The 72,089-nt window shown below is 41.2% G+C and overlaps 1 protein-coding gene across 1 annotated transcript; it reads right to left on the bottom strand.

The window, feature by feature from the left end:
- Positions 1-3,179: 3,179 nt before the first annotated feature.
- Positions 3,180-50,556, bottom strand: FAR2 (fatty acyl-CoA reductase 2). Its single transcript, XM_084255213.1, has 11 exons — positions 50,331-50,556; positions 31,684-31,859; positions 28,933-29,112; positions 21,149-21,326; positions 19,889-19,933; positions 17,228-17,346; positions 16,876-16,943; positions 10,272-10,443; positions 8,476-8,605; positions 4,867-4,994; positions 3,180-3,435 (listed from the first exon to the last, which is right to left on the bottom strand). The coding sequence occupies exons 1-11, from the start codon at positions 50,517-50,519 to the stop codon at positions 3,273-3,275; spliced, it is 1,548 nt and encodes a 515-aa protein (XP_084111339.1). The 5' UTR covers positions 50,520-50,556; the 3' UTR covers positions 3,180-3,272.
- Between the last annotated feature and the right edge of the window lie 21,533 nt (positions 50,557-72,089).

Here is a 72,089-nt window from a genome sequence, read left to right on the forward strand (position 1 = left end):
GTAGCATTTGTTTTCTTAACATAAACTCAGTGTTTCAGTCTTGAGCGTGAGGGCCCCCAAATTAAGTGATAAACCATAAAAGTTTTGTTCTCCAAGTAAGCCTTTTTCTCATAATAAAGCCGCCTTTTCTCACAGGAAAACTACAGCAACATTTAAATTTTACTTAGTTTCATCTACTTTTTCCTCTACATGGAGCTAAATTACTGTGTGAGACTGGATTTATCTCACACTTTCGTATTTTAAATGTGTGATAAAAATTGAACATAAGCCAATCACCAGAGCTGAATATGAGATTTTATGCGAAACATTTAGTTTTGTTGTATCACCTCCAAATTATTTTTAATATTTACCAAAAGGAATTGGATTAACAACTCTTCCAAATATAACTCATCTATGCTATTTTGTGTAATTTAGGGTAAAACTGAGAATGTGTGAGGAAAAGTATAAATGAAAGCTACGTAACTAAGAAGTAGACTTTTAACAACAATTGATGTAACTATAAAATATATACCTTGTAAATTCTGTTAGGTAATTTTGCAAATCAATTTAGTGATTTCTTGTACTGTAATTTTTTTTGAGTGTTTTTTAGAAATGACCAGAGTTGCCCGCCTCACCTCTCCCCACATATTTATAGTTGCAGTTTGGAATCATTATTTCAAATAAAGTAAGGCCACACTTTGAATGTTGATTTGTGTGTTGGAAGAACTGATTCTAGCTATTGACTCATTTTTAGTTAAATGAGTCATTCTTTGCCATAATAGAGTATATTTCACAGGGCACTACTGTCTCAAGCCACTTACATCTTAAAACTTAATCTAGGCAGTGAGCATTTCTCCATGCCTTCCTTTGGGCAGATAGGCAGTGCTTATATTCCCAGAACATAATTAGACTTGCTGTTCCAGAAAAATAGCTGTGTGGAAATACACCTAATTCCTGTGACCTTCAAACATTATTTTTACAAACTTCAGGTTGACCTTTGTGTCTTCATTGTGAAGTGATGCTCTTTTGGGGTATTAACACCTTCTAAGATCAGTCTGTTTACCTTGAGGTTTCAATCAGTTATTGAAATGAGGTGCTACCTAGAGAGAATGATGTTTGGTTAGTATAAAATTAGATGTTTTTCCTATCAGTGTACCCATCTAGTTTAACTTTTTCTAGTAATAACTGCCCCTGGTGGGACTGTCTTCGATACTGTATCTGCCTGTCTGGTGGGTGCAGAACTGACAGGTTACCAGAACTTCCCTTTAGGCACATTTTCTTTGAATTTTTCCCCCACCAAAGTAAAAGTTTCTTTTCCTTGAATTGTCTGTATCAGGTATTTAAGTAATTGTTCATTGGTCTTGATAGAGGAATTTTCTTTCCTACAGATACCGACTTTTATTGCTTAACAGCACAAGAAAACTCATTTCTTTAATGCCATAGAGAACACGCTTTAGTGTGTCAATGTGATCCTACTAAGAGCATCAGAAAAAGCATGTATCATATGTTAATTTACATTCCTCTCATGGTATCTTTGGAAGGTTACATGCATAACTCAGCAGTTAAACACAGATACAACACTTGGAGAAAAAGCATTTTTTAATTCAAATTTGTGTTTAATCAAAAGTCAAAATGTGAACACTTGATCAGTGGAATTTATTGAATGACTGAAACACAATAATCAAATACAATTCAATACAGTGCGCTGAATTGTATGCATACAATAATGAAAAGAGTACATTCTTAGAATTATATTTTACCCATTTTCATTTAATTGTATTTTGTTTTCATAGTTGTAATATTTTAATCAGTGTAACTTACAAGTATTATGTAGACATTGCAAACTAAAGATCACCCAGGGCTTTGTTACACAGCTGGGCTAGCTGTCCTGGAAAGTCGTTTTCAGAATTTGGATGAGATTGAGAAAGACACTGCCCGGTAGTGTTCTTTCAAAAATGCCCTTAATGAGTTTAGAAAAATCTCAAGTAATAACTAGGCTAGAAACTTCTCTCAAGGCCTGTACATTTCAAGTATCCAAATGTACCTGTCTGAGTACTGTTATTCCAGAAAGTGAGCATAAATATAATGGCCATTAATATGCTTGCAATTTTCTAATAGTTGTGTTATTTTTCATTGCTTAGGCTTCAGGTAGTGTGTTTGGAAATTTTGTTGTAACATGAACTGGTGAAATCCTACATGCACCGATCTTAAATGTGAGGAAAGTTGGGGAAATATTAATATAGGAACTTGAGAATAAATATTTATTTTACTAATTCATTTCCATTATACAGAAAATACTTTTGAACAAATGAAACAACACCTATTCTTTAGCTTAGTCACTTAAGTGTCTTTTTTGCTCTACATTGTACTATTTACATTGTGCGGTTGGAATGACATAGTAACATATTTTGGTGATCACAGAAGAATAATCTTCCTCACTTTATACAAAAAGACTAAAGCTAGTATTTTCTTTTTTTCTTTTTTTTTTTTTGGTGGATTTCTTTTTTTCTCACAGCAAAGCCAGAGGACTGGGTTTTGTATGATTATAGCCTTTACCTTTCTCTCCCATTAATCACTGTAATCGAGGACTGAACAAAATGAGGAAACAAGCAGGAAACTTGAGAGAAGGGTAACTGTGGAGTCAAAAGATTTAGAAATGATAGTTGTCAATAGGCTAGAGTTCCAATGCAAATATGTGTGGATCTTTCTCCTATATATAATTATTTACACCTCTTGGTTCTTTTTGGGTTTCAAGTTGGGTACCCTTAAGGGTAATGTTGAATGTGAACCCACTTTGCTAAGTCTGCACCCCTCAACCAGGACTCCATGGTGTAACACAGAATTGAAGCTGAGACTTTTCAGGGAAGAATTACATTTCTGATGGCATTTCTAAGGTCATTCTTCCTCGGTTTTGATTTTAAATCTTTACGCTGGGTATCACAGAAGGGCTCCCAGGTCAGAGCTGCCATTCCTTAGCTTATGCAATGTATTCTTCCAGGTTTATTGTGTCGAAATTAATGCTGTGCAGGAGGAAAGAAAAGCTGACCACAGAAAGGGGTGTACGTTGCTATTTTATATGAAAGGGAAGAATAATTTTTCCAAAATTGTGCATGATTATATGCTAGGTTACAACTTTCTTTTTCTCAATGAAAGTAAAAGGGATGACCACATGGCAGCATGTTGGCCAGGCGAGGAGCTGGGGCATGTTCTTGATTATTCCTAATCTTGAGAACTGAAGTTTGCTGTTTTAGAGGTATCTGAGAGGTTCCGGACGAAAGCAGACTGTAGAATGTTTATGCTTTGAATGTGATGGATGCCTTAAAGTAGGAGAGGAATTTGTAACAGAAGCTTACAATGAAGAGCCAGACATTCCGAGCCATCTGAGATCTTGCGATGAGAAGGCGCCAGGTGATGAGGAAGAGCACAGTGTTAAAGAAGTAGCGGATATTTCGTAGCCTGGGAAACACACAAAACCAGAGTTAAAACAGAACTGAAAAACGACTATTTTAACTGAAGTGCAAATGCAATGTTTCGTGCGCGCTGCTGGGGTGCGTGTGGCATGTGATCTTTGGTCTTTTTGCATTGCTGCAGTTATGCTGAATGAGCAGATGCCTGTAATGTAATCTCACCTCATTTCTCATACTTCTCTCTATTCTTAAATATACTTTTTTTTAATTTTTTTATATATTTTTAATAGAGGCATGTTTTTATTTATTTATTTAATTTGTTTTGTTTTGTTGGTTTGTTATACATGCACTGGGTATAGTCAGAAGTGTGGGAGGGTGAGAGAATTCACCAGAGCCAGAGCGGGGAGCAGAGCAGGCAGAAGGACCGAAGTACACTGCTGAGGGGAGCAGCGGGCGGCAGGAGAGGTCTGCACGCCATGTGGGACCCTCCTCCAGTGGCTGGGGAGCAGCTGGGGATGGAACCGGCGCCCCAGAGGCCGCAGGCAGATTCGTAGCCCAGCGCTCAACCGCTGCACCACCAGGGAGGCCCTATTCTTAAATATACTTAGATTGTATTACTACATCCCAGATCTTCAGTGGTGCTTGTTTACTACTAATGTTCTCAGTCTCCTACTCAAGGTTCCTCTCTGTTTGCAATCTATTTTTCCATCTTAATCATCTCTGCATTAGAAATCTTTTGCTTCTACCAGAATTCTAGCAGAATAATAGCAGACTGCTATAATTTTGTCCTTACAGACTCATGATGGAAAGGAATGTAAGGCAGCTAAAGACTTTAGGAGTGGTTAGCTGACTGGCCCATGTTCAGTAGGACCATTGGTTTCCTTCTAAATAACATTATGAGGGGGAAGTGTAGGAAACAGAAATGAGTTCAAAGCTGGCTCCTGTACTTACCAAGTTACCATGGACAGGTTTCTTAGCCCCTTTCTACCTAAATATCTCTGATAAAAATGGGATAAAATACTACTAGCCACACAGGGCTTGGTGAAGACTGAATGACACAGTGCACATTATAGGATATAGTATCCATAGCAGAGGACCTGTAATACAGTGGCTGCTTAAAAATACCCATCTAGGGCCTCCCCTGGTAGCGCAGCGGTTGAGTGCTGGGCTGTGAAGCTGCCCCCAGCCTCTGCAGCGCTGGTTTAATCCCCGACCTCTGGCTAGAGTCCCACATAGAGTGATAGACCTCTCCTGCCACGCCCGCTGCTCCCCTCAGCAGTGTATTTCGTCAGTCTGCCTGTTCTGTTCCCCACTCTGGCTCTGGTGGATTCTCTCACCTTCCCGTGCTTCTGACTATACCCAGTGCTTGTATAAATAAATAAATAAATCTTAAAAAAAAAAACCCATCTACCCCTCATTCAAATTTGTCTGTATAAAATCAGATGCACATAATAAATACTAACTGGCTGATCATGCTTACTTTTTTAATTGTTGTCTTGCTTTTGGGATACCAGACATATCTTCTTTCAGTAAGTACTTCTTAATTCCTATCACATAATTTTCAATGTAGTCCAGCCAGTTCAACTGGCGTATATCAAAGTTGAATACCTGAAAGGCAAGAAGAGATGATGGATTTTCAGAACTGCAGTGCTAACAGTGACTTTGTCCACTTGACTTACAAACATGAGGTGCCATTTGGAACACTTAGGGGTCCTGTCTAAGGGGGTATCTTGAGTTGCTATTTCAAAGACATGGGATGGATTACTATTTATACAGCAAAATTTAAACATCAAGCACAAACTGTTGGCCCTCAGGAAATTGAGAAAAATATAGGGGAACTGGTATGCCTGGTGAAAGCTAATTTCATTTCAAGTAAATGAGGACTTTTAAAAAGTGATGGAATAATATATTGGGGACCAAAACACATTATGCATCTTTTCCATTCTTAAATTTTGGTGTTTTACTATGCAGATTAAACTTTGGGAAGCAAAGGTTTAAGGAGTAGTTTAGCAGAATTTATGTTTATGTTTGCTTCAGAGATGTTTTCCACTATGTCTCTCAGTGAGCCATTATATGAAGTTCTTTTAGGAGTTAAGCAGAAGGAAAATCTGCTGCTTGTTGAATAATATGTATGTCCTCTTTCTGGACAGTGAGTGTCCTTTGCCACCAGAAGCTCAAGAACTGATTCTACCTAATTGCAGTGACTAATAGTCTTTTCTAGACTATATGGATATTCTATTTTTTCTTATCCTTTATATTTTAATTCATATTTTCCCTGGCTGTATGTTTTATTTCTATTATTGTTACATGTGTTTATTGCAAGATACCTCAAATTTGGGGGAGATAATTTGGAGTAATTCAAAAAGAGCAGATGAGATTAACACATTCCTAGAAGCTTTATAAACAGCTGAATTGCTTTCCAAAAGTATCACTAAATAATTACATAAATAGTACCCTATTTTTATACTGTTTCATACTTCTACATTAGATTTCAGTGAGACCCTTGTTTGGAATCCTGATTCCATTGGGTGAATCAGATTGAATTCTGAACCACACCAGTTTGGCTAGTAAATGCAAATATTCATGACTACTACCTTTGTTAAGATTTTTTTAAAGTATATATTAACTCTATTGCAAGTTTGGTTCTTTATCCCAAAAGGTAAAGATAAGAATCCTATATAAAACTTGAAGCCAGGTTTTTAAAAACATGTTTGATCATCTCAAACATAGTGCTTAAGTGAATTTTACCTATACAAGGCATATAAATGTGACTGACATATCTCCACTTCAGTTTTACAGGTACTCAACCATAATTTCAGTTACAAGTAACCACTAGATTCCATAATAAAGTAAATCTAGAACTTGGGTTTGAATCATGATTTTTGAGGCTTATAGGTGAAAAGAAAATCTTTAACTAGCACATGAAGGTAGCATAAAGATCGCTAATATCCAAAGCAATCCTCACAAAAAGGAACTAAATGAAGTTATCACACTCCCTGACTTCAAACTATGCCACAAAGCTATAGTAATCCAAAACAGTATAGTATTGGACTAAAAGTATACATGTAGATCAGTGGAACAGGATTGAGCCCTAGAAATAAAGCCACATATATTTGGACAACTAATTTAGAACAAAGAAACCAAGAGCATACAATGAAAAAAATATCAAAAGATTTTTAATAAATGGTCTTGGGGAAACTGAGCAACTAAAATTTAAAAGACTGGAACTCAACTTTCTAACACGATATAAGAAATTAATTCAAAATGAATCACACTTGACTATAAGGCCTGAAAACATGAAGTACACGGAAGAAAACTAACTCTTTGACATTGGTCTTAGCTGATTTTGTGATTTGTCTTCAATGGCATGAGAAACAATAGCAAAAATAACCAAATGGAATAACAAATGGAATAATAAAAAAGCACAAAAGAAACTATCCTACTGAATGAAAGGAATTATTGCAAATCATATCTAATAAGATATACAAAATATACAATTCAACAGCAAAAACAATCACCCTGATTAAAACATTGACAGAGGATCTAAATACTTCACCAAAGAAGATACACAGATGGTCTACAGACACATGAAAAGATGTTCATCACCTCACAACAGGGTAATGCAAATCAAAACCACAATGAGGCAGCACCTCACACACATTAGAATTATTATCAAGAAACAAGTGTTGATAAGGGTGTGGAAGAGAGGGAAAGCTTGTGCACTGTTGGTAAGAATATGTGTAGCTACTATAGAAAACAGCATGGGGATTTCTCAAAAATTAATGGTGGATGTAGCATATCATCCAGTTACTCCACTTCTGGGTAGCTAAAGAATAAGAAAATATGAATTTGAGAAGGCAACTGCACCTCAGTGTTCACTGCAGCATTGTTTCAACAGCCAAGATGAAGGAACACCAAGTGTCCATTGATAGATGGTTGGATAAAGATGATGTGGTATATATATAGTGGGATACTCAACTTCAATAAAAGATGAAATTTTGCCATTTTTAACAACATGAATGGACCTTGAGGAAATTCTGCTTAGTGAATTAAGTCAGAAAAAGACAAATACAATATGATTTTACATGTATTTTGACTATAGAGAATGAAAGCAAGTGAACAAACAACAAATCTTTAGATTCTGACATTGGAATGGGTGGTGACCAGAGGGGACGTGGGCAGGGGTGGACTGATTGGGTAGAGGGATCAACTGCATGGTGGTGATGAACAGAATCCAGACTTGATGGGAATCAACATAGCACATACAGAGCTGCACATCTGAACTCAAACTTATAAACCAATGTTATGTCAATATAAAAACAGTAATTTATTTTACTAACAAAATTGAAGTAAATTGAATTAAATTCTTCCTCCAAATTTAATATAAATAATGCCATCAGTTTATTCAGTAAAATATCTCTCCATTAAAAAGAACATAACTGTAGGGCCTCCCTGGTGGCGCTGCAGGTTGAGCTCAGCACCGTGAAGCTGTCCTCAGTCTTTACAGCATAGGTTCAATTCCTAGCCAGCCAGGGAGATACCCACATGACATGGCAGACCTCTCCTGTCTTGCCTGCTGCTCCCCTCAGCAGTGCTTTCAGCCCATCTCCCTGTTCTTCTCCCCACTCTGTCTCTGGTGAATCCTCTCACCCTCTTGCACCTCTGGCCTTTTCCCCAGCTCTTGTATGAATAAACAAATCTTTAAAAAAAAAAAAAAGAACATAACTGTAGCTTTGCAGATAAAAGATGATTTTGATTTGACCATGAAAGTGAGTGAGTTTGTGAACAATAAAGTTATTTTCACTTAAATTAGATGCAGTGGAGGTTAGAGGAAAGACAGGCCCTGAGGGCTTACTGGTACCAACACCTGCCGAGAGCGAGCACAGGGTTGAGGATGTGAACACGGCTGCAGGGGCTCACGATCCTTGGTTCTTGCCTACATGACACTCATTTGGGACAACTGTGTTGACCAACTTTCTTAACAAAAGAAAGGAAATTCTGTAAATATGTTTCCTTTGCTCATCAGCCTTGCAGGTCAGGTAGTGAAGGCCGAGAGGGCGCAGCTGGGGGCTGTGAGTGCTGCCCTTACCCTCTGGTCTTCCGGACTGAGCTCCAGCATTAGCATGTCTGTGTTGGAGGTGCTCCATTCCCAGCTGTGGTTGATGAAATACTCCAACATGGACGTGGTCCTTAAGAGGCGATTCATGAGCTTTGTGAACCTGAGGTGAAGACCAGACAGGAGCAAATGTCAGCACACCCCACGTGAAGACTTCCCCCTACTCTATAGGGACTATGACCAATGATTTTTGTGAATTTATAAAAATTATCCATCCTCCACCCCCATTTTCTCCTTAAGCGTCATTTCCTTTCCATACTGTTAAATGAAGGAAAGGGGATGAACTGAAAGAAGCTTATTCTATCAGGAATTTTAATATCAACTCCCTTTCCTCTTTTCTTCATCTCTTTTTCAAGAATAAGCCAAAATAAAATAAAAAAAAATAACCTGAGCAAAATAACTACCCTGCCTGACAACATACTGTCGTTTGTTGAATTCTGAAATCAATCAATCCTCCTCTTTATGGAATTTTCTTGGGACTTAAAAAAATACATATTGATTTGAGGTCCTAGCAGAGGTATTGACTGCATTCGTGACCTAAAAGCAGTTGTCAAGTGAAATACAGATTTAAGAGGCAATAACTTCTTTGTTCATACCCTATGCTGCTGGACACAGAGCTGATGGTTGAAAAGACATCTCTCTAAATTCTCATAACGTTTCAGGTAGGTATCTTACCTGCATTCTTATGAATGGGTAAGTGAGCTTAAGATGAAGTAGCCACCATGGTAAGTGTCAAAGCCAAAATTCCAACCCGGTTTGACCTACCTGACAAAGCCCCTGCTTTCGTAATGTCACCACCCATGACCATTGCTTAAGATGGGCCACATCTGATCTGTGGTTAGGCTTCAGACCAACTGCTATGTCACCGTCTCAACTTTTAACAATTTACAAAGACTTTAGCATCTCATCTTATTCAGGACTTGAACAGGACTCTGAAGTAATCAGGCTTTGTGTTTATCTTCATCTTACAAGAGGATTAATAGCTCATGTTTGCACCTAGGTCTTCAGGCTGTAAATTTCCTCTGGCTTACAGATTTTTATTGTAACCCTATAGGCCAAGCTTGATGGAGGGTTCAGTAATGACCCAGGAATGACTCATGCAATTTTGGGAATTTGGTCTTATTTCTGGTCAAATTCTAATGCTCATATACCTAATAACTTGTGAGGTATTTCTCTCTTTATCTCATGGGAAATTCTTAGATAGGAGGTAAAATTGAAAATAAGCATCATAATAGGGTTCCATTTAGTTACTATCATTTGACATCTACTGTCAATGAGTATTTGTCCACTTCCAACTCATGTGTTTAAACCTAATCCCCTCAATTTGACAGTATTTGGAGGAGGAGATTTTGACAGTGATTAGTGCCCTTATAAAAGAGATCTCATGTGTACAGTTGGGACAAGAACATCGTCCTGGGTTGTGAAAGTGAAAAGGAGCCATTACACACCATCCCACCAGTTAGGTGTGGTGACATTACTATACATTCTAAGACCTATTTAGGAAACCCCAAAGTAGCTCAACTGCTTTTATTTGGGGAGGGGAGATGATTACTTGCTGAATTCATCAAGCAAGTTCCTTCACATTTAGCTTCCTGTCTTATGACAGAGGGTTTTTAGAAGGTGTGAGGTGCTTCTCACTGCTGCCCACATTTAGATGTGTACATCTGATTCAGTTGCTTCTGATCCCGAGCTGAAGGGCAGGCTAAGGACTCTAGGGCCATAGTCCTCCATGCAGGGACACTCCTGAAGCTACTGATTCATCTTCTTACCTGGGCTTCCTTCCTGTAAGCTGCAGGTAGAAGTCGTAGATGATCACAGGAGCCCAGTGGCTGACTGCGTTCCAGCACTGTAATGTGAAGCTGCTGCTTGCAAAGTCAGCATTTGGCCTCCTAAAAGGTTTTTCAAATGGGATTTTTTCAAAGCTTGCCATGATTTGGAGTCCTGCAAGGTGGTGGGGGGAGAAACTGAGTGAGCTGTAAGTCAAGGCCCATGCATGGTGGACGGTGGCATTTGCAATGTGTCAGAATAATAAAGCCTAAGGATTTGCTGTGTAGAGTCAAGAAACAATTCCTGAGAGCAGGCAAGCGGTCACCCACAAAGCCAAATAATGTGAAAGGGTTAAGAACAGGGCCCACTTATTAAAACCTTTACCCTAAAATTTCTTAAGAGGAAGAGTTTTGGTCAGTACAGTCAAGAATTGTCAAGAACTTAGAGCTGCCATTCAGTTTGCAGGCTCTTTTGTCTGATCTGAAAGCCCAGGTACTTGTTTCTTTGGTTGGGTCATGACTTGCAGAACTATCAGGAAAGCCAACATCTTCCTGAGGCCTTTGTAGCAATGGCAAGACATTCAGTCTCTGCCTGTGGGAATATGTTGGACTCCACTGTCCATGCTCATGTCAGAGGTTTTTTTTTCCCTCATTATTTATATTATTGCTCAGATAAAACCTAGCTAAACCTTTAATGTATATTTTTAAAATCAGTAATTCCTTTTCAAAAGATATTCATTGAATTCATTTTGGTTTTATGTGAAATTCTCATAGAATACGCCTAAGTTCACCATTCAGTTATGACAAGATATCAGTTACTAAGGTAATATGATTACTGCCTCCTGGAAACATAATACCTGGAAATCTATGTGAAAGTTACATGCCCTACAGAGAAGAGGTTCTAAAGAAACATCTGGCCCCTAGGCACAGGTGCTTGAGAGGGAAAACCAAAAGCCGTGCACAGTCTGTAATATGAGAGACTCCACTATATTGATCTCTGATCCACACATCCACTGGGATGCGTAATAAAGGCTGGTATTTTGCAGCTCTATGGCTGGGCCCTTAAGACTCCTCCTAGTCAGCCTTTCCAAATACACAGACAACATTTGCTTCTCATCAATCTTCCACCTCTAAGTGCTAATTCAAGTATTTGGTTGTTCAGCAAAAACCTCTGGGGTCATCCTTGATTCTTCTCTTTCTTTAACAACCCACATTCAATCCAAATGACTGCAACTTGTAACACCGCATGTGTGTGCTCAGTGGCCTCAGCCATTACAAGACCCCACACCATCTGCCGCCCTCTTCAGAGCCACCAAAGTGACTCTTTGAAAGGGTAACTCAGAATGTATGCCTTCCCTGTTCAGGGCGCAGTGAGTCTTATCACTTAAAGGGAAAGTCAGACTCCTATTCCCAGTCTATGCAGCTTTCTACAATGTGTCTCCTTACACCCCAGGCCTGTGGACTTTACTTTCTTCCATTGTCCCTTCCATTGTCTCTGCAATAGCCAGATTGGCCTCCGTGCTGTCCTTGAACATGAAGATAGGGCATCATGTGAATTTCTCCTCCCCCTAGGAAACTTCCTCCAGCTTTCTCTCTTCATTCACATGTCTGCTAAGATGCCACTTTATCTTTGATAAGGGCTTTTCTTAATGACAAATACAAAACAGCACATTTGCAGTTCATTCTTTAGTTTGCTTTATTTTCTTTCTAGAACGGAGTCATATCTAGTATGTATTTCTCCCTATAAGAAAATAGTACTAGAGATCAAACTATTTTGTTTTGTTCATATGTATTTAGTACCTTGCATTGTAGCTGGATGATTTTATCACCCAGTAAATATTTTTCACTATGCAAATGAATAGATGGATGAATGTCTTAGCAACACAACAACTACTTTCCATTTCTTGACTCTACACATTAACTATTCTTATTTAGCACTACATACTTGTCAGGCACTATGATAGGTGGTAGGGTACAATGCACACATGTTTGCTGTCCTTAGGAACTGGCAGTCTAGGGGATGCAGACAACTAACACTGACATTTAGTACCTGAGAATTATGCCAGAGCCCAGCACACTTTGCGCTGGAGGAATATACAGGAAGCATTTGATTCTGGTGCCCAGGGTGGGTGGCGTGCAGGCAGCTTAGGAAAGGTTTCCTGAGAAAGTTGTCCAAGTGGCAACAGCAGATATTTACTGACCCAGTCACGGGGCTAACAACTCCATCGCATTCAATCCTCCCACAAGCTCTCTGAAGTAGAATATTGTTCTTACTTGTCCAGTAAGACAAGTAAGGGCCTCCCCGGTGGTGCAGCGGTTGAGCGCTGGGTTGAGAAGCTACCTGCAGCCTCTGCAGCACCGGTTCGATCCCCGGTTGCTCCCCGGCCACCGGAGGAGGTTCCCACATGGCGCGCAGACCTTTCCTGCCGCCCGCTGCTCCCCTCAGCAGTGTATTTTATCAGTCTGCCTGTTCTGTTCCCCACTCTGGCTCTGGTGAATTCTCTCACCCTCCCGTGCTTCTGACTGTACCCAGTGCTTGTATAAATAAATAAATAAATCTTAAAAAAAAAAAAAAAGTAAGACAAGTAAGACTCAAAACTGACCTGCATGGAGAATGAAGTGATTTTTCCAAGTTCATGCAACTAACGGTTGGTAGGGCCTAGTACAGGGTGGGGGCTGCACAGCAGACAGTCTGTGTGGTCATGGGCTCTGTCTGGTGTTGTGTCCTCACAACCAAGAGCAGTGTGTGTTCCATGAATACAGGAATGAATGAATGGACTGTGGTTTAAATCCAAGTCTAGTTGACTTCAGAGTCCAAAACTGAAGCCTCTGACCCCAAAGCCATCTCATACACAATTGGAAAACTGAATTTAGAAATTAAAAATCACACTTCTATATACTCATAGGTTATGGTCCATACTCATGGAAAAGTTTAAATGCTTAAAAATAAATAGTATCAAAATGTTATAGATTAAAACTTGTGGGATATAGCAAAAGTGGCATTTGAGGGAAATGCTTACACTAGAAAAGCTGAATATTCATGAGCTATATTTCGAAGTTAAAGAAAAGAAAAAGAAGGAAAATGAATAAGAGGAAGGGAGTAATAGAGAAAAATCAAAGTACTGGAAAATAAAGAATTTTCAAGAATCATTAAAGTCAGAAGTTGGTGCTTTGGAAAAATAACCTTCTGGGAAGGTTACTGAGGAAAAAAGAGAAGTGCAATCACTGATATCAATTATAGGTGACATAATTACAGATACAGCTCAGGGCAAAAAACACTGAAGTGCTGTCATCAACAATTTTGTGTGAATACAGAGTCTTAGTAACAGAGACAGATATAACCAAACTGATTCAGGCGAAAACAAAATCTGTGAAATCCTAGAGCTACTGAAGAACTTGAAGTGGTAAAATAATCTCAGAAAAACTCACAAACCCAATCCTTTTGTGAATAGATCACTCTAATCTGACACAAGCTCTCAGAAAAGAAAAATGAAAAAAAAATTCACCTCAACACATTCTATGAAGTGGATAAATGGATGCCTACATTAGACAAGCACTGTGGAAACAAAAAGCAGACAATAGGCTCCAGGATGAGCTGGGCCATCCAGGAAGTGTAAGCTGGTGGGAAGTTTTAACATTTGAAAATAGGAAAATATTTGGGTGATTAAAACTGATTAATACTGATTAAAAAATAGTGACAAATTGCTTTCTGATTAAAAGGCAATGATAACCACTACTTCCATTTCTACTCAATATTATATTAGAAGTTGTTTCCAGTGCAGTAAGACAAGGAAAATAAAGATTTGGGCATGTAAAGGCAGAAGAGAATGATGCATTTTTGCATAAAAAACAGAAAAAAATACTTCATGACATTTCCAACAACCCAATATTTGAAGATCAAATAACTGCCTACATAGAAAACTAAAAGGATTCTCTTTGTAATTACTAGGAGCAACAGTTTAGCAAGATGGATGGCTATAAGGTTAATGTATAAAAGTCAGCTGCATTTCTACACACCAACCACAAACAACTAGAAAATAATTTATACCATTAAAATTAGGCAAAAAGTGAAAATTACCTAGGTTCTAGATGTAAATATGACAAAAGATGTATAAGACCATATGCACCAGAATACACATTTTTTTGAAGGAGATTAAAGAAGATGGGAGGATGATCCTGAGCTCACAAGGCCAGCTTTCAATCACTGTTGAAAGTCATCTTGAAAATAACCTAGGGTGCTCATTTTACCATACACAGAGACAGTAAATGCTCCACTCAGACTAGGAGGGGGAGCTGTTGCTTTAAGTGGAAATAGAAAGCAGGTCTCCTGCCTCTCTTGAAGGTTTAATAACTACTCCGCTAGTGAGTCTTATGATTGAATTCCAATCCCTCTAAGAGGGAGACTTCAGATTCCTGGGTTCTTCAAAACATCAGTAGAGGCTATGCATGTCCAACCTGCTCCATCCCAGGCCTAGTGGTCTCCACAGAAAGTGTTCTGACCTCTCCTTTACAGGTCTGATAAGGAAGCATAAATGGGCCTCAACTTGAATCCAAATCAACTAACTGGTCACAATTTCCAGAAAATCTGTGTTAAAAAGCATGCCAGGACAAAGTTTGGGTGCAGCGGAATGAGTGCTGGATCAGCCAGGAATGTCTGCCATGTGTATGAGAGGGTAGAGGGGGCATGCGCGTCAGGTACTTGTCTTTGCCAGAGACATTCTACATGTCCACACCTATCACAGAACGAGCAGGGTGTCCTGCATCCCACAGTCACACTCCAGTGTGGTGTCCTGGCTCACAGTGGGATGTGTGTACAGTCTGACCTATACACATAGGTCATTGGGAAAGCAAAGGTATATTAGTAGCTAATAAGAAATTCTGCAGGTAACATGACATACACCTACCCATCATCACCATTAGAAGTTTAAGTTGGACTCAGAGACATTCCTGTGGGTTTTATGTGAATAGATCCCACCCCTTACATGTAGACTCATCAACAGAGGGTTTGTGTCCTACAGGCTTTCTCAAGCAGGTTCCACCAGTGTCAAGAATCATCTGGATGCTTATTAAAAATACAAGTTCCTCAGAACCATCTGAGGCCTAGGACCCAGGAATCTGAAGTCTCCCTCTTACATGGATTGGAATTCAATCATAAGAATCACTAGTGGAGTGGTTATTATACCTTCAAGAGAGGCAGGAGACTTGCTTTCTATTTCCACTTAAAGCAACAGCTCCCCCTCCTAGTCTGAGTGGAGCACTTACTGTCTCTGGACTGCATGTGTAAGGTAAAATGAGCACCCTAGGTTATTTTCAAGACCACTTTCAACTACAACATTCTACAATTCCATAAAACAGATGATAAACAGTATGGAAAAGAATATTTTGACTCTCAGAAGCAGAATTTAGAGGTAGCAATTTTTTAATTTAAGATATCTTATTTGTTTCTACTTGTACCTCTTTTCTGAGTAATATATTAATTTTGTTATTGAGGTAGAGGAGATATATTTTTATTCCAACTGCTTTCAAAATTATTTAGATATATGATTTAAATAACTGGATGTATAGTCTAGAGAACTTAGATGGTAATAGTTAATTTAATTTCATGTTTACGGAAGTAAAAACTGTGAATAGAATAATACAAAGCAGTGTGCATGCTCTGAATTGGAAATCTGATTCTAACCAATTAAGTATATTTCCTTTTTTTCCCTAAAAACTACTATTGTTCAAACAACAGCTAAATGATTGAAATGTTTTAGATATTCACAAGAAAATAAAATTCTGGGGCCTCCCTGGTGGCCTAGGGGTTAAGTCTCTACACTATCACCACCATGTCCTGAGTTCAATTCCTGGCCAGGGAGCTAATCTACATATGGCACAGCACATCTCTCCTGTCCCGACAACTGCTCCCCACAACAGTGTATTTCAGTAGATACACCTATTCTGCTCCCCACTCTTCTGCTGCTGAATCCTCTCATCCCCTGAACCTCTGGCCTACAACCTGGTTCTTCAACAGCCCCCCCCCAAAAAAAAAAATTAAATCCTAAATTGACCTAAGAGTGTCTTGGTAAAATAATTTTCTATTATAAGCAGGATAAATTACTTCAATAAGAAATTTTCAAGGTTACACTTCTGGCTAACATATAAATTGATGAAGATTATCATTGACTTAATAAAAAAAGCCATTATTATTACTGAATTTTTCTAAATCTACTTGGTCATCTACCATTTCATATCCTCTGTGGTGTAGCAAGAGGGGAAAGGTATGTGGATGGAAGCAACTGCCTGACAGGCAGTAATTATCACTGACATTGCTTATAATTGCTGATCTTTACCTGGTTTTACTTTAAAAAAAAATCTCTATGGTGGCTGGACCCTGTGCTGCTTACAATTATGGAGGTGTTCTCCCAATTCCTTTCCTTGGGAGGCCACGTAGCTCACTATCATACACGTACAATTTGCAACTGTTTGATCTCTTGACTTCCTCTTTGTCTTTATTACCCTCAAACCCTACGCTCCAAGACACTTTGTCCACTTTTCCCCAGCAGCACACACTAACAGCACATTGGCAGATTCAAGCAGTCAAAGTTAGATCACTATGTGCACTTACCCATCTTGCCCCAGTTACAGGGATTGAGGTTACCAGACGTACAGTGGTAGATTAATGTTGACTTAGGTCTGGAAAATGAAATAAAAATTAGTTAACTACAACAAGATGGAGAACTAATGGTAAAAAGATAAGGGAAAAGAGTTTATTACTTTATGGTCAACCAAGTGGCAGGCAGCATCTATAAAGCATATTTGTATTACATGTGAAGGCACACTTGGATTTGTGTAAAACTACTGAAACAGACACCATCTCATATTTGGGGTCTTCTATAATCAAGTGCATGTATTTTGGAAATATGCCTATTTACCCTCCTCCTCATCAAATGTTTGCGAGCTAGCTCAAGCATCCATACCTGTGAATTGCTGTGTACCATCCCACGGCCAAGGTAAGGTTGACAACCGTATCAACTGGAATTAAATCCGCCACTGCCAATGGAGCCGCTTTTATAGCCCGAAGTAGCCCTTTCCCGGCCTGCAGGAGAAAAAGAACAGAAAATATTCGACCAGGTAGTATGTAACAGCTGAAGCTAAAGTATTTATTGGACAGATAACACTAATGCTGTTAGTAATAGTGTTAACATTGACTCACTGCTTACCAAGTCATCAGGCTACAGCTGATTTATCTCAGCCTATTCAACCTCCAAGCCAAGTTCATCTCAAACGCCACCATTTCCATGAACCACTACTACGTCTCACGTTCTTTGAGGCAGTGGAATGCCTCAAATTTTTGAGGGGTTAATATATTCAGTTAAGTAAACACCGAGAATAGGCTTTCACATCTTAAAAATTAATTCATAAGACATTTTAAGAATAAAGATTTCCCATAATACTAGCTTGCCATTTAAATGAGGAGGTTTTCTGCTATTGTTTACTAAATTACATGCAATAGTAGAGACCCAAAGTTTAAGAAAACATTTAAAAAATTAATGAAGTAATATAACAAAACCTTTTTTTATTACTTGGGGAAAAGTCACTTCTTTAGTAACTTTCTTTTTTTAAATCTTTTTAAAAGATTTATTTATACAAGCACTGGGTACAGCCAGAAGCGCTGGAGGGTGAGAGAATTCACCAGAGCCAGAGTGGGGAACAGAATAGGCAGGCTGACGAAATACACTGCTGAGGGGAGCAGCAAGCATGGCAGGAGAGGTCTGTTGCACCATGTGGGACCCTCGCCGGCGGCCGGGGATCAAACCGGCGCTGCAGAGGCTGCAGGCAGCTTCGCAGCCCAGCACTCACCACTGTGCCACCAGGGGAGGCCCTCTTTAGTAACTTTCTTTAACACGCAGATAGACTCAAGAATTGGGAATTATTTACATTAATTAAAGTCATTTCAATAAATATGTCAGTTAATAAAAAAAGTCATGTTTATTTACTTTATGAAGCAATTGATTATTTATACCCTGCATGTTTCTAACATTAATTTGAAATGGTTAGCACTTTCTTAGGATACCAATTTCTGGAGTGTATGCCAAAGGTACAAGGGGTCAGAGGATTCAACAGAGACAGAGTGGAGAGCAGAACAGGCAGATCTACTGAAATACACTGCTAAGGGGAGCAGCAGGTAAGACAGGAGAGGCCTGTTGTGTCATGTGGGTTAGCTCCCTGGCTTGGGATCGAACTCATGATGCCACAGTGGCTGGCAATAGCTTGATAGCACTGAGACTTTAACCCCTGTGCCACCAGGGAGGTCCCATTGATGCCCCTTTTTTAAACATAAGAAACTAGCTTGGAAACTTGAACAAATTTGAATATGCAGTATTATAAACAATGTAATAAAACTCACTCTGGGATTATGTTAAAAGAATCATGTTCTAAGTTATCAAACATTACCCCAATTGAGCCTTAAGAAAGAAAGAATTAAAGAGAGGTAAGAAACAGAACGACAGTAACAGCTAGATAAAAAAAAATCACAAAGCTTATCCCTTCATTCCTCTCTTTGCCAACTAGTCACAAATTACTGTTGCCTGTTTGTACTTCAGTTGATGCTGGACCTAGTTCTGAGAACAGTGGTAGAGTCTAAAGCCTGAGATCCCTAATAAGACTTAGACCCCGGACTTCCCGGTGGCACAAGGGGTTAAAACGCAACCTATGAAGCTCACTGCAGCCACTGCAGCACGAGTTCAATCCCCAGCCAGGGGGCTACCCACATGGCACAGCAGACCTATCCTGTCTCATCTGCTGCTCCCCTCAGCAGTGTATTTCAGTCAGTCTGCCTGTTCTGCTCCCCACTCGGTCTCTAGTGACTCCTCTCACCTCTGGCCTGTACCCCAGTTCTTGTATGCATAAATAAATCTTTTCTTTTAAAAAAGACTTAGGCCCATTAGAACATTGAATATATTAATATATTTATCCTAAAAAGTGGAGTTGGGGCCCTGAAATGCCTTTGTGGGACCCGGGAGGCAACACCATGGAGGCCAGGCTGGCCGTCCACCAGGAGAGGGCACAGAGGACTGCTGACCCACGGGACCCAGTGCAGCTGCTCCTCCACCCCAAGGCTGGTGTTGAAAAAGCTGCCCTCTGTTCATCAATTTTTATACTTGAAACATCTGCTATCATTGGTAGCGCTCTTGTAGTTTTAAAAGGTATTGAAGTATTTTATGTCTATATAGTTTCCATCCACACACATGTAAACACTTGTTTTTTATAATCAAGAATTTAATCATCCCTGTAAATATGATTTTTATTGCAAACCCAGTTCCCTGCAGTAATTCAAGCTGTCAAGTAACAGAGAAAAGGCGGAAATACCCCCACCTTGTGGTAACACAAGGGAAATACAGACATGGTGCTTGGTGTTCTCAATGCTTCCCCAAAACCCCTCATAAATGGGGACTGATGAGATCACAGTTGCTCTGTTTTCCTGATAATAAAATTTACTGGTAATAGTGAGTAAATTTGCCTTATTTCTACTTTCAATTGTGCTAAAGTAACATTTCTGATTTTGGGTCATGTACTAAGCAGCCTGTTACTCCCCCTATGAACTATCAAAACGTTTTTCCCCACATCACTCTACATACCGCAATAATGAGTCCACTGGGTCCATTTAAGTTATCAACCCAACCCTAAAACAGAAAAGGAGTGATTGGTTACATGTGTGAGAAAAATCACAATACCTTTGGAACATAAGCAGTCAAATTTTATGAATGTCCAGTAAGACCAATAAGACCCCAGCCAAGAGAACTCCTTAATCCAGCATTTCTAAGATCACAAGCAAAGATTAGAGGCAAAGCACTGGGTATTTTCTATACTTGATTTGTGCAAGCCTTAAAATTCTGCAGCATTTTCTCATAGCAGGAGTCAAGGATGTTTTCAATTTATTGTGTGACCCCTTAGGTATGACACTGGGCGTTGTCTTTAACAGCATGATCTGCTGACCCATTCACCGGCATCATTCTCCACCTCCTGGGGCCTGATTTTAATCTCTTAGGGGAACATTTCAAAGATGATTCGAAGAAATTCCTTGGAAACTTAAAGAGTCACAGTGTTCATATATTAGTGTTAAGCATGCTTAGAGATGTTAAAGATATGTACAGGAGCAGTTAGAAGAAAATCTCTAAGCTTTAAGCAAGTGAGTTGGTTTTATGTCTGCTTATCTGCAAAAGTCAAAATGTGTGTGTCACACGGGAGAGGAGGTGGGAGAGGATGAAGCGATCAATCTTGAGCCTTTTACGAGGGAGCAGGTGCTCCTCCTCTATTTTTCATTTGATCGATGTTCAAGAGTGGGTGGTGTTAGCCTGTCTGACAGATGCAACAACTTAAGGTTGTGCTGTTAGTAAGTACTGGAGCTTGAATTGTCTGGCCCTATAGCTTCATAGAATGGGCTCTGAGGAGATGGTATAATTTAAAGTACTTTTAAAAAAAAAGGATATAGAGTTATACAGAGGGTAAAGACATTACTCCTAAGCTGACAACCTTCTATCTGTTTTGTGATTCCTATTAATCCTGGCATCTGTAAAATCACAAATCTGGCCATTGAGAACATTCTGGAATATTTAAACAATGGCCAGAAGGCCAAGAAATTAAACCCCCCCCCATGAGAATTTTGAGACTAGGATTAAGGAGAAATTATTTAAGATCTCTACCACCTCTAGGATGTCAGTGTCAGTGTAGGTAAATCCTGAACCCAACATGGAACTTTGCCTTAATATAACAGGCTGGTGTTTGAGTTTCTGAACCCAGGCACACCCTGAGAAGAAAAATCAGAGGGAGAGGAGAGAGTACTGGGTTGGGAGGAGGCCCGTGTGAAGGCCAATCTGGGGTCCAGCGGGGGGACTGACCGGAAAGGGCTCCTGCCAGGTGGCTCCCACGATGGAGGGCCTGACAATGGCGATGTTGAGGTTCTCGCTCTCCTGCTGCACCACCACCTCTCCCAAGGCCTTGGTGTAGGTGTAGGTGTTGGGCCGGTCCCCGATCAGCTTGGGTGTGATCTCATCGATAATAGCATCATCTAGCCATCTGAAGGTAGAGCGAAAAAGGCTTCTAGCAACTATGTGGGATAACAGACCAAGAAGAAAATGGGAGACGTGGGCAATCAAACAAAACTTGCACTTTCTAGCCCGAGTTCTGGAATGCAAAAGCGTCACCGAAAACCACAGTGGAGCGTACAACTCTCCCAGTCCCAGCTCACGGATGAGCTCTTGGCTCAGCAATGTGGAGCCCAACCTGACCATCAACACCTGCTTCCCTCTCCCAGAGAGATGCAACAACTATGCAGTCTGTGACTTTACCTGCACTGTGTGTGTGTAAGGACACACACTGAACATGTCTGTGACATACCAGGTGTTGTGCCAACTGCTGCAGTCAGTGAGGCTCTCATCCAAGTGGCTTCCAGGCAGCCCAGCTCACTTGGTGCTGTCCAGTGAAAACCCAATGCACCAATCTTGCTGCCTTTAGATTCAAAAAATTCCATTCCATGCCTCCACTAATACAAGTGATGACATTTGGCAGATTTGCCATCTATTTTAGCAACTTAGGGAAATGTTTTGAAGGTCTGTTTAGAGTCAATGCTGACAACCTGGTCATTCTTCGCAGAAATTCCAGCCAATTCTGAAGTGCTCTAGTAATGATGGATAGTCTGTCAAGTGAGGGATTATAGTATTCTGAAGCAGCTATATATAACAGAGCGCTGACTGAACACCTCTCCTTACAAGACATATCATGAACTGGTTACCATGACATCAACCTACTCTATTTTTAAAAATATGTCAGAAGCATTTTGATAAAACTACACTTCTCTAAGAGAGCAACGTGAACATTAATTATTTAAAACTTCTTTTAGCTGGCAGATCTATTTGGTAAAACTTCTTCTCTCATACAGTTTTTAAAAATTAGGCAACCAGAAGCTGTTGGTACAATTTTTATAATCCATTAACTAGTCCATTTATTCCCATTTTATAGAAGTGAGCTCAATTATACTATTTTGATTGTAGAAAAAAATGCGGCTGTCACTGCTGACAAACTGTTGGGCACGTATAATGTGTTCAACACTGAGGCTGCTTCAAGAACCCCGCTCTCAATGCTAATGACTCACTTGATATTAACATGGGACATGACCACTGTCCATGATGCTTTGTGGAGTGCTTTGTGGAGTGTTTTCTAGATACTCTTGTGCCTTTTGACTTAAACTCATTAGGAAAAGGTTGAGATGCCTAGAATTAAAAACAACTCTAAATACTTAGAAAAATAAAAGACACTCCAATTAGAGGGCCACATGAGGGTTGGGGGAGAGTGTGGGATAATGTAGGCACCTCTCTATCTCCACAGTAATATTATCTCTGCCTTGTTTTATCTGTGGGCCAAGCATGGACTAACTGGCCTAAGGACATTTTCTTTTACCTGTGAAAGCATCTATGTTACAAAAATGGGGTCAGAAGAAATACAATCAAATTTCAATAAGGCTGAAAAGAAAAAGATTCTAAGATGACACCAGAATCAAGCAAGACAGGAGGACTTAGTTCACATGGTTGGGGCTGCTGTCACTGACGTGGGTGTGGTGAGGCGGAGGGTAACACCTGGAGGCCTTACAATATTTGCTACACCAGCTTCTCTTAGGAAATACGGGTCTCACAGCTTTCTTTCTTTCTCTTTTAATTTTTTTTTTCATCTCACAGATTTCTAAGGACACAAACACAAAGGAGGAGGCATCGGTGGCTGCCCTGCAATCCTTAGCTTCCTGGAGTCTCCTGTCTTACATTATTGTTTCCTACTTTTTCGCTTGTGAAAAATGGCAACAATTACATCTATTTTAAGTTTTCAGGTTATTGTAAGCATTAACAGCACTAGGCACAAATGCATGGCAAGTTATTACAACAAAATGAGCCAGAAACCCAAGGCACTCTTCTATTCAGTAAAACCTCCCAGAAGCAAAGGCCTACAATATGGAATAAAGTCTCTTTAATGATTCAGTCAGAGCACCTACTGTCTCATTCACCTGCTTTGCAGGCTCCAGACCAGAGTGCGGGATGCACATTTCAGAGCAAGGGGGTCCTCTTTGTGACACCAAGTTCACCTTATTGTTATTCAGTGTCAATGTGTTTAAAAAGGAAAGGTACTTGGAAAAAGGATATCAAAGTGTATTTCTGAAAGTAGCCAGATTTCCTTCAGTGTAACTTAAGATGTTTTGAAACCATGCAACCCCCAAATTTAAATGTTTAGTCAAATGGCTTCAAAAGAGGCACAAAATTACTGAAAATTTCCAAAGTAATAAACATATACAATGTCCTTTAAAATGTGACTCTCGTTTTGAAAATCACTGAATCAATCTCCTATTTTCATCAACAATTCTGTAACGGATGCATTTATTGGATGAAGTAACAAGAGGAAGATGTCTGTTCCACCTCATTTTCTTACACCCTAGCAAGAAGCCTCCTAGGATCTGGGGCTGGACTTGCTGCCTCGCTTGCTTTCTCCCTTCTGTCATCTGGCTTGTGTCCTTCCCTGGCAGGCGCTACTCAAACTGTTACTCTGGGAAGCTCACAGGCAATCCCCAATTCGTTTCTGCACAAGAGTCTCTTGAGGTAAACATCACCAAATGTGGAAACTGCAAACAGCAAACAGAGAGGAGTAAGGATGGTGGTAGGGTGACAAGGTGTCATGGCAAGGTGTCTGTGGTAGCGGGGATGAGGCACAAGACCCTGCAAGGTCAAAAGGTAGGAGAATGAATGCTGACCACAGACTGGAGGCCACGCCAGCCACACCACTGACAAGCATCAAGTTATTACTAATGTGTGCTTGTGTGAACGTGCCACAGCTGTGTGCCTGCACTTCTGGGGATGTTCAGGACCAGGTAATCCTGCCAGTTTTTTTTTTAATAAATTTTATTTTTATATTCCCCATACAATTACAACCCCCTTATTTTGACCCCGATCTCTCCCCTCCCCGCCCTCCACTCCCCATAGAGTGTCTCTGGTTCATAGTTGTTTGTTGTTTGTTGATTTTGATTTTTACTTTCTTATAGTTATTCATTTTCCTGATGAATAAAACTTATTTAAGTTTTCTAGATTCCTGCTACGAGTGAGACCATCCAGGATTTTTCTTTTTCTTTCTGGCTTATTTTGCTGAGCATGATCCCTTCCAGCTCCATCCATGTTGCTGCAAATTGCATGTGTTTATCTTTTTTGAATGCTGAGTAATATTCCATGGTGTATATGTACCACATCTTCTTGATCCAGTCATCTATTTTTGGGCATTTGGGCTGTTTCCTACGTTTATAGCAGCACTGCTTACAATAGCTAAGCTTTGGAAACAATCCTGCCAGTTTTGAGATAGGAGCTGAAGGGACGACTGAGGCCTGGTATTCCAGGGCTACAGGATGCACAAAAGATGGGCTGGGTAGAGCAAGGGGGGGGGGGAGGGCTTTCACCTGAGAGGAGGGGCAGGGAATGGGTATGGAGTTTAGGGCCTCAGTTGTATTTCCCTTATTAACGACACAGAGCAGGGGCATGTGGGCCTGCTGTAAAGAGGAACTTCAGCTTTTTTTCCTTCCTATGTAGAGAAATCTAGTTCCTCCCTACTGTGTGTTTCTTCCCTGTGAGAATCCCTGGTTACTCAAACAAAACGTTTTATCTCTGGTCCCCAAATGTGTAGGCCTTTCCCTCATACCCAGCAATTCTGTGACGCTGGTTGGTTATCTATAGTTGAACCCTGTTCTATCAGCCTACAGAATGTGCCAGACCCCATAGGTTGGGGGCTCAGGTCCCACAAGACCACCTTGGATGCTAGTCACCAGCCCAGGTTGTCACCTGTGCTTCAGACCAACCAGCTATATATAGATGGAAGGTTCCAGAGCACCTCCTTGGGTTTGATGACTATGCTAGGGTGCCTCACAGGATGAAGGATACAGATGATCATCCACATGAAAGGTTACACAGGGTGAAATCTGGAAGGGCCCTGAGTGCAGGAATTTCTGTCACTGTGGAGCTGGGGTGACTTGCATCCCCCTGTGTATGTGCTCTCCCATCTGGGAACTCCCAAACCCCCTACTTATTGGCACTTTATTGAAGCTTCCTCATGTAGGCATGATCGATTAACTGTTTCCAGTCCCTTTGCCCTCTCTGGGGGTTGGGAGATGGGAATGACAATTTCAGGTTTATAAACCTGGTTCAGTCTTCCCGGTGAGCAGCCCATCCGGGAACCCCTGAAAGCCTCTCGCTGGAACTGGAGATGCTCCTCTCACTTGAGAATTTACAGGTGTTTCAGTTGCTCTGTGCCAGGAACCAGGGGCAGAGACCACATATGCTTTTTTTTTTTTAACCTCACACTTAAGCAACCGGGAAAGTTCCTGGCAAAAAGGGCAATGCATCTTTTATTTCACAGTTCTGAAATCCCCATCCAACTGGTTTTCTGGAAAAGGAAAGGTTCATTTAACTTTTCCATGGGCAATTCCTTTTTCCTTAAATGATTCTTTCTCTCTGCTTAACTGAGGCATAATTGACAAGCAGAACTGTGCGCTAGCCGAAGCATACATGGTGGTGATTTGTTATATAGACAGACCGTGAGGGGCCCCCCCCTGAGTACTTAACACATCCACGTGGATGGGTACATTGTGATCACAAAGCCTAGGGCACAGCTTGGAGAGTATTTTGTTGTCTAATTCCTGGCTCTTCTTTAAAATCTGAGAACCACCGAGATACTAAGAACAATGACAGCCATGAGGTGCCACCTAGGGGGTTACTGTTAATAAAAATCCCCAAGGGAAATAGAAATCTAACAATGATGGAAAATAATTTCATTATTCAACCGCAGGCCAACTGCAACATCAAGAAGAAATCAGAGAAAAATACTTTCTTAAAACAAACAACTAAATCTGGACCGAGCTGAATTAATTTTGATTCAGAATGACCTAATGCTATCTGCCATTCTAGAGCTTGAGATAGATTTACCTGATACAGAGTTTGCTAAAATAGCTGGGGGAGTTGGGAAGGGGCTGCTGGACCTTATCAAAACAATTATTTAAAAATAAACAGGTAGGTTTTTCAGAGACATACTGTAGGGGAGGAGAAGGGAGAGAGGTAGGAGGGAGGGAGGGAGTGAGGAGCACAGGGGACTGAGGTGATGGGGCACGGGTGCTTTGGGGAAGGAGATTCTATGGGGACTCAATCTGAGGGGAAGCAAATATTGTCTAAAAAAATTTAAAAAATGATAAATGTTAAAATAAAAAAAATGAAAAAAAGTTAACAGGTAGGTTTTATTTGAAGTTTAACAAGAAAAAAAAAAAGGGCAGTCAGAGAGTGGGGTAAATTGTGAGCATATAGGTCTTTACACCAAGACTTTACATCTCCAGTTACTAGCTGGCCATGGAATTCTGTCATCTATTCTGGCTTTTGCCAAAATAAAGAAAACTAACAAAGATAGCCTGGCCATGAACAATGATCTACCACTATCAAACACTTGCTACTCATTCAGCAGATTTTGAGTCTTGCTGTGGGCTGGCCCTGGCCAGCGACGAGATGCAGGAGACACCCATCTCCTCCGAGGGACTCGTGGTGGCCTGGGGTGCACAGAGAAAAGCTTGGGTCTTTAGAATGGGGTGTCCTGCTCCTCAGGCAGGACAAGAACAGGGCACTGTGGTGACACCAGGTGAGGCCAGCCTGGATTAGGACTTCTAGGAGTAGGTGTCTGAGGGGGAATCCACCAGGGGCGCCCAGGAGGAAGTGGTCTCCAGAGAGAGTGGCATCAAGGCAGAGGCAGAGCACATGAGAGTGTCTGGGCCAAAAGGAAGTGCTACCACATGAGGGGGCTGGGGAGACAGGAGCCCTGCAATACACTTCCGAGCTAATGAACGTGCCAGACGTCCAGTTAACATGACACTGTGGTTCCTGAGCTGCATTCCCAATGTAGTTAATTGAGATAAACTGCACTGCCATCCTTAGTTCAATTTGGTTATATATTTAATGCTTCCCTGGAAGAGCCAGGAATGACAGACAGACAGATACAGAGGCCCTGGTCAATCATAATTTGTCACAGGTCACGCTCAAGGGCCTGCCTTTCCTGGTAGGCCTGGGGCTTTGGACAAGTAGGGAGGGAGGTGCAATATGGGGTGCCTGGAGAAGTAGGTCCCAATGGTGAACTGAATTTCATTCCTATATCTGCTCAACCCTCAAGTTCCTCTGCTGCCTGTCTGTCCATGTGGGAGGCGTCTGCAGTGGAGTGAGTCCTGGACCTTGGCTGCAGGTGTAAGCTCTGTTCCTGGATGTGTCACACACTCACTGGGAGAGGACACTGTGAGGACAGAGCAATGCTGCCCAGAAGGCACCCAGGCTTAGCTCACAGGCCGCAGTGTGTCTTCAACAATCCTGGCTGTCTCGGGACTATGAAAGTTCCCTTTGCACCAACTAAGCAAATAATTGTTTATTAGCAACTCTTCAGTAACCTCCAGTTCCTTTGGATACTGTCCTTTGTCCTGGATATTTTTTTAAAGATTTATTTTATTTATTTATGCATACAGAGCTGGGGTGTAGGCCAGAGGAGTGGGCTGGGGGTTGGTGAAAGGGTTCACCAGAGACAGAGTGGGGAAGCAGAACATGTGGATTGACTGAAATACACTGCTGAGGGGATCAGGGGTCAAACTCATGCTGCAGTGGCTGTGGATAGCTTCACAGTGCTGATACTTAACCCCTTGTGCCACCAGGGAGGCCCTGTCCTGGATATTTCTAAGTGACAAGTAAACGCTCAGAGCTGTATGAGATAAAAATGTTTGTCCTGAAGGGGAATGAACTCTTGGTTTAGTAAGCTTCATTTTAAAAATGATATCTTAAATAGAAATACAGTATATGAAATTAAAATCTGACACATTCACTGGGAAAATCTCTTTTCTATAATACTTTTCATGCAGAGTTTAGGACAATAACAAGATCAACTTTGTAAATGGAGGACAATCAAGACAGAAACATACTTAGAATTCTGAGAGCAGAGCCATATCCTACGAAGAAAGTGGTTGCAGTGAGTTGGCAAGAAAAGAAACATTCAGACACAGTTTCTCTGGCACAACAGGTTAAGAGGCTCACCTCTTCAGCCAGACAGGGGGATTCTCTCCTCTCTGTTAGTTCTCCTTTACTGACCTTTTGATTGACAGCTATTAAACACCCCCAGCACTGCAATCACTATTTTACCTAACTCACTGTATCATCACAACTGCAAGATGAGCACTATTTTTAATTCCATTTTACAAATGAAGAAATGGCGGCTCAGAGAGGCCAAGGAACTCGTGCAAGATCACACAGTGAGTAGGGTGCTGAGCTGTGAGTCAAACTCATGTCAGTATGACAGCACTGAGTTCATCAGGAAGCGACGAACCACACCTATGCGAGGTCTTCCCACCCAAGCTGCACAATCTTAAACTAAGACAACGCTTCTGTGGGACTGTCCTATCCTGACTAGCCCATTCCCAACCACTGTCATCCCCTCGGGGATGATGGGAACAGGCGCAGGGCAGCAAAAGAGCACCTTCCCGCAGCAGGGTGTCCCGCAGCAGGGCATCCTACTCTGTGCCCTCATTGCTGACGCCTTCTAAGAAGCAAAGAAATCAACAAGCTCCCCTCTGCCCCTTCTGAACCCAACTCACTGCATGGAGTCGATGATTTTCTTGGGCTCCACCTTGCAGGGATAGACAACTTCATCAATGTGTTTCAGGTTACAGTTGGCAAAGGCAGTGGAGATGTGCACGAAGACCTCAAGCTTTGGCATCTGGCTGGCTATGAGCAAGAGCTGCTGCGTGGCAGTCACATTCAGCTGCACGGCATGTCTGTGGAAGACACGCAGAAGGAAAGACAGAGAGGCCAGTTAGTCTCCACCCTGTGGGATGCACCTGTTCCCAGGATGGGCATAAGTCAGGAGCAGGGAGAAAAGCAGGGTCATGGAGACCTGGTAGAGTGCACCCTGGGATGTGTGGCACGTCGCTGTCGCATTCTGCACACTAAATGCTACGCATTAAAGTTCTTCGGCATCTAGAAGCCACTTAGTTCCAAATAAATGGGGAGGAAAAAACTGCCTTCCTCTGCGTGTGTGAAGGGGCTCCTACACCAGCCATGAAAAGCCTAGAAACATACAAATGAACCCTCTCACACAAGAAGCTGGAAAATTCAAATGAACTGGAGGCAAGCAACAGTTGACAGTGGCTACAAAACGGGAAATGTAAGTTTCCCTGGCAAAGGGACAGGTCAGACATGAAAACTGAAATCAAAATTCTAAATTTTAGCAAATAGAACACAAAGTATTATAAATGCAAAAAGTGATGAAAGAGTTCATGTCAGAAATATGTGATTTCAACTATATTAGGAAACCTCCTAATATAATTCAAGAGAAAAACTCCCTGTTCCTCCACAAAATTTTGAAATGTTAAAAGCAACATTCAATATTCAAATCCAATTAATTTAAAAACTTTCACAAGGAACAAAATGAATGTTCACAAGGAACAAAATGATTAACGGTGAGAAGTGAGAAGCGGGAGCTTTGACAGCCAGGATCTAGGAGGGCCCCCACAATCACTGCACTGCTCTGAAGGTTCAGCCTTGCAAATGAGAGAGGAAACAAACAAATGACATGCTAATACTGGAAAGATGGTCAGCAAAATCACAAGAGAAGACTTTCCTGTATATCCAGAAAACAAAAAGCAGCAGCTAAATAAAAACCCAACCAAATCTGGGATGTATATTAAGACAATTTAGCAGGGTATCCATTTCCCAAAGTTATGGAGAGAAAATCACAAGCTTTCCTAGAAAAAACAATCAGAGAATATGATGGAGGAAAGGTGCACACACTCAAAATGGAACATGTAAAAACCTATATTAAATAAATCATTAAGTGACCAGGAACTATATAAAGAAAATCGTAAAACATCCTTAAAAGAACAGAGGAATAGACAGACATTAGTTGTTCTTCAATAGGAAGAACCAATGTTTAAAATGCTAAGTTTTTCTAAATTAATCTTTTAATCATTAGGTGAAATGAATCGAACTCCCCACCTTTTACAGACTTGGCAACATTTTCCTAAGTTTAATTAAGATGCATAAGCAGGTCAGACTAGTCAACAAGATTCTATTAAAAATGATGATTATACTTGTATAATAAAATTAAAATGACAGTAATTAAAATACTGTGGTATTAGAAGAGAAAATCTTTTCCATTTATTTAACAGAACAAAATCAAGAGTTAAAAAATGACAATTTAGTTTCAGAGTTACATTCCAAGTGAGGAATGAAAATAAACCATTCAATAAAGGTTGTTGAAGAAGGAACCATCTGTTAGAAATCTTTAAAAAGCTACTCTACTTTCACAGCTATAGCACACTTCTTTTTATAACATTTTCTTGACTACTCCTCTTCACAGCAACACAAATTTTCAGTGAGTCAAATATTTGAATGTGAAAATTAAATAAAAACACTAGATGAAATTATGAATGACTGCATAAAAATAGAAATTGAGAACAAATGCTAAACTACTTTGAGCCATATAAAAGATAATTAATATGCTAATTCTTCCAACAAAAGTTAACATTGATAAAAAAGTTTTATTCGAAAAACGGGCAAAGAACATGAAGGAACACTTCAAGAAAAAATAAAATAAAAAGCTAAACATCATCTAAATGCCTACAACCTCTCTAATTAGCAAGGAAATAAAAATCAAAGCATGCAATACCATTTCTATTATCATACCGGTGAGTAAGAACTAAATATGCTACCTCAGGATGGCTATGGTGTCCGAGATGAGCCATTATGTGCAGAGAACAGTGTGAATGAGAGCACATGGAAAAAGCAACCTGGCACTCTATGGCATAACTGTTTATAGCCTGGGCACCTGCATGTACCTAACACTTCCTGAAATTTACCCAAAGGAGAGGACACAAAGGTATAATATATATATATATATATATGAAATACACACACAGATGTTCACTGCAGAGCTGTCTATAATTATGAAAAATTAGGACAAACCAAAAAGAAAAGTCCACCAATACAGAACTGGTAGAATATATTCTATATAAGTACAATAGGATAAGAAAATGATTATCGACAATAAGAGCCAATTATACAATTGAGCAGGATGCAAAAATTCATTCACACTAGGATGCCCTCTTTTGGCAAAATTAAATATAAATTTAGTGACAGATACAGAGGAAAGCTGGGGAGGACATTTTCCCCCCAAATTAAGTGGATATCTCAGGATGGTAAGATTTTGGAGAAGTTTTACTTCTGTCTTTTTTTCATAGCAAATGTTCCTTTTTTGTTAACAGAAACCATAAAGCAAATGATACCATGTGCATGTACACACATGCACACACACCAGCCCTGGGGGTGGGGTGGGGAGTGGAAGGTACCTCAAGGGGTCGTCGAAGCGCACGGTGGCTGCGCAGTGGAAGATGATGTTGGTGCAGGACAGAAGCTCCTGCATGTCCTCCTTGCTGATGGCCAGGTCATTCTGATCGAGGTCGGCATAGATAGGTCTGATCTTCTCATGAATGTTTGGACAAACCTCTTTGACTTTTTCAAACAGCTGAAAGAAATGAGAGTCCAGTTTCAGAGATCCTCACTGTCACATTGCTCTTGCCTGTGCCCACAGGTTTCATTCTAATTCTCAAAAATGGATTTTAATTGTAATAGGAGCATTCTAAGAAGGCATCTGATCAAAAGATATTTGCTTCATTTCATGCAATTCAAAGTCAGCTTAGTCCAATTCCTGCTCCTCTTAGTTGGAGAGACATTTGAAACAGTTCCAATCAGCAGTGAGGAGTCTGAACTTCCCTGGGGGGGTGAAGGCGAGCAAGTTATATTCTGCTTCGGGAAGGCAGTTTCATGTTTGTATGTGGGCAGGGAAACACTGTTTTCAGTGCAAAATTACCAGCCTTTACAAATTACCAACAAGATCATCATCCTTTACAAAAGAGGACTCATGAATGCAAATTCAAGACTATTTGGTCAACTGGCCCAGATACCCAGGGAGCATCAACATAAAATTAGAAAATGAGAAATTAGGCAAATTTGTAATGGGAAAAATAAGAAACTTTATGTCATTCTAATATAAATAGCAGCTATTTTCCCGTAAGAAAATTAGATGAGCACAAGTATTTTTTATAGGATTTTAATTGATTTTTAAAATCTTTTTATTTATAGATGAGAAAGGAAAAAAGAGAACTGGCAGCTTTTATTACAATTATTCAGATGCAACAGAATCTCTACTTTCCTCTCCACACACAAGTTCTTAAATTAAATTGGTATTTTCCATTTTCTCAGAAAATATGATTTAAATATCTGAGTCCCAAATGATCTGAGTCCCAAACTATTTTGATAAAACCAATTTACTGTAGTCCTGGCATCTAGTATCAACAATGAAGAAATGTAAGCCTTTAGAAAGGCTAAGAGCAGAGAAAACTAGTCTTTGGTTCTAAATTTATGGTTTTAATACAATAAATAGCAAAGAGGATCTTCTCGCCTTTAATCCCATTATTGGGCATAGAAACTGTGGCGGGGTGTTTAGAGAAATCAAGACCACTTGTCAGAGAGGGTCACGTTTAGAGCCATCTGGGGAGGCCAGCGCTCCCTGTTGCTCAGCTACCATCTTTCTGCTCTGTGGTCAATCTTCTCAGTGGGGCATTACTGCCATTCTGAAAATATTCTGTCAATCCTCAATGCTTTTTTTGACACCTGGGATTGATAGGTCTTTCTCGTTCAGCAGGATTCAGTTAGCAACTCTAACCTGGTGGAGCACAAGCTAAATGTCTGCTGCCAGCCAAGTGATGTCCTTCATGTTAGTTGTACTACAAATATACATGCTTGGAAAAGTTCATTTAATTAAGATTTGTGCAATTTCCCCCTTTATTAACTGAATTTGTAAATGGCTCTTTTTTGAACCTGCATGATAGATTTTATTCACTGGAAGTTTATTTAGGATTTTGTGGAGCTGGACTCATCTATGGGAATTCTGGCTGCTTGAGAGCAAGAAGTGAGGGTGACATCAGGGTCCACTCTGGTGCAATGAGGTTCCAAGCGAGCGGCAAGGTTAGAATTTTCTCTGGCCTTTAGTTTTCTGACTTTAAAAGGCAGAGGATGCTGTTGTCTCACGTCATACTTTCCAACAACCTGTGAGGCGTGGACAGCAATGGAGCCAACTTACAGCGTTACTATTTTAGGAACTCACTCCTATTCCAGGAAATAATGTCCCAATCTGTATTCTATTTATTGATTTATACTTTCAAATCAAGAGCATTTCTGAGTGAATAAACTGCAACTAAAACAAAAGAGTCCAGGCTTCTGATCCAGGTCGTAGTTGACTGCATCAGTCAAGACAAATCAATGCATTGGCTGCATGAATTCAAACCCCAGTGCTACCCTTTCACGGTAACACCACTGCTCGATGATCTGACTTGCCTGTCTGAGTATCACCTACTTCTAAGGCATCTAACAAAGCAATGCTCTTGAGATGTTGACACATCCTGCTAGAGATTCCACTCAACGGCCATCCATGGCCCAGTGCTCTTCAAAGTTTCTCACCAAATCAACTGTACTGGAATTTCTGGCAGGCAGATAAAAAGTGTGTATTCCCAGGACAAAAACATGCCCACTGAGTAAGAAATTTCTTGGGCAAACCAAGCAGTTTGCATTTCCCTAGCTGATTTTAACTGATGCTGAGAAATTCTTGAGTTGGAGCTTAAATGTGGAGAATGGCTGATTAGCAACTGCATGGGACCCATTTCCCTTTGGTTGTGCTTCCCTAATTGTATGAGCATAAGAAAAATCTTGGGACTGGTCAAACACAATTTCCTCAACCCTCTCAGAGACCCTGACTCACTCTGGAGATTGGGTAGGTGGCTCAGGCAGCTTCTTTTTCAACATGTTCCATAGCTGGAACATGGTCCAGGTCAGAAACACCAACTGAATGAAGACCAGGATATTTCAAAGTTGATGTGTCAGGGGCAACTGAGGGTTTATGGACTATTTCACATTTTTTTCCAGAGAAGTTCACTTGAGATATTCCATACAACTTGCCAAGCTCTGTCTTTGCCCATACATCCACCTCCCAGTGACATCATATGGGACGGTCCCTTAATGGAAACCCTGAGTTTTGCCCAGTCTTCTCAGATGACACATTCTAAATCCAGCATGATCTCACTGTTCCCCCTTTCCTATCTGGTTACTAGATTAATAGGACTGACCCAGCCATTACTGATATTCTCTCAGTGAAACATATTTTAGACTCTGGCCTCACAACCACCTTTAATTAACTACTGCACTTTTGCGATTATGTTTTTAAGTTATAGATACTGTCTTCTTGACATTTCCTTATAGAAGTGTCCTTATAGAAACTTCCTTATTCAGAGTGGATTACAATTAACTTAGGATCCTATATTGATATAAATGGGATGTGATGTTAGCAAAAAAAATTACATCTTTAATATACTAAAGAATCCCAAAATGCTTTCAACATTTGTTGGAACTTCACAACTGGATGATTTATTTGCTACTCACTGCCTGTTACAGAGGGTTAAGTCATGTCTTGTGAAGCAAAGCCATATTCAAGAGAAAATGATCAATCTTGCTAAAATGTTCTGATTATGAGAGCTGACTGGCTCCCAATTAAATGAGCACACATTTCATAATTAGAGTAAGTTTCCAGCTTAGGAACTCTGGGGACCCAAGGATGAACAGCGTGGGTGTGTGGTAAGTGCATTCACATTTCAGCCTAGGAAGTCTGGTTTATTTTCCTTTTCAGCTTCCCAGATTTTGAGAAAAAAAGATTTTTATTTTTAAGATTTATTTTATTTTATGTATCCAAGAAAACTGGGGTGTAGGCTAGAGGTGTGGGGGGTGAAATGATTCACCAGAGACAGTGTGGGGAGCAGAACAGGTAGATCTACTAAAATACACTGCTGAGGGGAGCAGTGGGTGAGACAGGAGAGGTCTGCTGGGCCATGTGGGTAGCTCCCTGACTGGGGATTGAACTCATGCCTCATGCTGCAGTGGCTGGTGATTAGCTTGTTAGTGCTGAGACTTTAATCCCTGTGTCACCAGGGATACCCCGAAAAAAATAAGATTTTTTGAAAAAATGAAACAATGTCAGATAATTGGAATATTTCTAATAAAAATTAATTTTCATAAAAAATTAATTTATATAAACAGCTTCAAAACTAAAAATCAATTGAGCACATATCTGATGATACAACATTAAAAACTCATGAGGCTTTGCTGCCTTATTTATTTGCAATTGTAAAAAGGGGGTTCCCCCCTCACTATAAAAGTGAAACATACTCATTGCAATTATATTTGGAAGATTTTGGAAAAAGATTACAGCTCTTATGTTTTCACTCTAAATAGGTGCTTTTTTACTTACCATAAAAATAAATATGCTCACTATAATGACATTGTGAAAATTTTTAACTTCGCAAAGAGAAATTCACCCAAGATTCTTTTTTATTTTTTTTTGTGGGACCTCGCCAGTGGCCGGGAAATGAACCTGTCTTGCAGAGGCTGCAGGCAGCCTCATAGGCCAGCGCTCAACCGCTGCGCCACCTATGGAGGCCCTCACCCAAGATTCTATCAACATCTAGGGCATTAGTTGAGATGATCCTGCATAGAGCTTTGTGTCTTTTTTTCCCCAAAGTGATTATGAGAATTTTCTCATATTATTTAATATTTTTAACTAATTTGTTTCAATGCCTGCATACTAGCCCAGCACCTGTATGCATCATTGTTTATTTCCTCATTCCTTCACTGTGGAACACTCAGGTCAGCGCCTGACCTGAGTATCACCTACTTTTAAGGCGTCTAACAAAGCAATGCTCTTGAGATGTTGACACATCCTGCTAGAGATTCCACTCAATGGAGTGCAAGAAATAATAGTGCAAGAAATATGTTAGTACTTTGTGTGTATCTCTAATTGTTTTCTCAAAGTGAGACTTTAGTTATCTTTGTGAGAAAGTTCTCAAAAATCTGCCATTAATTCAAATAGCTTTGCCCCTACTGACATGTTCCATGAAGTGCTTTGAAAAATACCTATGAAACTGAGACTTTCTTCTGAGTCTGAAGCCATTTTATGTGACCCATGGATTAAAAATAGCTTCCATAGTGGTTGGATCAATTTGCACTCCCACCAGCAGTGCAGGAGTGTTCCTTTTTCTCCACATCCTCGCCAACATTTGTTGTTGCTAGTTTTTTTAATATGTGCCATTCTCACTGGTGTAAGATGGTATCTCATGGTAGTTCTGATTTGCATTTCCCTGATTGCAAGTGATGCTGAATATTTTTTCATATGCCTGTTGGCCATTTGCATTTCCTCTTTGGAGAGGTTCCTTTTTAGCTCTTCTGCCCATTTTTTGACTGGATTATTTACTTTGTTTTTGTTGAGACTCTTCAGCTCTTTGTAGATTTTTGTGATCAGTCCTTTATCTATAGTGTGTGCAAAAATGTTCACCCAGTCGGGGGGGGGGGGTGTCTGTTTTGGTTACTGTCTCTTTTGCTGTACAGAAGCTCTTTAATTTGATATAGTCCCAGCTGTTCATCTTTGCCTTTGCTATCACTGCTTTGGGTGATGAGTCTTTAAAGATGTTACTGAGGTGCATGTCATGCAGTGTTTCACCTATATTTCCTTCTATATGTTTTATGGTTTCAGGTCTTATGTCTAGTTCTTTAATCCATGTTGAGTTGGTTTTTGTGCAACCACTTTGGAAAGCTATGTGGAGATTCCCCAACCTGCTAAATATGGAGCTTCCATATGATCCAGCAATTCCACTCATAGGTATTTACCCAAAGGACACGAATCATTAATTTAAAAGGGCGCCTGCACCCCTATGTTTATAGCAGCACTATTTACAATAGCTAAGCTATGGAAACAACCCAAATGCCCAAAAATAGATGACTGGATCAAGAAGATGTGGTACATATACACCATGGAATATTACTCAGCAATCAAAAAAGATAAACACATGCAATTTGCAGCAACATGGAGGGATCATGCTCAGCAAAATAAGTCAGAAAGAAAAAGAAAAATACGAAAAGGTCTCATTCACAGCAGGAATTTAGAAAATCTAAACAAGGGACCAGGAAAAAGACTAATGATAATAAAGTAAAAATCAAAATCAACAGCAACTATAAACTAGAGACACACTACAGGGGTGGGGGGGGGAGGAGGGATTATGGTCAAAATAAGGGGGGTGGGGATTGTAAGGGGACTATAACCAAGATGAAAATGCATACATTGTGCAAAAATGAAAAATGATGTAAAAATATATTAAATAAACAAACAAACAAATAAATAAATTGAGAAGGGGATGGTTAGATGGAGGCTGGTAGCAAAGGAGGAAAGGGAGAAATGGGTTATGCTTTTCTGGTGTATGTAGTGGGTAACAAACATCTAAAGAGGTGTGAACCTATATCCCTAAATCATATACCGTGTGGTAAACCATTACCTCAATAAAAATAATACAATTTAAAAAAAGTAGCTTTCTTTTCAAAACATCTCCCACTTTCAAGCTGCTCCCTCTGAAAGCATGGAAACAGTAAGTGCGAGCTGGGAATCGCCTGTCCATGAAAGGGAAGGAACAAAGCAGATGCATGAATTTTATAGAAGGGGCAGAACCATGTTTCTTTGAGACATGGCGGGAACCAAAGTCACACTGCTAATATATATTTTTTAAAGATTTATTTATTTATTTATACAAGCACCGGGTACAGTCAGAAGAGCGGGAGGGTGAGAGAATTCATCAGAGCCAGAGTGGGGAACAGAACAGGCAGACCAATGAAGTACACTGCTGAGGGGAGCAGCGGGTGGCAGGAGAGGTCTGTGCACCATGTGGGACCCTCGTCCGGTGGCTGGGGACCGAACTGGTGCTACAGAGGCTGCGGGCATCTTTGCAACCCAGCGCTCAACTGCTGCGCCACCAGGGAGGTTCCACACTGCTAATATTTTTACTTATGCTTCAAAGAAAAATTTCCAAGCCTCATTCCTGATACAATGAATCTACTTTTAGGACCATGGCTTACTAGTGTGACTGTTGAGAAATGTTGGGAGTGATGTCACTAAGATGGCCACTCAGGAGCTTCCTTGCTTTGCTCTACTTCCTGAGAGGAACAATTCTTAACTACTTGGGAATGGGACACCACCGAGAGAATTCTAAGCACGAGGGTGAGGCAGGAGCACCCCTGCACCACAGAGACCAACACAGACTACATTAGAAAGGACACAGAAAGAACCAAAGATCTGTGTGACAGGAGGTGAGTGGAGAAGGACAGTGAAGCAGCAGAAAGAGCAGGGTTGCCACGATAACCAAAGCTCTGGAAATGAGAGAGCAAAGGTGGTGTAGAAGTCCATGTTCCTGGACCAAGAGACCAAAGTAGAGAAGCTGAGGTGCTTCACACTGCCTGGGACTCCAGAGAAAATGAGAAAATGGTCCCTTTCCCAGAGAAAGGTACTTAAGAAAATGCTTGAGCCTACACTCCCTTTCCCTACTCTAGTCCTTTGCTGGCACAGTGATGTGTGCTGGCAGCCCTTAAACAGTCGGGTCTCAGACTTGAGACCCTAAAGAGGAGGGATAACAGGGGGCCACAGACAAGAACCACTTCTTCCTTATCACGACCCCCTCTTTACCCCACTGCTCCCTCCCCACTGACACAGCAGCATCTCTGTCACCACCCCATGCTTGTCTGGGGGTACCTAAGAGTCAGCATAAACGTCCGTCAGTCAATCAATCAATCAATCAATCAATCAATCAAGAGAGCTATAGCTCAACCTGCTAGAAAAGATAAAGATAGCAGCTAAACACTAAGTTGCTGGTCTAGATGTTAAACAAACAAAATGTGAGGTTTATTTTTCAAAAGGTGGGCGGGCTTCGGTGTTCTGTGGTAGAAGGGATGGTTTCTGATCTTTTGTTCCAGCAGCTGGCACACAACTTCTGTAAAGGGCCAAACAGCATGGTTTCTGTTGCAACACTCAATAAACTCAACACAGCTCCCACAAAAATTTCCATCTTCAATCAGATTGCTTGAGTACAACTTCATTATTATTATTTGAATGATAGGAAACCACCTAGCTGTCAGAGGACGAAAAAGACCTTTCATTGGAGGCCCATACCCTAAAACATAGAGAGTAGATGCCCCTGTTCAAAGGGCAACAGTAAAAGCCACTATTTCTAAGCCCTTACCAGCGAACAGCACTGTTCTAAGTGTCCTGCCTGGATGAACTTGCTCACTGCTCACAACAGTGCAGAAGGCAATGACTACTAGTGTCACATTTGGAAACTGAGGCTCAGGATGTGCAGGCACACTGCTTGGGGGTAAGATGAGGACCCCAGCTCTGGTCTGACTCCTGAGACCTGTTCTTTTCTCACACCCATTCCTATGTCTTTTGCTAAGTTAGCTTAAAGGCATTCAGATAGGGTTGCTTGCTCACAAAGGCTCTGCATGACAGGACAAAATGACCACCTCATTTCAGGGCAAATGCCTATCCATCTAAGGGCACTCTTCCCCTCCGGCTAGTGATTAGTTCAGACCTGATGTTTTCCAACGAATCAATACATGGCATACCTTAGGCCACAGCACATGGGTCAGAACTGGGTCACCCAGTTGTGGAAAAGAAGGGAAATTTACTAAGAGTTTCTAGAAAATAGGGCTCACTGATCCTGAGAGAGCGCTTCAGGCAGAGCTATCTCTCCTCATCCAAAGATTGTCAAACATGCACATACACAAGGATCTTATAACTGGGATCAAGCTGGAGTCAGCTGGCAGAGCTGGGAGGCTCGAGGACCCTTGCAGCAGATTCCAGCTGAGTCAGGCCGCTCGCTGCGGTAGCCCTGGCTTTTTCCTATTTGTGATCAACATGACATCTTTGTATTTCAAGTCAGTTTTGACTGGGTTTACTTTCATCTGAAGGAAACCTAACTATACAAATTATTTGTAGTCTTTAAGGCCTCAGCATACCTTTCTAGTCCTTAGTTTCACTTGTTTGGGACCAAACAGACAACCCAGAGTTTCCAAAACACACCACCTCATTCATGCATCTGTCAGTATGAGTCTTTCTGCTAACACATTCCTTGGCTCTCCTGCCCCTGGAGAACTTGCCACATTATAATCGTGTTTGACATGACTGTCGTTACCACTTGACTTGGCCAAGTCACCGTTTGTCTTCATAGCCTTACGCACTCTTAACCCCAAGGAGGCACTTCAGTAACTGTAGAATCAATGAAAACGTTGACCAGCATGGAGACCTGAATCACAATTAGGCAGAGGGGGCTGATCTGTGATAATGGAGATGTTCTGTGCCTGCCTGCCCCATGAAGGGTAGGCCTCTGCACATGGGCTACTAAGCACTTGAAGTGAGCCACTGAATTTCAGTGTGTAGAACTGAATTTTAGTTCTCATGATTGTAATTATTTTGACTTTAAAGAGATACATGCCACTCACATTTACTATAATGAATAGCATAACTGAGGTAAACAAATGCAAATATAAATAAATTAAACCCCAAAGACAGGAATGTCATCTAAATGTTTCTAGATATTAAGATAAATGGAAATATCTGGAGACAGTTTTATTTTGATTCAAATAAATTTATTTTTTTATATTTTATTTTATATAAATCATTTTCCATTTTTGCACAATGTATGCATTTTCATTTTGGTTATAGTCCACATACAACTGCAACCACCTTATTTTGACCCTAATCATTCCTCTCCCTACACCCCCGTAGTGTGTCTCTGGTTTATAGTTGCTTGTTGATTTTGATTGTTTCTTTATTATTATAGTTAGTCTTTTTCCTGGTCCCTTATTTAGGTTTTCTAAATTCCTGCTATGAGTGAGACCATTTGATATTTTTCTTTTTCTTTCTGGCTTATTTTGCTGAGCATGATCCCTTCCAGCTCCATCTATGTTGCTGCAAATTGCATGAGTTTATCTTTTTTGATTCCTGAGTAATATTCCATGGTGTATATGTATCACATCTTCTTGATCCAGTCATCTATTTTTGGGCATTTGGGTTATTTCCATAGCTTAGCTATTGTAAATAGTGCTGCTATAAACATAGGGGTGTAGGTGCACTTTTGAATTAATGTTTCTGTGTCCTTTGGGTAAATACCTAGGAGTGGAATTGCTGGATCATATGGGAGCTCTATCTTTAGTAGGTTGAGGAATCTCCACACAGCTTTCCATAGTGGTTGGACCAGTTTGCACTCCCACCAACAGTGCAGGAGTGTTCCTTTTTCTCCACAACCTTGCCAACATTTGTTGTTGCTAGTTTTTTTAATATGTGCCATTCTCACTGGTGTAAGACGGTAGGTATCTCATTGTAGTTTTTATTTGCATTTCCCTGATTATAAGTGATGTTGAACATTTTTTCATATGCCTGTTGGCCATTTGCATTTCCTCTTTGGAGAAGTTCCTTTTTAGCTCTTCTGCCCATTTTTTGACTGGATTATTTTGTTTTTGTTGAGTCTCATCAGCTCTTTGTAGATTTTTGGGATCAGTCCTTTATCATTAGTGTTGTGTGCAAAAATTTTCTCCCAGTCGGTGGGGTTTCTCTTTGTTTTTGTTATTGTCTCTTTTGTTGTGCAGAAGCTCTTTAATTTGATGTAGTCCCAGCTGTTTATCTTTGCCTTCACTATCACTGTTTGGGTGATGTGTCTGTAAAGATGTCTTTGAGATGCATGTCATGTAGTGTTTCACCTATATTTCCTTCTATATATTTTATGGTTTCAGGTCTTATGTCTAGTTCTTTAATCCATTTTGAGTTGGTTTTTGTGCATGGTGTGAGGTAGTAGTCAAGCTTCATTCTTTTGCATATAGCAACCCAGTTTTCCCAGCACCATTCATTGAACAAACTTTCTTTGCTCTAGTGCATATTCTTTGTTCCTTTGTCAAACATTAGTTGACCGTAAATCTGTGGATTTATTTCTGGATTTTCTATTTGGTTCCATTGGTCAGTGTGTCTGTTCTTGTTCCAATACCATGTAGTTTTGATTATTATGGCTTTGTAGTATAGTTTGAAATCTGGGCATGTTATGCCTCCATTCCCTTCTTTTTTTTTTTCAGGAGGGCTTTGGCTATTTGGGGTTTTTGGTGGCTCCATATGAATTTCATCAATATTTGTTCTATTTCTTTGAAGAATGTCATTGAATGTTTTATTGGAATAGCACTGAATCCATAAATTTCTTTTGGTAGGATGGTCATTTTGATAATGTTAATTCTTCTGATCCATGAGCAGGGGATGTCTTTCCATTTCTTTGTGTCTTCTGTTTCTTTTAGCAGTGTTTTATAGTTTTCTTTGTATAGGTCCTTTACTTCTTTTGTTAGGTTTATTCCCAAGTATTTGATTTTCTTTTGTTTCAATAATAAAAGGGATGGTTTTCTTGATTTCTTCTTCTTCAGATTTATTATTTGTGTATAGGAAGGCTACTGATTTTTGTGTGTTGATTTTGTATCCTGCCACTTTACTAAACTGATTGATTAGTGTAACTAGGTTTTCTGTGGAGTTTTTGGGGTTCTCTATGTATATGATCACATCATCTGTGCATAGTGATAGCTTGACTTCTTCCTTGCCTATTCGGATCTCTTGTCTTACTAGGACTTCTGGTATTTTATTGAAAAGCAGTGGTGAGAGTGGACATCATTGTCTTATTCCAGATATTAATGGAAATGCTTTCAGCTTTTCACCATTGAGAATGATATTGGCTGTGGGCTTGTCATAGATGGCCTTTATGATGTTGAGGTATGTTCCTTGTATACCAAGAATTTCAAGGGCCTTTATCATAAATGGGTGTTGTACTTTGTCAAAAGCTTTCTCAGCATCTATTGATATTACATCGGTTTTATATTTCTTTTTGTTAATGTGTTGGATTGCATTGATTGATTTTCAGATGTTGAACCATCCTTGCATCCCTGGAATAAATCCTACTTGGTCATGGTGAATTATCCTATGGATACACTGTTGCATACTATTAGCTAAATTTTTTTTTTTAAATTTATTCATTTATACAAGCACTGGGTACAGTCAGAAGCACGGGAGGGTGAGAGAATTCACCAGAGCCAAAGCAGAGAACAGAACAGCAGACTGATGAAATACACTGCTGAGGGGAGCAGTAGGTGTAGCAGGAGAGGTCTATGCGCCATGTGGGACCCTCGCCAGGGGCCGGGGATCGAACTGGTGCTTCAGAGGCTGCGGGCAGCTTCCCAGCCCAGTGCTCAACCGCTGAGCCATCAGGGGAGGCCTTGTTAGCTAAAATTTTATTGAGGATTTTTGCATCAATGTTCATTTAAGAGATTGGCCTGTAGTTTTCTTTTTTCATGTTGTCCTTGTTTGGTTTTGGTATTAGTGTAATGTTGGCTTCATAGAACGTGTTTGGTATTATCCCTTCCTTCTCAATTTTTTGAAAGAATTTGTGAAGGATAGGCACTAATTTGTTTTTGAATGTTTGGTAGAATTCATTTGCAAATCCATCTGGTCCTGGGCTTTTGCTATTGGGAAGGGTTTTCATTACCATTTCAATTTCACTGCTTTTAATTGGTCTGTTTAGGTGTTCTATGTCTTCTCTATTTAGCTTTGGGTGATTGTAGAGTTGTAGGAATTTGTCCATCTCTTCTAGATTGTTGAGCTTGTTTACATATAACTGTTGACAGTAGTTTCTGATCATTCTTTTGATTTCTGCTGTGTCTGTTGTGATTTCTCCTCTTTCATTTGTGATCCTATTTATTTGTGCTTTCTCCCATTTTTCCTTTGTGAGCCTGACTAGGGGTTTGTCTATTGTATTTATTTTTTTGAAGAACCAACTTTTGGTTTCGTTGAACTTTTCGATTGTTTTTTTAGTTTCTATTTCATTTATTTATGCTTTGATTTTTATTATTTCTTTTCTTCTACTGGTTTTGAGGTTTTGTTGTTGTGCTTTTTCTAGTTCTTTCAGTTTTGAGATTAGGTTGTTTCTTTGAGTTCTTTCTTGTTTCTTATATTTTTGCTATATATTTTCTTCTTATTACTGCTTTTGCTGCATCCTATACATTTAGGAAATTGGTGTCCTCCTTGTCATTTAACTCAAATTATTTTTTAATTTCTTCTTTGATCTCCTCATTAGTCCAGTGGTCTTCCAGTAGTGTGGGTTTCAATTTCCATGAGGTAGGAGAGTTTCTTGCCTTCTTTTTATGGTTTATTTCTAGTTTGATGCCTTCATGGTCAGAGAAGATAGTTAGTATGATTTCAATCTTTGTATATCTGTTGATGTTTGTCTGTGTCCTAGTATGTGATCGATCCTGGAGACTGATCTGTGTGCACCCGAGAAAAATGTGTACTCCGATTTTTTTGGGTTTAGTGTTCTATAGAGGTCTGTTAATCCCATGAGCTCTAGATCCTTATTTATAGCTTTAGTGTCCTTACTTATTTTTTTGTCTCATTGATCTATCCATTGTTGATAGTGGTGTGTTGAAGTCTCCTACTACATATGTGTTTTCTCTGATGTCTGTTTTCAGAGATGATAACAGTTGTCTCATACATTTTGGTGCTCCTTCATTTGGTGAGTATATGTTAATGAGTGTTATTCCTTCTTGAAGTATTGTCCCCTTGATCATAATGTAGTGACTGTCTGGGTCTCTTTTTACCTTTTTGAGTATGAAATATGTTTTATCTGATATAAGTATAGCTGTTTTGGTCCATTTGCCTGTAGGATTGTTTTCCATCCTTTTACTTTCAGTTTATTTTTATCTTTTGTAGTTAAGTGAGTTTCCTGGAGACAGAAAAAGGTTGGGTTTTGTTTCTTAATCCAGCCTGAGACTCTGTGTCTTTTTATTGAAGAGTTTAGTCTGTTTACATTTAGGGTTAATATTGATATGTTAGTGTCTGTATTCGCCATTTTGTTTGACTTTTCCCTGGTTTTATTTTTTTTTATTTTTATTTTTATTTTTTTTTGTTCTTGCTTCATTCTTATTCATCCCTCTGTTGGTTCTGGCTTTAGGACTCCTTGTAGTGTTTTTTGGAGTGGGGGTTTAGTCACAATGAAATTCCAGAGTTTCTGTTTGTCTGGGAATGTCCTTATTCTTTCTTCATAGAGGAAGGAAAGCTTTGTGGGCTAGAGTACTCTTGGTTGGCATTTGTTGACTATGTCCCTTCACTCTCTCCTTGCCCATATTGTTTCTTCGGAGAATTCTGATGTCAGCCTGATTGGTTTTCCTTTGAATGTTATCTGTTTCTTCCCTCTTGTCAGCTTCATTATTTTTTCCTTGTCTTGGATTCTTGGGAGCTTTACTATTATGTGTCTTGCTGTATTTTTCCTTTCATCATGGAAATTCAGTATTCTTCTTGCCTTTTTTTTTTTAAGATTTATTTATTTATTTATACAAGCACTGGGTACAGTCAGAAGTGCAGGAGGGTGAGAGAATTCACCAGAGCCAGAGCAGGGAACAGAACAGGCAGACTGATGGTACACTGCTGAGGGGAGCAGCGGGTGACAGGAGAGGTCTGCGCACCATGTGGAACCCTCGCCCGGCGGCTGGGGATCGAACCGGTGCTGCAGAGGCTGCGGGCAGCTTTGCAACCTTGCACTCAACCGCTGTGCCACAGGGGAGGCCCTCTTCTTGCTTCTTGTATGTCTATTTTCAGCTCCTTCTTCATGTTTGGGAAGTTCTCTTCAATTATTTCCTTGAATATTTTGTCTGTTCCTATGTCTCTCTCCTCTCCTTCTGGGATTCCTATAACTCTTATATTTCCTTTCCTTATGGAGTCAGATAGTTCCTGAAGTCTTTCTTCATTCTTTTTCATTCATACTTCTCTTCCCTTTTCTATTTTGGTTCTTTTTATTTCTGTGTCTTCGAGAGTACTTATTTGTTCTTCCATTTCATCTATTCTGCTATCACTGCTTTTCCCAGAGTTCCTTAGCTCTTCCGTTAATCCTTTGATCTCCTGCATTTCTTTCACATCGCTCTTTAGGGACTCAATTTCATTCTTCTGATCATTGATTATTTTTCCCTTATCATTGTTTTCCATAATGACTTCTGTCAGTTTTTTAATCATGGCAATTTTAAATTCTCTTTCTGGAAGGCTCAGAAGTTCTTCCAAGTCACTGTTGTTGCAATCTGGTGAGTGATTTTCTTTTTGTGGTGTGTCTTTTCCCTGAGGACTTGCTTCGTTGGTTGTAGTTTTTCTTCTCCCTGATGCTTATTTTCTAATTTGTCCTATGCGTTGGGACACTATGTCACTGGTACTGGCTGGCATCTTTCTGGTGTGCGCTTTCTGGGATGTTGGAAACTGGTGTCCAATCAAGTCAAATACTGTTATGCCAGAAGTCCAGTAGGGCAGTGGTACTATGAATATGTTAATGGTCGCTGTCACAGAATATCTCCTCCTTCTGTATTTGTTTAATTCCAAAGGTGTGTCTTGAAGTCCCACAGACTACCCTGGAGGTGGGGTGGCTGGATTGCTCGCTGGGCTCCAAATCGCTGGATCCCCCTCTGGGCTCCAACTCCCTGCCAGGCAGGACTGGCTTGTGGGGGCTTTCAGCTTACCTCTGGCTTCGGGGGCAGCCCTCTCCCAGTTCCAAGCAGTCTTGGTTGAAGCAAAGGTCCCTATTCTAAAATGGCAAGTCGAAAGTGCACTTTACTGTGCCCGCAGCCTGCCCTGGCTGTGGCTGCCCGATCCCCCTCGGGGCTTCGACTGCTGGCCAGACAGGGTCTGGTGTGAGGGGGCTTCCCAGCTCACTTCTGGCTGTGGGGGCAGCCCTCTCCCAGTTTCAAGCAGTCTTTGTTGAAGCCAAGGTCCCTATTCTAAAATGGCAAGTTCGGAATGCACTTTCCTATGCCCGCGGTCTGCCCTGGTGGAGGCTGTCCAATCCCCCTTTGGGATCCGACTCCAAATATATTTATCTTTAAGTAAAAATTTTAATATAATCTAGAGGTTTCTTTTGCCATTCAAAAATTATCCATTCATATAAATAAAAATATACAATCTTGTTTTTATTTTGAATTTTTAGTTCAAAGTGAACATGAGCACACCTCGTATCTACTAGATGGTCTTAATTATCGGGGAGTTGTTCCTGATCTGCTCAGAACTTTATCTGCCATCAATCAACAATAGCGTCTCCATATTCTGAGGTCAGAGTTCAGATGTGGTTTGTATAGTGGAAACTTCTCAGCCATGGAGTAACCAGAAGTGAATTAAAATAATTCATTTTTCCCATGGAAAATCTTTATACAGGCACCCAATTCTGCGTAGTGCTAAGGCAGATATTTGCACATCAGTAGGCTTGTTTTTAATTAAGAGTCATTTTAATAATCTGTTCTTTTCAGTAATGCACCTTTTAGTTATAAGTGGTAGCAGAGGAAGTAGAACTTTCCTTAAAAATTAATCAGACATAGTATATAAACTTCTCAAAACTCTCCAGGTGTCCAAAGCACTCAATAAACAAAAGCACCAAAGAAGAGATTTGCGAAGTGGCATGCAGACATGGTGATGTACCACAAAGAATATAGTTTTTAAGTTATGTAATCACCACAGCTTCCTTTCCTCCCACAATTCTTTTAGAAAAGCTTACAGAGGAAAATAAACTATATAAATAAATTCTAATTAGCAAACCTTAGTGAAAAGTGAGGCCACAGGAGACAGTGGTTAAAGCCATACCTGATGACGTCAGAGGAGGACTTGAATCCAGGAAGGGAGGGAGAGTTGGAGAGACACATTCTGGAGTAAGCAAGGTATTATCCTGTTTCAAGGATCAGGAAATGCAGGCTCCTTAAGGTATTTAACTTGCCTGCTGAGATTCAAATCCAGCTCTGCTGTCTTTGGAGCCCAGGGTCTTAAGCTTCCTGTGCTAACAACAGATATTTCCCAGGTGATGCTGCAGCTGCTGGTCAGTGGAGCAAACTTTGCAAACCCCTTGTGGTGCAAGGCAGCAGTTAACACTAATAGCCAATCACAGGACAGGGAGCAGGGACCTGTAAGCTGTTTTCCCAGAAAAGTTACAATACAGAGCAGTCAAGAATTCCAGGACAAGAGCAATGATGCTGTGCTGTCAAATACCAAACATGGAAAGGAATCGAAGGTGGAGATTGTAGTACAGAGTGCAGGATAAGGCCGCGATATCCATCTGGAAATCAACTGGTTACTAATCAGCTGGTTAGTAAGTGAAGAAAGCAAGTCCATCAGGGACATTCAGCTGAGCGCTGCTGTCTGAAAAAGGATCTGTGAATGCATTCTAGATTCCATTTGCTATAACGTGGGCAGCACAGAGTAGGGTAGCACACTGCCTTGGAGCCATACTGGGGGGTCTGCAGTCTGACTTTCCACTTATAGCTGGGGGCTCTCTGGTAAGTTAACACTCCAGGTTTCGGTTTCTTATAAAGGGAGGAAATGTATAATTCTTAGTTGACAGGGTGCTGTAAAATTCAGTGAGGTAAGCCTGCACCCTTGAATAGTGTCTGCATGTATTAAGTGCCAGAACTGTGGGTAGGGTCGGAACTAGACCAAGAGACCCAGGAGAGGCCTCTTATCCCAGGCTGTGGATGAACGTGCTCTTCAGGGAGAGGGCGTGTCTCCAATGAGCTACACGTTCCTAGATGTTGCCAGCATCGTGACACATGAGAAAGGATTTTTATTTTAAAAATCTGATTTAAAATGTTCTTTTCTAACCTTAAGTGACCCCATACATTACAAAGAGGATGCTGAAACAGACATGTGCTATTTTTCACTTCATTCCCCTGCAATCCCAATGTCTTTTTTTTTTTTTTTAAAGATTTATTTATTTATCTATACAAGCACTGGATACAGTCAGAAGCACAGGAAGGTGAGAGAATTCGCCAGAGCCAGAGTGGGGAGCAGAACAGGCAGAAGGAACCGAAGGTCACTGCTGAGGGGAGCAGCAGGCGCGACAGGAGAGGTCTGCATGCATGTGGGACCCTCGCCAGTGGCTGGGGGTAGAACTGGTGCTGCAGAGGCTGCGGGCAGCCTCGCAACCCAGCGCTCAACAGCTGCGCCACCGGGGAGGCCTACCTGCTGTCGTGTCTGTCTTACATATTTCCAGTTAGCTTAAGAGGGAGAATGGGGGGGGGGCTCCCCTGTGGCGCAAAGGGGTTAAGACACAACCTACGAAGCTAACTGCAGCCTCTGCAGCACAAGTTCAATCCCCGGCCAGGGAGCTACCCACATGGCGCAGCAAATCTCTCCTGACTTGCCCGATGTTCCCCTCAGCAGTGTATTTCAGTCAGGCTGCCTGTTTTGTTCCCTACTCTGTCTCTGGTGAATCCTCTCATACCCCACACCTCTGGCCTGTACCCCAGTTCTTGTATGCATAAATAAATAAATCTTTAAAAAAAAAGAGGGAGAACGAAAACAAAGACAGAATTTGAGCCCATCTAAGTTTCAGACTGAAACCTATATCACCTCCAAATTTATAAATTAAACCGTGAGAAGTTTTGCATAATATTTTTTTCAGTGAGTGAATGGGCCATGCCTGATGCTCATCCACCCAGAGTATGTCCTTTTCATTGTTTTTACTTTGGAGGGATTTATGGAATAATAGAAATAGCAGGTTATCCCAGATCAAATATAGATCAGCTAAACTTGCTGGTGCTTAGACAACTGAAAACTATTGCTGGATGGCTACTGAGTAATCATATATATTCATAGGGAACATAGAATAGGGACAGAGAATAGAATGGAACAGGACAGAATAAATAATATGATATCACAGAATATCTGCCTGAGGCTAGAGGAAAATTAGAGAAGCATCCAAATGAACTGGGATAGGTTTCAAAACTGGTTATTACTCCTGAGGGTTGGTGGGTGTCTGAGCATAATCTGGGAGTTCCAGTGTATCGACTCTTTCTCAGGCATTTCCAAAACCTCGATGATCTGGTTGCCTGCCCTGAACAGAGCCTGAGCACCTTCCCAGACAGCTGGCCACTGTCTCGCTTGTCTCCTTTCCTCTGTCTGTGCAGGCATCCCGCCCTTTGTAGCTCAAGATGGAACACTGCAGTGCGTCCCAGGGCCCAGAGGCTGAACCAGGAGACATACCTTACTATTTAGCATCTGAAGCATCCTCTGCTCCAGGGTCTGGCCTGCCTTGGGCCTCATGAGGATGTAGATGACCTTCAGATCAGGGCTGGTGCGCAGAAGCTTCTCCATCAACACCTTGCCCATGAAACCGGTGGCCCCGGTGATGAGGATGGACTTGTTCGCATAGTATGCTGCAATCATCGACATGATTCTTCCCTTTGTTTCTTATAGTTCCAGAAAGAGGTTCCTGAAAAGCAAAAGCAAGAACAAAAGATGATGTGCTCAGAAGTTCTAAAATGCAGTCACTGAAAATGTCTCTGGTCCTCCCAGAAGTTTTCAGTGCAGACAAAGCCAGAGTGACGGCATCACATTCCACTGGCAATACGATTCATTTCCATCAACATTCACTGAGGTCACTCCATGCGCCAGACTTGATGCCAGGAATGTGGGCAACAGCTGGGTGAGCCATAGTTCCCACTCTCTAGGAACTAGCAGAGGAGAAAGGTACAGAGATGGGTGTCACAGGTAAGCACTGGGAGTGCAGAGAAGGAGTACAGTGCAGGACCTGGAACTTTTCAGAAGGCCCCGACAGGTGGTGACACCTGAGGTGAAATGGGAAGGCAGAGGTGAGGGCACCCCAGGCCAAAGTGCAGACAGGTACAAACAGGTACGAGGTTCCTCCTGGGGGAAATACAAGAGACCTGGTGTGGCAGAGATATAAACAGGATGGCCCCACACCTGTGACAGCAACACCGAGAACAGCTCCCAAGTTTTACAAAAATCATGATGGAATTAGTGTTTCAGTTGTAGTTTCATTTAAAGAAAATATGGGAGTAAATAGCTTTTGGTTTCACTTGAACTAACAGGTCCTGGCCTACCCTACTCTTTCCTAATAAATGTTTTTCTCCTTCTGAGCTGAAAGTGGAGCCTGTGTCAGGGCACAGTGTTAAAACATTGCAAAGAAAAAGAGCAAAGAGGTTAAGTAAATAAGCCACGGGCCGCGGGCTTGGGGAAGCCCTGAAAGGGCACCAGTGCCACAAAGAGCTCAGCCAGGCCCTGTTTCCAGGAAAGGAGTCAGCTGGCCAGGGAGGGAGACCCAGGTGGCACTGAGGCCTGTGATGGATGACAAAAGACACACTGTAGGCCCAAAGCAGCTTTAAAGAACTTTGAGCACACAGGATCAGCGGGTACATGGGTGCCCACTTTCTTTCTGCCCATGGACTGTGCCCGCTGCCAATCATCACTGTCTGCTCAGGTGGGGTTTGGTGGGTCCTGCCAAACTCAATCCTGGCCCTGACAGTAGGCTTATAAAGTGGGAGGAAGGGCCTCCCTGGTGGCGCAAGGGGTTAAGCACAGCACTGTGAAGCTATCCGTAGCCACTGCAGCATGAGTTCAATCCTAGCCAGGGAGCTACCCACATGGCGCAGCAGACCTTTCCAGTCTTGCCTGCTGCTCCCCTCAGCAGTATATTCCAGCCATTCTGCTTGTTCTGTTCCCCGCTCTGTCTCTGGTGAATTCTCTCACCCCTGCACCTCTGACCTGTACCCAGGTCTTATATGAATAAATAAATAATTTTTTTTTTTAAAAAAGGAGGAGGAAAACACAAGGGAAAGGGGCCAGCCCTGCCTCCACAAGCCTAAGCCAGGCCTCTGCCAGAAACTCTTCAGGAAACTGACTTTTCACAGACTTTTCACGGGTTCATTGTAAGCTGTGGTCACCATTTGTACTCGGAGGATCTTGAGGCTATGTTCTTGGGCAGAACACTTTCTCTTTGGGGATTCCTTCATTCATAAATGTATTCAACAAATCATTTTGGGCACTTGCCATTCCAGACTCGATATGAAGTTCTGAAGATTTACAGAAGAAGAGAGCTGACAGATCCTTGCTGTCACTCTAGCAGGGGAGGCCAGCATTATAGAGGCAAATGGATATATACACAGGATCATTGCAGGCTGTGACACAAGTAATAAAACAGGATCAGCGAGGGGGAGTTGTCCATGCTATCCAGTTTTGGAAATCTGGATTTCAAATTACAGAGCTATATTCGTCGAGTGCTATTCAAACCCTTTTTACTGAGGGTGGATGTGGGAACCATTTGGAAAAACATACTTGGCCATTGTACACAACAGCAAATACTGATCATTTTTGTCATTTTATAGAATGTTACTCATATTATAACCTACCCAATCACTTTGTCAAGAGATCATTCCATTACTGCATGGAGAAAGTACTGAATATTCCTTTTTAAATAACAGAGCTCAGAAAAGTGGGATCACTAGGTTTGGAAGGCAGCATCCTAGTCATCACATGGGTTCTGGGCAAGACTGTCTGAAATCAAATCCCAGTTCCACTAATTACTAGCTGTGTGACCTCAGGCAAGTTATTAATCACTCTGTGCTGCCATCTGCTCATCAGTAAAAGAGGGGTAACAGATGTATGCCCTTAACAGTGCCGTGCTAAGAAGCATATGAGAGAATACATGTAAACCCCATGGACTATAAATTACAGATGGTGTATAACCAGCAAACATGGGCTGTTAGTTCAGCTACTGGGTCTACATTTTCTTCTTAATTTAAATGGTTTCTGGATTTTCCTTTTGACATTCATTTTAAATGTCAAATATTTCTGCCTTGGCATTTCATATATAATCTTTTGGAAAAGGGAGATAAACTATAACTCAAGTATATGTTTTCTCCACTTGGTGATATACTTTGCCACTTCTTTTACATTAAAAAAATGTCTTGGCATCCTTCTCTCTGAGCACAGGCAGGAGTGAGCACGCTTGGCAGGAAAATACAGAAGTGAGACTGAGTTTGGATACAGACACTCCCCAACCTCATTTGTCCTGAAGAGGTCAGATGCTTGTTTTGCCTGGTTACATGCCTTCACTGAATCATATTTTCTAGAAGTATGAACAGTATACTTTAAGATACTGTGGCCCCAGACATAGTCTACAATGTGTAATGGCAAGTCCTAGAAAGCAGGTAAACAGCTGTCCAGCTGTCCACTCCCTGTGAGACCAAAGAAGGGGCCACAAGTCCCCAAAGGATGGAATTCACTTACTGCCTCTGCACAAACACTTCTCAACCCACAGAAAGCAGAGAAGAGCACACTGAGCTCTTCGAGGGGAAGTGAAACACAGAGCCTGGTCTCTGATGGCTGTGACTGTCACAACAGGTCCAGAGGTGGTGTGGCCATGACAGTGAGGGCAAGTATTTCAGAAAAGCATCAAAGAGAAGTCCTCATCCTCAGATGAGGATTTAAAGCTGCACCAGAGAGACTTCTACCTTTTCTTTCCACTCTCAAGATACGGCTTAGTTCTTGATCCCAGAAACTCTTATACAAAATTTGGCTGCTGGAAACCCAATTGCACATACCATAGCTTTGCAAGATCCAGGAGTTATTAACCCTTAATACAATTCATTAAAATAATTAAGGACTTAAACACTTGAAATGCATTCAGTCATGGAGGTTGTCTTGTGCGGGGAGGAGGAATATGTTCAAAACAGCTGACCAGGTACTGTTTGCCTTTCACACCACTCACGTAACCGACACAGAGTGCAAAGGATAATTTGCTACCTCTCATACTCATGACGGGCTTTGTGAGAAGCTAAGTCACTCTGACAATCTCCAGAATCATCCTATATAATGCAGAATATCTGAAGCTTGAATGAGAACAAGGAGGTACCATGAAGGCCGGTGTGTGTCTTTATATTGTCTATTATGTGCCAGCCACATCAAGCACTTGGACAAGCAGGGACAGACATAGTCACCTTGGATTATATCCCCTTTCTATTCTGGGTTGTCTTCTCCTGAACATCACCAGTTTCCCATGGTCCTGAGAAGAAAATTTTTACTCTCTTTTTTGATAGTGAAATGAGGTTGTTCTCATTTAAAAATCATGAATCATCACAGTTGTGCCAAGTGATACATTTTTTTTGCTGGGTGCCACATATGGTAATATGGATTTTCTTTGGGGAGCTTTACTGGAAGATTCCAAGTTAGAATTCAAATATTTAAAGGAGCTAAGTTTTTCCAAATTTCTCGGTAGTCCTTTAGAAAGACTTTGGAAAAGCACTTTGGAAAAGCAAACAATGTACTTTGCCTCTCCGAATTCAGTCCTGACCAATGTTTCTTGATCCTGGTGCTGCTTGATTCTGGGGGCAGACCACTCTGCATCGAGGGCAGTGCAGTCAGGCGTCCAGCAGCATTCCTGGCCTCGACTCAGAGGATCATCTGGTAACTACCCCCCAGACTTCCCTAAATATGCTCTGGTGGAAAACTGGCCCCTTTGGAGAACCAGTGTGCTAGGACTGTCTTTAACTCTCATTTTATAATGTTCAGCACATCTACTAAGAATCAAAAATCGAGGCTTAAATTGCTGCTTGGGAAACTAGCCATGCCCATTTTACCTGTCAAACCTTTCCTAATTACATGTCCCCAAACAAATTACATTGACAGTATTCAAAAAGAGGATGAAAGAAGATTTATCCAGAGTGAGATTTCTGACTTTTTATTTTACCAAATTTCTTTTAGTCTCTGTGCTATAAGTCTACTAGCCCTTGCCTCTCCCAGAGATTAAGCCTGTTGGTTTTACCCTCCTACACCTATCACAGGCAAAGGAAAGAGAATGGCAGTCGGACCATCAAGAGATCAGCTGAGGAAAAAAAGTTAAGTACTTGTTGCTATATATTAATCATTCTATGTATAATCAGTTCAAACTCATTTATAGCTTATTCTGCTGCCTCTTTTGAAGAAACCATGCATACTTGGTGTTAAGAGGTATCTCACATAGACAAGCGGGGTATTAGCTGATGATGGGCCAATCTATAAAAAAAAAAAAAAATTCAATGCTTTCTTGTAAAACTCAGTAAGGAAAAGTTCTGCTTCATGAAAACGAAACACAGATATTCTTCAGGAAGTATTTTAAGAAAATAAGAAACTGCTTTAAGAAAAATGAATTAAGAAAATGCCTTTACAAAATAATGTTCAGTGAACAAAAGAACACCAACTTGTAAAACATCATAATGCCCTTGACTGGTTCTTGTGGAAGACTGAAGAGGAATGAAGTGTATGATACAGTTGTATAGCAGCATAATGGGGCTAAAAGGAGAGTTTTGCTTCATTTCATAATTTCGTTCTATGATTTGAAAAGACAACTTAGTAATATGTACTTCAAACGAAGAAGTTCTTAGAAAGTAATGTCAGCTATTTTTAATCTTTTCTTTTGCCATGGGCACTAGTAGAGAAATATGTGGAACAAACTCCCTTGGGTGCATTTAAATTACTTTGAAAAGTGTGGCCCAGCTGTTATCACGCACTGCTGCGGACTTAATTTTTTTACTTTTCCTTTTACATGCATTCATTTTATTCTATTCACATTGTACAATTATCACACACATTACAAAAAGGATGCAAGTCTAATCCATCTTCCAACGCCAGGTCAGAACTAAATGGTAAAAAAATAAATCACTATTATAAGAAGAGTTAATACGTCCTGTCCTAACCCCTGGTGGGATAGGACATTGGGATCTGGCCTTTGGGGGAAGTTAGGGAGATCACACGGGTGAGGTCCTAGACTGAAGGGGTAGTGTCCTAATAAGAGGAGAAGACACCCAGGGCTATCTCTCCACAAATAGGCAGCATGGAAGGGCCACATAAGGATGCAGGGGAAGGCGGTTGTCTACAGGTCAAGATGAGAGTCCATGCCAGAAACCAAACTTGCTGGCACTGCCTCATGAACATCTTCCTTCCAGAACTGTGAAAAATAATGTCTGCTTCTGGCACTAATTCTGCAGCATTTTGTTACAGCAGCGTGAGCAGATGAAGACACACAAACACACATGAACCATGTTTGAATTAGAGTGTGAAATAATTCTTGACAATGCGACTGTCAACCTTTCAGCTATGGAATAAACCTTTATGGTGGAACAGATGAGTCACTCTCATTTTCCCATCTTTGCAGCATGGAAGAAAGACAATGGCTTCTTGGTTTTCACACATTTGTGAAAATATGGGCAGGTCTTTAATGAGGAGTTAGAGAAACCTCATACATCCAAACCTTAGCAATCTGTCCATCAGTCTGATATCTATTTAAGGACTTAGTGAAAAGTGTTTATCACAGAGTTCTTTCATTTTATCTCTTGAGCTCCCTTGTCTGTCCCTAAGGTATCTAATTCAGCAATGAGCTAAGGTTCTTTCACTGTGGGCTTCTTCTATAAAGTGTCTGGGAGAGCTCTTTAGTTCTTAATAGGAGAATATCAAGTCCCAGCCATATTTTAGGCAGCTGTTTAGCACAGACCCCACTAATTGAAGCAATACTGCTTCAAAGTCAATAAAAATCAAATCTGTAAAAAGTCCCAGCCAGGAAGAGATGGTCCAGGCAGGTTTTAAGAACACATAATTAAGGCAGTCATCTGAACACATTCTTTCTAGTTTGTTTCTGTTTAGCTCCTTAGTAATTCTTTCATTTTTATTTATTTTTTCCACAAAGATTCACCTATCTATGCATTCAAGAGCTGAGGCACAGGCCAGAGATGCGGCAGGTGAGAGGATTCACCAGAGACAGAGTGGGGAACAGAACAGGCAGACTGACTGAAATACACTGCTAAGGGGAGCAGCAGGCGAGACAGGAGAGGTCTGCTTCGCCATGTGGGTAGCTCCCTGGCCGGCCGGGGATCTAACTCGTGCTGCAGAGGCTGTGGGTTGCTTCATTGGAAGGATGTTTAACCCTTTGTGCCACCAGGGAAGCCCTCTTAGTAATTCTTTTAAAAATAAACCAAAACCTTTAAATTTAACAGAAATGAAAAAGAAAGAGATTGGGCCTAAATCCATCATTTCATTATCATTGATTAAGTAGGTGTTTTGGCCCCTTATGAGGTGTGAATAAAGAGTAGAGAGACTTGCTAAGTGGTCATGTTTGATAAGGATGCATTGTATTGTTATGGTTTAGAGGTAAATCAGACCTCCATCAGCAAGGAAAGATGATACCAAGAGAGCTGCAATCCAGTGTAAATCTTGATGCTTTTGGTTTCCTCTTGGTGAATTACAAACTGGGTCAAGTTATAAAGAAAAGAAAGGCTGATATATTGGCACAATGAGATGGATAGTAATCAACACTTTTTTTCAGGCTCTGCCTGGAATTAAAGACTCCTTTCAGAAGATGGCATGACATGGATTATCACTGTGTTAGTATGCTTGTCTCCAGAGAAAGAGAACCAGCAGGAAGGAGGCACATATAACACAGATACATACCTAAATATATGAGAGAGATTTTAAGGAATTGGCTCACGAGATTGTGGAGACTTGGCAAGCCCAAAATCTGTGGGTTGGAAAGTCAAGGATGTGTTCCAGTTGGAGTCTAAAGATAGACTGTTGATGGTAAGTGGAGGTTGGTCTTTATTCCTCTATAGCCTTCAAGTAATTGGATGAGACCCCCCCACACACACTATGAAGGATGATCTACTTTGCCCAAAGTCCACTGATTTAAATGTTAATCTCATCTGAATGGCACTTCACAGAAACATCCAGAATAATGTCTGTCTAAATATTTGGGCACTACGACCCAGCCAAGTTGTCACATAAAATTAGCCATTATAAGTCCACCCTTGCCAACAGCCCGATCACACCATGGCAAACCTCTGAGTAAAGACAGAAGCAAGATCATACTCCCATGCAGCATGACACAACCATGTCACTTACAACTGGAAAGGCAGTGCTGCTTGCCCTAGGAGTGGATGCCAAGTCTTGAGTGCTATTTGCTCTTCTCTTTGCTGTCCCATAACTTAAATATGATGATGTAAAGTTAACAATATTTAAATACTATGATACAAAATCAATACTTACATTATTCAATGAGATGATGACAGAGGGATGAAAACAAAGATTTATTTGCTTTATACACTCAAATATATTCATAACAAAACAAGGGAATGCACATAGCAATTATAGTCCTTGCCACATGGTTGTACTTGGTATTTATAATGAACTTCTTTCCCTTCCAAGTCCATATGCACTTTGCTTTCAGACAGCACCTCATGGCTCTTGACCTGGAAGGGCCCAAACCTTCATTCCTGAACAGTGTGAGCCATCAGCAGTCCTCCCTGGATTGGGTTGCTGTGGTTTCCCAATGACCTTGATCACAGGGCCTGCTAATAGCAAGAAAATCCCTAAGGGTCTTCCGTATTTCAGACATACTCACGCTTAACTCTATAGGATCAATCACCCCAGTCAGCACAGTAACTCTTCTTTGCCTGCTGGGTTGGAGGCAAGAGGAGTCCCACATGGCGGGGTAGCAGTCTTAACTTCCAGCAACAGAATCACTGTAGTGTCTCCTGGTGGAATTGCATTCCTCCCTTTGAAACTTACACCTCTAAGTCAGTAGAGCATAGGATCATGGAAACGGTCCCTGGGACTTGTAGTGAGGGGTGTAGCTCCCAAACTCTCCCCCACCTTGGCTCCTGCACCTGTGAGGCCTGCCTACAGGAGAAGCAGCCATGTACTGAATGCTGACACCGAGCATCTACAGCCTCTGGAGAAACATGCGCAACATGCGCAACCTGTGAGGGACTGACCCCTGCCGGCACCGTAAGTTAGTCTTCCAAAGGCCACTCCACTTATCTGTAAGTCAGTTGCTCAGGATGGCGGGGACTCGATAAAACCAGTGAATTCCATGAGCACAGGCCCACTGCTGCCCTTCATTTGCTGTGAAGTGAGTTAAGAAGAGAAGCAATGCTGTGTGCAACAGTATGGTGGTAGATAACACATTTTACAAGCCCACCTGTGGTATTTTTTGCAGAAACATTTCATGCAAGGAAGGGAAATCCATATCCGAAGTGTTTATTCCTCTAAGAATAAAAACTCTCCCTTCATGATGGAAGCAGTGGATTTCAGTGGATTAACCTGTCTGCTCCCCACTCTGCCTCTGGTGAATCCTCTCAATCCCTGCATCTCAGGCCTATACCCCAGTTCTTCTATGAAGAGATATATATATATATATATATTATATATATATATATATATTTATTTTTTTAAAGGTTCTTGACTTGGTTTTGATGATTCAAGTTTGACTTCTGTTTAGTGAGCCTAGAACTTCTTGGCTAATACAGATAAGGTGAGAATTTCGTAGCTTCCCATATATCTCATACCAGGAGCACCGTACCAGATAGCTAGTGCCTCCAGTCTATGAGGCAGAATGTCCTATGGTAACCATGATGACCTTGCCTTTGGCATTGAGGGGCAGCACTGGGACTTGGCATATAAGTTTCCCAATTCAATCACAGCAGGTCCCACTCTAAGCTCTAGCCCTGGCAGAAGAGGCATCCCCCTGCCTTCCTCCCCCCTCCGCCCTCCCTCTCTCTCTGTGGCTCAGTCAACTGACACATAAAATTGACTATCACATCACCCTATTTCCTCCCAACACATGTGTCATGCTCAGAACTTCCCCCACATTTTCATTAACATTTTCCTGCTTGACAGCAACTGGCCATAACATACTCCTTGACAGGAAGGAAGTCTCATTTACTTGATTTGGAATTTTTTCTTTTGTTTTTCTACTGAAGTATTCATTACTGAAATAATTTCACTGGATCTCAACTCTTCTGTGTCTGGATGGTGCAAAGAGCAACCAAATAATAACTGAGGTACAAGGTGGACACAGCAAGGGGAGCACTGGACTAGGCATAGTATCTAGATGGAAATTCACTGCTAACTGTTCTGTGACTGAATCTCAAACCTGGGCCATTTTGGGATTCCATTTTCTCTTCTGCTAAGCAATTTCCTTCTTATTTCTTTTTTTTTGTGTGTGTGTGAGACTATTTAACTTTAATTTTTTTAATTTTATTTTTATATTCCCCATACAATTTTGACTCCAATCTCTCCTTTCCCTGCCCCCCACCCCCCACAGTGTGTCTCTAGTTCATAGTTGTCTGTTGATTTTGATTTTTTCTTTCTTATAGTTATTCTTTTTCCTGGTCCCTTATTTAGGTTTTCTAGATTCCTGCTATGAGTGAGACCATCTGGTATTTTTCTTTTTCTTTCTGACTTATTTCTCTGAGCATGATCCCTTCCAGCTCCACCATGTCACTGCAAATTGCATGTGTTTATCTTTTTTGAATGCTGAGTAATATTCCATGGTGTATATGTACCACATCTTCTTGATCCAGTCATCTATTTTTGGGCATTTGGGTTGTTTCCAAAGCTTAGCTATTGTAAATAGTGCTGCTATAAACAAAGGGGTGCAGGTGCTCTTTGGAATTGATGTTTCTGTGTCCTTTGGGTAAATACCTAGGAGTGGAATTGATGGATCATATGGGAGCTCTATCTTTAGTAGGTTGAGGAATCTCCACACAGCTTTCCATAGTGGTTGGATCAGTTTGCACTCCCACCAGCAGTGCAGGAGAGTTCCTTTTTCTCCACATCCTCGCCAACATTTGTTGTTGCTAGTTTTTTAAATATTCCTTCTTATTTCATATAACAGTTTAAATAATCAAATAAAGTAATGGCCAAGCAAGATGAGTGCTTTGTTAATGTCATCTGTCCAGAAGAGCTGACACTACTCTTGTTTTAGACATCACATGTCATGGTATCAATGCCGCTTTGACCTTGAATCCAAAAACCTTGTGCTTATTTATTAATAAATATTGAGAACACATCTTGCCACTTCAGTTAGGTAGTAAAACATCTTGGGAAGATGCTGTGTTTTTACACTGTACCATTTTCCCAAGCTAACTTGCATAGTGCTACTTAATGAACTGGCTCAATAATTGCATCAGCCAGGACTAAAGGACTGATTCAGTTAGTCAATCAATAAAAAGTCAGAGGTGGTTCACAGTACCCAGTGGGCACTGAATCATCTGGGAAGTTTGTAACATTGCTCTTTATTAGACCTGAGATTCTGATTTAGAACTTCTGAGGTCAGGCCTAGGTGGATGCATGCTAAAGAACATTCTAGCTAACTCAGGTGCAAGTAGCACGAGGTGTGCCCATGTAGGGAATGTGACCAAGTGTATTCTGATCTTAAATCATATTTTGTACTTCTTTTTGCATCTTCAATGTAAACCTATGTCATCGCTGTGATTCATTATTTTTCTTAAAAATTATATAAAATAATCAGCTTCCTTGAGAATTCTCACTTCTGATGATAGTAGAATTTGGATAGCACAGTTAGAAAGCAGCAGTAGGTACATTTGGTATAGATACAGCAGCCCAGGTCTGTGTTCCAGTGACCTCTGGCTTGTACCAAGGTCATTCTGATTGAGAGACTGTTTAGATGTTTACTATGAGCATCAGGGCTCACCACTCTGGCTCATGACAACACTGCACTAAAAGAGGTGGAGAGGAGACACATCTTTTCAGATAAATAAAAAAAAAAATGACTGTTAGGGGACACTTCCTCCCCCTGAAATGCTGAAATCTGGTAAGAAAGTACCAATGAACATAAATAATCAAGCATTTTTCTGTGTCACTGCTTTCGAAAGTTGAAACAAAATGGCTACTGGAGGGATTTTATAAAATATAGTGTAACTCTATGCACAGTAACATTGCTTCCCAATGATTAATAGACATATTGCATTGCCTTGGCATGAAAGGGTTATCTATCACAAGGAGCTCATTTTTTCTGACAAGATACAGTCTGCCACTCATTTGGGTTAAAAGACTTACTCAGACTCATCCAAGCAGTGTTCCAAAATAAAGTGAGAGATTTCTATTTCCCAGTCTATACAACTACATCTCAACCATTCATTCAACCAAGAAAACTGCATGGGAATAAACGAGTTGGAATATGTCCAGGTCTTTAACAAGGCCAGATTAAAAGTAGAGTCATTGGGCCTCCCCTGATTGTGCAGCTGTTGAGCCCTGGGTTATGGGGCTGCCCACAACCTCTGCAGCGCCGGTTCAATCCTTGGCCGCCGGTGAGGGTCCCACATGGCGCGCAGACCTCTCCTGCTGTGCCCTCTGCTCCCCTCAGCAGTGTACTCCATCAGTCTGCCTGTTCTGCTCCCCACGCTGGCTCTGGTGAATTCTCTCACCCTCCCACGCTTCTGACTATACCCAGTGCTTGTATAACTAAATAAATAATTCTTTAAAAAATAAAAATAAAAATAAAAGTAGTCATTTAAGATCATGAGATTAGTCCACCAAGAAGATAACTAATTGATAGAGTAACACTGAAAAATGGCTGCAAAGTCAAAGACCAAATTGTTTGCATCAAAAAATTACAATGGTTTACATGTGAAAACACTTAGTTCTTTTGAACCTATGTGGGTTACTGGACTTTGGCATGTATTAAATAATATTATTAAATAGCATGTATTAAATAGTATTTATTAACTATATCTGTCCAAAGAAAATCTTAGTCATTGCCATATTCCAACTCATTATTCTTGAATCATGTGGGAAATTATATTTTTAAAATGTTAATATGAAGGTTAATCAATTAAATATAAATGTATATAGTATGGTAAATTGGAAGTCTCTATTTCCTAGTGGAAGTTATAGGTCAGAACCTGTGCCAATAAACTGACAGTCTCTCTGGAAATGTCTAAACATAGATAAGCTGTTCAGAGATAGACAGCTAGGCCTTTGTGAAAGACCTATGTCAGAAAAAAATAAGCCATAAAAAGCACTTATTTTCATGATAATTACAGAAAATTATTATTATATCATTTGATATACCACTAAATATATCAACTATGTTACTGAATGTAGCAATGAGTTAGATTAAAGATCAACAAAATCTTGAAGGCACAGATCTGAAAAGGATATTTCATAGCCATAGTAATCTGTGGGCAGTGGCTATATAGTATGGGTAGAAAAACATGAGTTTTGTGAGATGAGGGGCAAACAATTAGAAGTCATGATGGAGCAGAGCAGCATTTCTCAAACTTCCCCTGCTTAATGGTTTAACATTAAGGAAAAATAAAAAGGCAGTTTGCTCCTTGAGTTATTATGTAATTTAAATGAATATTGACTCTATTTTAAACTTTCTTAAAAATGCTAAATAATGAACACTATTCCATCCAACCGGCTACTTTCATATGCATTTCATGGTATGAGGTAGGACAATAAAATCACTGTTTATTTTTCTATGGACAGGATCAAACATTCAAATTATTACAGCTGCTGTTTCACAACCTAATTTCTGCCCTCTAGTCTAAATATGAATCATTGTTTCCAAATTTGTATGTCAATATGGTTTATCATTAACCTGTTTTGTTGTAAAAATTTTATTTATTTGTTTTTGTGTAGAACTGGAATATGAGCAAGAGATACGGCAGTGGTGGGTGGGTGAGAGGATTCATCAGAGACAGAGTGGGGAGAAGGACAGGTGAATCTACTGAAATACAATACTGAGGGGAGCAGCGGGCGAGACAGGAGAGGTCTGCTTCGCCATGTGGGTCACCTCCCTGGCAGGGGATTGGACTCATGCCATAGGGGTGATAGCCCTGAGGTTTAACCCCTAGGCCACAGTGGAGGCTCCATTAATTATTTTGTATCTAGAGCAAATGACTATGCATATTTATCAATCAAAAATAAATTCTCATCTCCTTTTGACTTGTCTAGGCTCTTCTCTGTCTTGTAAGAGTCTACTTCCAATGAGAAAGAAAATATATGTACTGTGACAGCAAAAGGAAAAACCTGTAATATATAAAATACTATCTAACATGTATAACAATGGAAAATATTATTGTGATGACTGGGAGTTCTTACCTCTTTAGATGCAAATAGTCAATCATTCATGTACTGGTTTTTAGTGAGTGTTACTGAAGACGTGGACATTCAGAAGGCATTTGGGGCAGTGATGATAGTAAAGGAAAGGGACATGAGAAAGTCCAGTATGGATTCTGAGCACACACCTGTATGGCCATGGAGAATTCCTACAGAGAATGCGGGGAATTCTAGGCTAAAAGAACAGACGACAACAGACTGGAAACTTCAATGCCTCGATAGAGAGATGAGTCTTCACAGGGTCTGGTAATTTTTGAGCAAGGGGATGAAAATCCACAGGGGGCCAAAGATGGAGAGTAAATCACACACTTGGAGTCCTCAGGCCATGGGCGAGGAGGAGCTCACCAGGGCAAGGCAGTTCTCACACTATAGAGCAGTCCAGATCCATCTGGGGTGTCCACTTGCTAAAACTGCAGATTCAGAGACTCCTCCCCACCTCTTTTCCCATCTTGATTTAGAGATTGGGATGAGGCTGCCATTAATTATAAGTGAAAAGCATTAATATTCTCAGACAAGTCCCGATACCTAAGTAAGGCAGGTGGCCCTGCTATTCACCAGCCACGATCTTAGGTCACTGACTCAGCCACCGGCAGATACTCTTTCTTCATTTATAAAGTGAAGACAATAATCTTGGGAAGATTTAGTTAAAGAAAAAGAGGGTGGACAGAAGCCAGCACATTTTACAGTTGGGTCAAGGAAGCTGGAGCAGAAGGAATGGGATGGGCCTGGTAACACTGGAAGGGCATTTTGCGTTCTCCCTTCCTCCATGTTCTGTCTTGTCTGCTTGGGTCCATGAGTGTTTTGCTGTACAAGAGCTCAGTTCTTCAACAGCAGAGACCTTACTCATCATTCTGTGGTCCAGATACCATAACTGAATGAATACATTCTGTCAGATCTTGTTGCTAGCTGCATTTGTGTTCACCCCTGACTTCCTGCCAGACACCTGAGCTCCAGGAGGGCAGGGACAGGAGATCCACTTTCTACCCCGAGCACCTGGAATTTACCAGGCGCTCCATTAATGCAACTTCAGTGAATGAAGACATGAGCAAACGGACAGAGAAACGGGTAGTGGCAGATAAAGAGCACACTAGGAATGGCTAGATGCTGAGCTGGGGTGCCTGTCTCTGAAATGCAGGTCTCTGGGGATTCTGCGGTAAAAATGGATGGACCTCTTTGTTGAAATGGACTGTCCCCAAGAGGCTGTGGGAACCAACTGGTTTGGAACATATTTCTGCAAAGTCATTTCAACACATTTAACATCCAAGGTTCAAATTCATCACCAATTCACATGAATATGAATAAGAAGTTATTTTAAGTCATCTTTCTTTCCTGTTCATTGAACAGTATTTTAAAATTTCACTTAACATGTTCATTGGTACTTTCTATCCAGATTTCAGGGTTTCAGGGGGAGGAAGTGCCCCCTAACAGTCATTTTTTAATGAAATAACACTGGTTCGTAAGACTGTATATGATTCCTAAAATAGTCATTTCTGATTTTGCCTATTGCGATAAATTCTGCAAGCAAATCTATTTTTGTTTTTGCTCTAGCTCAGTCAGATGACTAGGAGATCTGGCAAAAAAAAAAAAGTACAGGCACAATTAAGTTACAAGGCAAAGAGGACACAGTGACACGAGCTAGCTTCATGACAGTCACTTGATCTGTACTGGGAAATTCCTCTGTCCCTCCCTTCTTCCTTTTTTCCAGGATTATGTTTATTATGGAGCACTTGATCTGTGCTGGTTGCTGAGCACAACGTGATGAACAGGACACCTACCTGCTCGGGATAAGGTGATTTGTGTCTCGTTGCCTGCAAGTTCTTATTACAGAGCTCTAAACAACTGCAACTGGCTTTCTGCTCAGAGGCTTCTCCAGAACACATCCTAAACTCAGGAAGAATTTAGGGACCCATTAGGATCCTGGAGTTTCTTTTGGGCTTGGACATTTCCCAAAAGCAAAGCAAACAGAATGGACAAGTTCAGCCTCTCCCAAGGGGTTTACACTTGTTTTGTGAACAACTGATAGGCCGAAATAGATAGGATATAATCCCACAGAAATTTTTCCCAGCATAATCTGGCTTACTCTGACCCAAACTCCTGCACTGACATCAGAAAAACATACCAGGGAGAGTGTTCACACACAGCAGAGACTCCACATCACTTCATAGAGGGCCTGCAGCCAGGCAGTGGGTGATGAACCCTTTCCGCAGGTGCAGGTGAGCAGCTGCATAGATAGGCAATGGCCTGAGCAGAAAGAAAAACTGAACTTGGACCCACAACCTGTTCTGGAAACTAGTGCCCATTACCAACACACCATGCAGGAAGCTCACCTGCTATAAATCAGATTTTCAGGAAGTCAACTTATTATCTCTAGTGACCATCCAGGAAGGTAACAATAACTCCTCTAACAGCTGGCTCCAAACATCCGGGGACTGATTCACAACTCACAGCTTCCCTAATTTTTGTCTCTGCTTCCAATCTAGCAGAGAAAGCCAAGTACAACCACCAATTGCCTTCCCAGGCCAACAGACCCCTCAGGACACATCCGAGGCTCCCTCTTCCACCTTCAAACTCCTCCACTCCTCCACCTTCTGCCAGGTGGTGATGGAGACTGACTCCTGCACAGCAGCGAGCTTGGAATATATAGCCTTTGCTTCACGTGCGTTTGGTCTCCATTCACTGCCATGCAGCTATTACATGCACTCTACAGACAAGGGAATTTATAGAGATTATCTTTTCAATGGGATCACTCAAGGGGCAGTGTGAGGTTCATTCCAAAGTTATTCCATGTGCCATGACCCAAATGTAGAACAGACAAAAGAGGCTTTCACTCCACTGTCCTCTGTTGCGCATTTCTGGAACACCTGTATCTTTCCTAGGAGGCAGTGAATACCTGTATCTTTCAAGGGTGAGGATATATTACTCTCCAGACCATCGAGGAGGATATTACTCCTATAGGGTTAGTTGCGCCACTCAGAGGTGAAGTATGTAATGGGAAACCTAATTCCATCTTTCTTTCCCATGAATCAAATATGTGAATAGGTCTGGAGCTGGAAGCTAGAGACACTTACGTTGCTCATGGGAACTAAGTCTTGTCATGGATTTGTGGGACCTCTATGCTGCCTACTTCTGCTGCACCCCAATGATGGAATGAGGGCATTTCACAACTGGATGTGAGACTTCAGGTAACTTTAAAGGCATGTGAAAGGAACAAGCTAGATCCTGGATGCAGAATTTAGCATGTAGACATTCACTAAATTAGAGTCCTGGACAAACTCACTAGCACAGTTGGCCACTGAACCATGCGGGGGCAGGGTTGCTGACCTTCCCTGCTCATGCAGTCAAAATCTGAATATAAATGTGACCCCTTCCAAAACTTAACCACTGCTGCTGACCACAAATCTTACTGATAACATAATTGATTAGCATATATTTTGTATGTTACATGTATTACTGTATTCTTACAATTAAAGTCGGAAGATGTTATTAGGAAAATTATAGAGAAGTGTGTGTAGAGTTAAGAAGCTGTTGTACATTTATGATTTAATAAAATAATTCTAAAGAAAATAGAGAAAATACTGTTGCTGTACATTTATAAACGATTTAACACTGTTTCTCTATACTGTACTGCATTATTTGATACCTCAAGAATTTATTGAAAAAAATCTGCTAGTAAGCAGCTCCCCACCCATGGCTAGAGGGGCTGATTGTACATGGTATTAACAGACCAAGAAGGGGAGCTTATTAAGGATAATAAAATTCTATAGAAAGGAAGGTTTCTGTTTTAGTTATTGCATTAAGTCATCATTTTCAGGTCACCCAGATCTAAGTGGAGTAAAGATATTAAAGGAAATTCCCACAAACTTTCCTACCCAGTTTCCTAGAAATCTTCAAGTTTCGTGTCAACACTTGTGTGAATCCTTTGTGTCACAAGAGATGCTGTGCCCTGAAATGGATGGATGAAAAGATCCCGAGGCCAGGCCTGTGTGGAGTAGCCGACTCAGCCCTCCACTCCTCCGTGGCCCCGCATTTGGATGCGAGGTGACTTCCCTGTGGGCTCTGGGCAGGAAGGGAGTGTCTCCTCACCTAATAGATGAGCACTCTGGGTGCTTGGCTTCACCCATCAGCCCTGTCTCAGGATCCCACACCTCCTCCCCAGAATGGCTGAGGGGCTTCTGCAGGAAGGAAAGGCAGGAAACCCTGCAAATGACGCAACTCCCACCAGTAGGCTGTCTCAGTTTGGCCCTGGGGAGGCCAAAGGCTACACAGCCATGGCCTTGGTTGCAAGCAACAGCCTCATGTCGTGTCAAGAGACATAGCAACCTGACCTGGCTCTGTGGGGTGGCTCCAGTTGTGGAACGTCAGGCTCCTTATTGGGAACTTCAGGCTCAAACCAGTAATCAACACTTAGCGCCGCCATTCCTAAAGTTCCCCAATAGTGCCACCTCTGCCCTGGATGCCAACTGTGTTGTCCCTTCTCCAGGGCAGTGCCAGCTGTCAAGAGTCCCCAGTGTGGGCAGGAGCCTTTAAGTCAACAGCTTCGGTGGTTTCCATATGGCAGCCCCCCTCCCTCTTGTGGGTGGTCCTGCCCTGCTCTCACAGCGAATGTAATTCCGTAAAGGTTTTTCCCACCTCTTTCTTTGGGACCATTGCTCCTGGTGAGCACTGCAGCTGCCCATTTGTCTTTTAGGGGTTATTTACTATGCTCTGCTACAACTTAGTTGTGATTATGCGATGGCATCTTCACTCTGCTGCCCTCTTGTAGGACTCCCAGAGCAGTACCTCCTGTTTGTACAATTCAGGACCTATTTGAGGAAGTGGCTCAGTAACAGCAAATGTTCAAGTGAATGAATTGTGGAAAAATACTGAGAGATGAGGAAAGGTACATTTTCATAATGCACAAAGCTGCCAAAATTACATTCCCAACATGTACATACTGAAAATACGATGAGATCTTCTAATTTGCACTTAAAAAATTCCAAACACTATTTATTCTGTAATCCTGACTCAGGAACTTCATTTTCTTCTAGTCTATTAATCTTACCAGGCTTCTTTATGAAGCTCTTTCCTATTGCCAAGATACTACAGAATGTTGATAGAGAGAAAGGAGAGAGGAATACAGACGCGAACCAGAGGCAAGTTCATGAAGTAAGCTTTGCCAGGAGAGACACGCTGATCTTATTTCCATAAGGTAAGTGAAAGTAGGTGTGGGACTGACCAGGGGGAAGAGAAGGAAGTTAAAGCACTGTCAGCTTGAGATATAATCAAGGATAAATGGACAGTTTCAACCTAAAGAGTTAGGAAATGAGAAGCTGAGAATGACATGGGGAACTCTGGGTGAAAGGGCGTAAGGATGATGGTGAGTGAGTGAAGGAGCGGTTGAAGGAATGCAAGAAGGAGAGGGCCAGGGCAGGCTAATGTATTACTGGGAACGTTGAGGCTCTAGACCTCATTGTATATGTGCAATTCTCCACAGATGGTGCATGAAGAGATGCAGATGAGGTGCGCACTTGAGTTTCCCTGGGATTTGGATTCTGGAAGTAAGTCCAGAAGGTAGCAAGGGAACTGAGTGTATAGTTTCAGAAAATGGTTTAGGAGAATGGTTAACAGTTATGGAGTCAAGGCCAATTAGGAGTAGAGATGAAGCCTGGGAAGAGGGTGCTGGCAGGCTGTGAGATAATGAAGGGGTAAGGGGCCGGAGCACTCATTGAGGTAAGAGGGCACAAACAGCCCTGGAGTTCCAATTCTTCAAGAACAGATAGTTTTCAGGAGGCAAGAGACAGAAAGCTGGGCAACAGAGACAAAGCACCTCCAGCTAATAAGGTCCATGATGTGGCTGTGGGGACAGTGGTTAACGAGGAGTTCTCCTGAAGACCACTGGGAGTGATCAGGCCAAAGAACCCTGGGGAGGATAAGCTACTTGCTGGGTGGGCCACACTGACGTAGCAATATCTGGAATAAGATGAGACAACTCAGATATCAAACTTATGTAAGAGTAGGGGGAAAGGGATAAGGGGTTGATGATATTAGGGAGTGATATTGGAGAGAATAATAATCTCATTTGCATGGCCTACAAAAGAGAGATCTGGAAGTGCACTGCCTATGATATCAGAGTGCTGAATACCCTCCGACCTCAGGATGCAAGAGTGGATGATCTGACACAGCGCCTAATGGGATATTTACATTTCTATGTAAAACAAGGAGGTTTCTTGACCTACTAAACATAGAGCTTCCATATGATCCACTCCTAGGTATTTACCCAAAGGACACAGAAACATCAATTCCAAAGAGCACCTGCACCCCTATGTTTATAGCAGCACTATTTACAATAGCTAAGCTTTGGAAACAACCCAAATGCCCAAAAATAGATGACCGGATCAAGAAGATGTGGTACATATATACCATGGAATATTACTCAGCATTCAAAAAAGATAAACACATGCAATTTGCAGCAACATGGATGGCGCTGGAAGGGATCATGCTCAGCGAAATAAGCCAGAAAGAAAAAGAAAAATACCGGATGGTCTCACTCATAGCAGGAATCTAGAAAACTTAAATAAGGGACCAGGAAAATGAATAACTATAAGAAAGAAAATATCAAAACCAACAAACAACTATGAACCAGAGACACTCTATGGGGGGTGGGGGCAGGAAAAGGAGGGAGTGGGGTCAAAATAAGGGGGTTGTAATTGTATGGGGAATATAAAAATAAAATTTAAATAAAAAAATAAATAAAAAAAGGAGGTGACAAAGGCAGAGGGGATTCACAAACATGATGAAATGATCATGAGGGAGGGAGGTGGTGGGAAGAAGGAAGTGCTGGGGAGAGAGAAGACCTCAGAGGAACAGAGAGGCCATAGTGTGGGGTGGACAGGTCTGCGATGTGGAATCAGCCAAGGGTGGAAAGGATGAGGCCCGTGGAAGCCGCACAGGGTCAACGTGGTTCCCTGGAGCATGGGAGGCTTGATAACAAGTCTAGGTGGAGGCCTTTTCTTCAGTTTGCAAAGCAAAGTTAGTGGGAAAATGTCTTGGAAGAATCAGACTACGACTGCAAACAATTTACTCAATCTTTGAAGTCTTGCCTTGCATTAGAAACAGCTCATGTCTCTTCCTAGGAATGAAATATACAACCCCAGCTCTTGTATTCGGGTTCCCAACCCCCTTGGAAAATGCTCCTTTCAACATCACTGGCTGCAATATCATGCCCATCTAGTCTCTGAACTTTAGAAAACCTCTGTTCCCTAGCTCCAGAGTGTGTATCTAACCATGCCCAACGGTCTCACTGCTCTCCAGAACTCTGTTCTGTGGCTGCACAAGCACAATCTCTCTTACTGCACTGGGAGATCCTTAATGGGGAGCATTGTTTCCCTTTATTCTCTGTCCCCAGCAATTTGAGTTCTGCAGGACACACAGTGGGTGTACAATGTATGTCTGCTGAATGAATGAAGCATGCAAAGCAATCTATTGTGTCTGCACTCAACCTTCCCATAGAGGGAACCCTGCCTGGTTTTGCATCTTGCTTCTACATCTCCCCAGTCTGCTCTGGGTGCAATGTGACTTTCCCTCTCTTGCATTTCAATCAGCCTCTTTCAAAACAAACTTTCCTTTCAGACTTGGTGTATCTCTTACAAATTAATCTGTCCTGCTGAGACCTTAGCCCTGCTTTTAGCCCCAGAAACACAGCTGTTTTACTTGACATTTCCACTTGCGATCATGTAAGCAAGACAACCTTATCTTTCCCCAAAGACTGATTCTTATTTCAGTTTTCCCTCTATTCTTATGTGAAATCAATGCGCACTGTGTTGTAAGATTCCAAAAGTTGAGTCACCTTTGATACCTCCTTTCGCTCATCTCCACATCTGCCTGGGAGATGTCCTGATGTTTGCTTGCTAACTCTGACCAACTGCCTCCTTTCCCAGGCTCACCACCACCACGTGACCACCACAGCGTCTTGTCTGGATTGCTGTGTACACTGATGAGTTTTCCTGTATCCACTCTTACCCACACCAACCCCTGATACACTTACGTATTCCTGAACACCTGTGTCTTCCC

The sequence above is a fragment of the Talpa europaea genome (assembly GCF_964194135.1).
Source record: "Talpa europaea genome assembly, chromosome: 15".
NCBI lineage: Eukaryota > Metazoa > Chordata > Mammalia > Eulipotyphla > Talpidae > Talpa > Talpa europaea.

Bases quoted from the DNA above. Each gene is read 5' to 3' on its own strand.
- FAR2 (XM_084255213.1), bottom strand. From the start codon at position 50,519: ATGTCGATGATTGCAGCATACTATGCGAACAAGTCCATCCTCATCACC. The intron at 29,113-31,683 runs GTACCTTCCACT...TGTCTTCCACAG, and splicing joins CGCTTCGACGACCCCTTGAG to ACATGCCGTGCAGCTGAATG. The intron at 19,934-21,148 runs GTCAGTCCCCCC...TTTCTGTTTTAG, and splicing joins CCTGGCAGGAGCCCTTTCCG to GGTTGGGTTGATAACTTAAA.